Below are 72,089 nucleotides of genomic sequence, written 5' to 3' on the forward strand. Positions count from 1 at the left end.
CAGCCCAGTATGCAATACAGTACAGTACTTGTATACAACACTCAAAAAATGTTTGACGAATGAATGAATGAATCATTGAATGAATAAGCAATTGGGCACTTACCCCAAACTGGCTGGACTGAACTGAATTAAGCAGACCTGCATGTGTAGAGGAAGTGCCACATCCTCGCGACAGCAAACATGTGTTCTGCATTTGTCACTGAGGCTTTCTTGGGCTCAGCTCCCTCTATAGCCGTCACCCATCAGCCTGCTAATGGATCATAAAGGAAAGGGAATCGGGGTCCTGGGCTTTCTCAGAGTCATCAGCTCAAAGCCCTTTTAATGTGAGTTCCTGACTCGACTGGGTGTGGAGAGAAGAGAAAAGGTGATGGATGGCCCAAATACTAGGAAACTCAGATACCTGACTTTGTTCTTATCTTGGGAAGAATGCAGCAGCCTGAAAGAGTCAGCAGCAGGCACACCGAGTCGTGATGAACTCAGAAACTCAAGAATGTCCCTTGATAAATGTTTGCTGGATAAATGAATGAATGCTTCTGTTGCTTATTACCTTTTAAGTGAATAGGTCAAAGGTTGGTATTAACCCAAGGCTCATGGGGTAAGATATTCTTTGTGACCTAGCAGGAATTATTACCAAGGGCAGACTGGGCCAGCCAGTTCACATGGCTAATGAAGACAGGGTCACAGGTTTGAGGCCCCCCTGGAGACTAGTTATCTGCAGGCAGCGGAAAAATCTGCTTCACAGCCATACTCCATGTGCTAATGCTGGGCAACGATCTTGCAATTTCATGCATTCGTCCAAGAGGTAGGAGGGTATCTTATGGATGGCTTAGCTGAAACCCTCCATCAGAGGAAAGCAAACACATTCTTGTTTACATTTGCACAGGACATCTTAAGGACGATGACGATGACAGCTGGCATCTATTGAGCAGTCGCTCTGTGCCAGGCGGTGTGCTGAGCTCTTTGCATGCATTTTCTCATGTAATCCTTGTGGGCAGGTATAATCATTCCACTTTCCAAATGAGAAAACGAAAGCTTAAAGAGGTTAACAAGATGCCTTCACATCTACTCTTAATCATGTCATCTAACGGAATCCAGTGCAGCCCTGTGAGATAAATTTCCTTCTCTTTCTTTTACAGATGAGAAAACCAATGGAGGAAGAGATTTGCTGACTTGCTCAGGATCACCCAGCTGGGAAGTGCAGAGCCTGATCCCAGATGCAGATGCAGGTGTGCCCAAAGCCAATTACATTCTCTTAACCAAGATACCAGAGACATTGTTTTTTCTTGACAAGCAGTTAATAATATGGTCTTCAGGAGTCCAAAGGTGACTAGCTCAAAATCACTGTAAGCAAGGTACTTGACTGTTACAAAGAATTGCCACCTAAGGCATTACCCAGGTTAATCTCACAGGTTTCAAGGCTGAGAAAGAGGACAGTGATGTGTAGAGGAAGAAATGGGCCTTAGAGTGAGAGGGCCTTTTGGCAAGTGCCAACTGCACCATTTACTGTGTATTGCTGGGCAAGTAACTCAGCGTCTCTAGGCCTGGTTAGGTGCTGTCTAAATGCTCTCGGTGCATAACAACCACCTGAAGTAGGCGTGAGTGGTCCTGCTCCGTGGATGAGAAAATTGAGCCACAAAAAGGCGAAGCAGCTTATCCAAGGTCCCAATTAGAAAGTAGCAGAGTGGGAATTTCAATCAGGTACTCCAGCTGTAGTGCCTGCACTCTGAACACAGGAATAATAATGATCATAAAGCCTATGTCCTAGGTTTTGGGGATCTGATGCACATAAAATGCATTGCAAAGTGTCTGGCCTGTACTACTTGGTCAATATGTGGTACATTTTTATCATTAAATAAATTTCCCACCTCTAGAGTTTCATTCTCATTTTTCAGTTAGTGCTAAGGAATATCCTGATTAGCTGCAGCTGGATGATACAGATGGTCCAGGACGGTCCAGGATTTGAAAGTCAACATTTTGCACGTGGGTTGAGCTACGAGTCCATCTAGCCCAAGAGGCTGACTCGGTGTAGGGCATATTCACTGATGATGGGTGCTAGTTCAGGTTTACCACCATCCATGAGAGACAGAGCACAGCAACAAGAAACCGGGAGCAACTTATACTCTGAAGGATGCGTCTGCATCTAGGAGGTCTGCCTTCAACCAGCAAGACCTGAATCATTGGGCAGGGGGTCAGGGACAAGGCTACAAGCTCCGGGGAGATCTTACTAGGGCAAGGCAGGGCGGGGAAGTATCTACATTATGAAAACAAGGACTTGAGCACAGAGAGGAAGGAAGGGGTAGGTGGCTCGTGTCAGGATAAAGTTTCATCCTAGTTACCTGATCACTAGGGAAAAGATGGAGGTCACAGCAGCAGCCCAGGAGAGACCTGACATTTCACTTCATTCAATTCATCCAGAGTTTTGTAAAACTCTCTCACCTTGGGACAGCGGGGTTCCTGAGAGCTTGGCATGGTGGGATTCATAGACAAGGCTGAGAGGTTCCAGCTGGCAGCAAAAGATGCTTAGCAAGGCTGGGAACCAGGTGGGCCTAACATATTCAGGCTGCAGTTGGATGAGCACTTGTCAGGAATGTCAGGGTAAGGATTCTTGCATTTGGTGAAGGGTTGGACCAGCTGACCTCTAATATACCTTCCAACTCTGCAATCCCAGGATTGCAGCAGGCTCACTCCCTCATCCCCCCCCATCCCCTCCTGGATCCTTATGAGGCATCTTTGGGCTAAACCGAGGCATCTTAGGACTGCTTACGTGAGAACACTTTTGTCCCAAATATGGAGACAGCACCATTCTCCGAAATCTGACACTGACAGAGATGTCTCGAGAACCATCTCCCTATAAAGTCAATGCTCCTCCTGAGAGCTATGATTCCACAGTCGTGCATCTGTTCTCAGAGGTGCTGTGATGGCCGTGGGGAAGCAGGAACCCCAAGAGTGGCGCCGAGTCCCTCGAGGAGCAGGGATGGGATGGTCCTGCCGTCAATGGAGCTTTGTGGCCTCAGTGGAAAGGGAGGAACGCCCTGTCTCAGGAATGCAACCTCCAGAGGCTGAAGACAGCCTCTCTTTGCCATTATGAAACCCCAAACACTCTGGGTGTGGTGGGTCTTTTAAAAGCGTATTCTGCTGCCACTGAGGAGCCTTGGAAATGTGGAGAGCGTACCACCCAAGCCATTAAATGCCCAGACAGCTCAGGACAGAGACAAGAACAAGGAGCCAATGAGTTTGGGGCAGAGTGTCTCAAAGAAATAAACATGCGGTGAAGGTATTTCCATAGCCAGTAAATACTGTCTTTCAGGGGCTTCAGAAGGAGACCAAACAGCCTGCCTCCGCCATCCTCCGATAAAAGAGTGACACTGTGTATCTAAGGAGCAAGCAGCCAGGCACAGAAGCCAGATTTGCCAGCCACCCTTTAATTTATAGGCCGTAAATGATGGAGCCCATGATCTATTGCCCCTGACTCGGGGGGGATTTATTCTGGCTCAGAGCACACACAGAGACCACTGATATAAGTAATGGCCTTGGGTGGAAAAAGGTCGGGTTCTCACTAAATGCTAAGTAAAGATGTTTGGAACAGACAGTTATATTACTAAGGGATGGTTCCAAACACATCACAGGAAGCAGCTCACACTGCCCATCCCAGCTGAGGTCAAGCTGAAAGGGAGGGAGAGCTGGGATGCTGCAACTGGGAGAGACAGCCTGCAGCAGCTGGCACCCAGTCTTGATCTCTAATGACCTCTACACTGCACATCTTTTCAAGGCATCCTCCTATCCCCTGCTTTGTCCCCATCAAAACCTGCTCTCAGGTAAAGTTGGTGCTGCTCCTTCACTTAAGCTGCCCGATCAAAGTGCCAAGAGGGCCTAGACCTCGTCTGTTCCATGATCACTGAGACAGTGCTCATCGCAGAAGAGAGGCTTAATAAATCTTTATTCAACGGAGAGACAGAAACAGTCTGTTTCTGTTCATTCTTTCACTCATCCATCCAGCCATCAACCAGTATTTCCCAAAGGACATGACTTGTTACAAAGACAACATATTTCGCGATTGGTGCCTGGCCAGCAAGAAAGAATTTAATAATCTTCTATCTTCACTCTATATATACATATATTTTACTGTTGTCATCTATATATAGCCAGTGATATTGATTTTCCATTCATGGTAGTGATATAAAATTTTTTTGTTCGGATTTTTTCACATGAAAGAAGAAAGTCAGTTTAAATGAAAATATTCAATTATTATAGCCCAGGTTTTACAAGAATATGGCAAAAACCTTAAAGGAGGTTCAGGAATGTCTAAACCTTGCCAAAACACCACATTCAATAGACATTTATTGATTAGAGACAGTTCTAGACTTAGTAAACTCCATGGCAACAGCCATCTATAAGGTAAGTTACATTTTTCCAAAATTCCTCTTTGTACACTTATTGAAGTTTTCTGTCTTTTTTTTCACTCATATTGTTTGTCATGGTAAAATTCTATTATTGGTTGATTTTTTTAAATCAGTCACTATTAAGGACTGGATTGTGTCCCCCTCCACAACATCAATATTCATATGGTGAAGCCCTAACCCCCAGTACCTCAGATTATAACTTATGTGGAGATAAGCCCTTTAAAGAAGTTGAAATGAGTCTGTTAGGGTGGGCCCTAACCCAATCAGATTGTGTCCATATAAGAAGAGGATATTTGGACACTCACGGAGACACCAGGGATGTGCGTGTGCAAAGGAAAAGACCACTTGAGGACACAGCAAGATGGCGGCCAAAGACAGAGGCCTCCAGAGAAATCAAACCTGTCAGCACCCTGACTTGGACTTCCAGCCTCCAGACCTGTGAGAGAATAAACTTCTGTTGTTTAAGTCACCCAGTCTGTGCTACTTTGTTATGGCAGCCGATGCAAATTAATATGGTCACTACACTCTGCATTTTATCTATGTTGATCATGATGTACCATGGAGAACTGGCAGAAATCCAGGACCAGCATGTGAGCAGACAGATGTTGAGCTCTAATTGGTTAATGTTACTCACGATGCTCCAAAAGTCAGTTCCTGAGGCACATTCACAAGAGTGGAGGTTTTGAAAATGCGCATCTTCCTATAAAGTCATGGTATCTTATTTTATAATCTATATAGTACCAAATTATTTCTTAGTCCTGAGTAAAATATCTGACAATTCTGTTTCCATGGATTCTGTGAATAAAATTTCAAATTTTCTCCCAAAAAATAAATAAATAAAAGTAGCTTAAAATTCTTGCATTTTGGGACCACATCATCCATGCAAACAGCACTTTGCGTTCACAGGTGGTGATGGAGCGCTCTGCATCCTCTGGTTAGAAAATGAGTCCATCATAGCAGATTAAGGTCTTTGCCCACATCCTTAAACAGTTGCATAGTTCACCTCATGAAAAGGACACTGATGAATAACATACAGCCCCTGCCTCGTGGAACTTTTTATCTAGTTAACAGGAAAAGATAAGTAAAACCTTCCAGTGCCAGCCAAGATGGAGAACGCTGAGCACAGACCAGCTCTTCCAGTGATTATGACTAAAAACTCTGCAAAAAAAAGCTGCTTGAGCCAAAAGGAGAAATAGAAACGTTGGCAGTTATAGTCTGAGATTTCAAGACCCATCTTTCACTAGTTGATAGAACAGTATGGCTACAGAAGACTTGAACAATGCTATCAACCAACTAGACGCAAAGGACATTTATAGAACACACCGCCCAATATCAGCATGATACACATTCTTTCCAAGGGGATGTGGGACACTTACTGAGATAGATTATATTCTGCACCATAAAATAACTGACTACATTTAAAAGAATTCAAGTCACGCAAAATGTGTTCTCTGACCACAGTGCATTATATAACTTCTCTGAGATGTGGAGTTCACATCTGCAAATGGGAATAATAATCTCTACTCTTTAGAGAGTTCCTGTGAAGTTCAGAAACAGTAACATGTAAAAGAAAGTCAACATAAAAGGCACTCAGCAGTGTCACTAGTATAATGCACTCAGGAGAGCAAAGTTAGTGAGTTGGCAGGAGCCAGAATGGAAGCCCAAGTTTGCCAACTGTCAAAGTCTGTGCTTCTCCCAGGATACAAAACAGACACCCTCATGGGGTTGTGGTGAGAACAAATAAGAGAGTGCTCATGACCCACTCTACAGGCGAAAACCACAAATCCACATGCACAGATCAATCACTATTATCATTGTCAACATCTGAGATTATGAATATGAGTATTTACACTGTTCTGATACCAGGACATACCGCATCCATTTCTTTTTTTGCCTGAATTCTTGTTCAATAAAGTACATTTTAAAAGCCAAAAACTTCATTGTTTCCTGAGTACCGAGATAAATATTCACCCCCGTACCACTTATCATACATAGCATACATATATCACATATGACTCCACTTATAAGAAGAATTACAAACACATAAAAAATTAATGCTATTCTGTACTTTTATATACACATGCTTTATTACATGTTATTGAACATATGCACAAATATTATATACATTTGCAACAATGTCACCTCAAACACACACAAACACACAGTCCGTTACAGGTTTATAATAATAATGCCAGCTTATATTCATATACTAACCTACAGTTTACAAAGCAATTTTGGACACATTGTTTCATTTTAGGTTCTCAATTGTCTTACAACATAGTCAGGCTAGAAATCATCAGAGCAAAGCAAAGTGAGGAAAGCCCGGATTCTAGAGTCAGGGAAATTTGGTTTCAAATTCCCGCTGAGTCTTTTACAGACGCAAACTCCTAGACATGCTGATAGCAAAACGTGCTGAATGCAGCAGGAAACTGAAACAGATCCTAGGAAGCCCACCCTCAGGTGCATGTGAGGGACGGGCAGGGAAGACTGCCTGGATGAGGTGCCATCTGAACTGTCTTAAAGAATGACTGATAAGAGTAATGGATCCCAGGGGATCAGGAACACACACACACACACACACACACACACAGACACACACACACACACACACACAAACACAAAAACATTGGGACGAGAAATACCTTTATTGGTTCCTCTTCCTCCTCTCGAGTCCTAACCTGAGTCCTCTCCATGGGTCTACCCACAACCCATCTTTCTTACACACGTGCTATGGACTGAATCATGTCCCTGCAAAATCCATGTATTGAAGCCCTAACACCCAATGAGGCTATATTTGGAGATAGGGCTTTTAGGAGGCAATTTAGGTTAAATGAGGTCATAAGGGTGGAGCCCTACTCTGATAGGACTGGTGTCCTTATAAGAAGAGAAAGACCTTTCTCTCTCTCCCCTCGCTCTCTCTCCTCCCCGCCCCCAGTGTCTCCCCAGGAACATGCACCTGGGAAAAGCAAGAAAATGGCTGTCTGCTAACCAGGAGCCAGACCATGCTGGCACCCCGATCATAGACTTCTAGCCTCCGGAACTATTAGAAAATAAAATTCTGTTAAGCCACTCAGCCTATAGTATTTTTTTATGGCAGGCCAAGCAGATTACGACACCCAGCCCCATGCTCTTCTTTGGTGATTTCACTCACGACAGTCTTGTTTTTAATTATTGCCTTCCCATTTTGAATTTTAGAATTATCTCTCTCCTTTGCTTCTGTCCCAAATTCCCAACTACTGGGCTGGATGCCCAGCCAGCACTGGCAGCTCAACATGTCTGCAATGGGTCTCAAGCCTTTGCCTCACTCCAGATCATTTTCCTGACTTCCTTATTTCAGTTAAGGACACCACCATCCTCCAAATCATCAGGCTCAAGATGCGAAATCTTACTGCCTCCTCCCTCTCTCCTTCATCCACCATATTCTTTTGTAGTTCTCAAAAATTTCCCTTATTTCAATTATTTTACTCTATGAAAGCCTTGCTACTACTCATCGGTTTTAAGTATTCTGTCATAGTAGCAAGGGCTTTTTTTGTGAAAATAGCAGAAATCCCAAGTTAAACTGCTTTTAATAAAGGAGATAATTTATTGGCTACAGTAACTGAAAATAGACTTCCATCAAGGCTGGATCCAGGGTCTCATCACTAATAAATATCATGCTCAATGTCTCCCCTCTAATTGTCTAAGTTGACGTCACCGTCAGTCACACTCTCCTCAAGCAATGGCAAACATGGCTTTGGGTTTACATCCTACCAATGAGCAACCCCACTGGTAAGAAGTTATCTGCCCCATTGTTCCAGCAAGCATTCTGTAAATGATTACCGTGGCTTGAGAACAATGTGCTGCGTGTACTTTCATTGGCCTGAACTAGTCTGCTGACCCCGGCCCCAGAGTGGGGGTTAGATCAGCCCCCTCCTCCCAAATTATAATGACTTGGAGGTTGACTTTTTTCCCCAAAGCATAATTGAGTAGCTGCTGCAGCAAAATAGGGAAGGACTGCAAATCACCAAGATGGATAGATGGCAGACGATAGATAGGTTAAATAGATGATTGACAGATTGATAGCTAGGTAGATAGATACCTGATAGAGATTGACAAATGATTGATTGATTGATTGATTGACTGATAAAAACATCTTTCCAGTAAACTTCTTAACTATATTTCTTTATTCCAATATCACTCCACTTCAGTTATCTCTGTTCCCTCTCAGTGAATTCATCTTGAAAATATCTCTGGCAGTTTCTTTCTCCTGTTCACAAGCCTTCAATGACTCCCCACTGGAGGCCCCACAGTGTTTGGGGACAGTAGTTTGCAAGCACAAGGAGAAATTTCAGAGCCCTCCTTGAATGAGAAGGAGGGGCTTGGAAAAAGATGTAGCTTTAATGGCATAATCACTGTGATGGAGGGAGCTACAGTTTTATTTCTTGTAGCCCAAATGGACGCCTTGGGCTAGTGAGGCTTTTAAACAAGTCTGTTGTGTAAGAACCTATACATCATGGATGGCGTTCCCAGCAAAGCATCCAGAAATGCAGATTTTGGTGGCTCAGGGTTTCCTGTGTAGCTATTAAAATCCTCATCCACCTAGTGGGGTCCTTTTTCCCTTCTCCTTCCCCAGGATAGCTACATGAGTTTTTCTCTCTTCCCCATTATATCATGAGCCCCACTAGAATGTAATACTATGAGGACAGGGAACATATCAATTTTATTTATGTCTATATCCCAGTGCCTAGCAGAGTCCCTGGAAAATTGTACCCTTACTAAACATTGATTGATCAAATGAATGAAGGAGACAGGTCAAACATTATCATTTTTTGCCCTTCAACAGCACTTAATCCAGAACCTTGCAAATATCATGTGCTCAGTAGATGTTGACGGTATTTAATTTATTTCAGAACATATAAAAAGGGATTCTAATCAGATTTTCTTGTTTTGAGCTAGCACAAATTTTGGGAAGCCACTGGATTTGAGTTATCTATGTGTCAACATCCCAAAAATGTATAGCTTCTAATCATGAAACTAGAGTGTTCACAGATGTGAGGAACTTACAAACAAGCCGTGTTCTATTTTCTGTGTCGCTCCTGTTTCAATGCAAGTGCTACTGAAGCAAGTGTCAAGGATGTTTGAAAACAAATGTCATCCTTTCTCAGACGTGAATCATGTCATTCCTAGCCATCTATAAGGAGAAATGCTGGCCATGTATGCTCATCCCTCCCCCAAAACTAGGCAAACTCAGCTGCTCCCAGGGTTTTCCCACCTCGATGTCCACCCTCTGCACTGCCAGGTGGCCTCAGAGCTCAGCATCCAGCAGCTTCTCTGCTGCTTGGGAAACCCAGTGAATTTTAATGCTATTGAGCAACCCCACTCAAACACTCCTGGCGTGAACTGAGCAAAGCTCTGGTTGCTAGGCAACCATTACAAAAGACGAAGGATTTCCAAAATAAAAAGAGACCCAGAATACACTTGAATCAAGTACAATCGCACTCTTAATGTGCACCTGGCCAGCATGCATCCTTACCTTGGTTAGATGGTCTATCTCTTGGTTACTCTAGGAGATAGTCTTTCAAAGCTTTAAAGAAGCTGAAAGTGTGTTTTACTATTTCCAGAGTCTCCATGAAGAAACAAAGAGGAATATTTCAATGCTGGGATTCCTGGCAAGTAGTGGGTGATCAATAAATATTTGTTGGGCACAAGGGCCTGCTTTTGCATCCTGAGGGAATCATGGCCTTGGAAGACATCTAAAAACGTAGTTGTACAACTATGTGGTGGTTTTAAAATAAGTCTACAAATTCTTTGAGCTCCTCCCATCAAGAGATGTAGCATAAGTGGGAGTTGGACTTGCAAATAACTTCTAACAAATACAATACAGCAGCATTCGCGGTGTGTGACTAGGTCATATAAGGCATCAACACCTTCTCCTCCTCTTCTCTCTCTCTCTCATCATCATTCACTCGGGGGGAATCTTCCTAATATGTCATGAGGAGGAGGCCCTCGTGATGAGGAACTGAGGCCTCCTGCCAACAGCCATGAGAGAACCATCTTTAAAACAGAGTCTCTAGCCTCAGGGAAGCCTTCAGATGCCTGTGGCCTGTGCCAACGTCAACTGTCAACACAGGAAAGACCTCAAGCCAGAACCACCCAGCTAAGGCCACTCCCAAATTCCTGACCCACACCAACAGGAGACATGATTAAATGTTTGCTATTTTAAGCCACTATGTTTTGGGATGATTTGTTACACAGCAATAGGTAATATAAGCTTCTTTCACCTTTTTTGAGATGACAGCTTCCTGAAAGATAAACCCCCTAAGAGTGTGTGGTTCACTGTTGTCTCCCCAACACCTGTCATCTTGTGTGCACTCAGTAAACAATGGGGAACAACTCATGTAACAACAAGCTTGTCCCTAATTTTTTATGGAAACCTATACATACATATTCATACACAAAAACAAGAGCATAATTCACCAATAAAAAAGAGACTTTTTAACAATGAACCGTTAAATAGTATAATTATCAAAAAAGGAACTATTAGAAATTGTCAAAAAAGTAATTAGAATTTGCATAATCCTCCTCCCTTATTGGGGTGGAAGGGAGCTACATCTAGAAGGAATATAAGGCCTTGATGTATCCAGGGTAAGAATCATTAACACAGGGCACAGCATGAGAAATCCATTCTTCTCAGGAGAAGAAAAAGACATTACTAGAAGGTGGTGTGGAGGACTAAGATCTTAGATCCCACTTGGGGATTTTCTTGATGTTCTCCTGAAGCAACATGATCAAAGGAATTCAAGCATACAAAGACCAGTTGGACAAGATACCTTCCAGGACCTTTCCAATTGGGCTGCTCTGATTGGAAGACCTCCTCCTGCCTCTGCGCCCTACACACCTGGAGGCAGGTGGGGAGCACACTCTCCTGCCCTCTGCTGGCCCCAAGAAAGCTAAAGAGGAAGACATGGCACCAAGAGTTTCCCCCATCCAGGTTCACACACTCCCTGTCTCCAATACCATATGAAACGGTCAGTGTGAGGGCAGGCTACACACCTCTGTAGAAATAAGACACGTGAATAAAGGCAGCAAATCACTGGTTTGCTTCCTCTGTGACAATGAGGATGCTGCAGATTAAAAGCAAGACTTGCCTTCTCGCCAGCCTCAGATAATTGAGGGCCAGCTGCATTCAAATGCAAAGACACACTGATGTTTGCTTTTCTTTTTAACAATGATATTGTACATTCCCCCGACCTGCCAGGAGGTAGGCAAGAAAATAGTATCCAGCCTCTGAACCCAAGTTGCTTATCGCCCCACTCCAGAGAGGAGATATTTTTCAATATGTTCAATTGCCCAAGAATATCTAAAAATTTAAAATAGTAATTTAAATGTCTCAGACCAGAGAATTACATTCTCCTGGTCTTCTCACCCACTGATTTTGAGTCTGGCCACGACATCAGGTACACAGCAGGCCTCTAAAACTTAACATTACTATTGCCATCAGTTCCATTCAGTCAAGAAAAACTCACTGAATATCACCTATGTGCTAGGGGCTATGGTAGGTTCTCCATATATGTTATTTAATTTGATCCAACAACAGACCAATAAATGAGAAAATGAAGCTCAGAGAATTTGAATTATCTACCAGAGGTCACAAAGCTAGTGATCTGTCCAACGGCAATCCCCATTCTTGCAGCTGTCCCCACCGAGAAATCACAGTTGTCTTCTAAGTGTTTGAAGACAAGCTTTGCTTCCACCAAGATAGCGAATGCAAGATTTTCACCGCCTTTGTTTTCGTATGTGTTGATGAAGGTTCCAATATTTTGAAAGAGTTTTGTTGCTTGGTTGAATTTATTTAGAAATGATATTTCCCTGCTTATTGAAAGACATTTAAAACTCTCAACCTGGGCTTTTGGTGAGCATGAAACAATCAGATTTATCACAGAATCCATAATAATTCCTCCATAAGTGGTTGACATTTTACCAAGGTATAACTTTTCTGGAACATTGAACATAGCTCTAAGTTCTCCGTAATTCAGGTCTTAACTCCCATGAGATCTTTAAGGGAGTCATTTAAGACGATCAAAGTGGTGCTTAAGAGGGAGATTCTATTCTGAGGGCATCAAATAAGCCAGTATTAACCCCTTCTGCCATTGCCCCATTTCTCCCAGTCCATTGCCTGTTAACCCAGCAGGGAGGAAGCTGAAAGGGAGGGAGGGTGGGGGAGGGAAAGCAAGAGAGCAGAAAGTGGGAGAGACAACCTTTAATTCAATAGGTCCCAGAGCGGAAAAAAAAAAAAAAGAGGTTCTGACAGCAGCAACAAGATTCCTGCCGCTTGACAATGCTGCCACCTTCTGGCAAAAGTTGGAAATTCGCTAGAAGATACTGTCAGTCGCTGTCATTCGAAAGATAAACCACAAAGGTGTGATCCCTTACAGCAATGAAGTTAAAAAAACAAACAAACAAAAAAATACCTCATAGGTATTCCTGGGATCCCTCTATTCCTGAACCCTTGTAATTCAGTATATTCAATTTTTAAGCTCCTACTTCTTAAAATACACCATCTAGTGCCTGGAGAGTTAGAGAAAGTTCTTCAATGTTCTCCCTACTTCCATGCATGCCTCTCTTCCAATCTATTCCCTGACTCAGTATCCAGAGTCTCCAGTGACTTTTAAATTTACTTGCAACAAATTCATTATTCTGGCCCATGAAGGATACCGAACTGGCAGACTGTGAGCCCAATTGGCAGCAGCTTACATTCTGGGTGTGTGTCCAGAGCAGGATTTTAAGTAGCTTTAGGGGGGCACTCCCCATCTCCTCAGTCTGCTGCCCACCTCCCCCTGGACCCAATACAGACATGCGCACCCCTCCTGCCCTGAGGTCAGGAAAGCTCACTTGGAAATTACGTCCACCTGGTACCTCAGAATGTGGACTTATTTGGAAATAAAGTCTTTGCAGATGCAATTAGTTAAGTTACAAAGAGGTCATACTGGATTAGAGTGGACCCTAAAGCCACTCTGACTGCTGTGCTTAGAAGAAGAGACACAGAGACAATTACACAAGGAAGAAGGCCATGTGAAGACAGAGGCGGAGATCAGAGCGATGCATCCACAAGCCAAGTAATGTCAAAAATCACTGGCAACCCCCAGAAGCCAGAAGAAGCAAGGAAGGATTGCGCCCTAGAGCCTTCAGGGGGAGCATGCCCCTATGACACCTGGGAACGTGTTTGAGGAGAGAGTTCGCCAACAGAATAGACAAGGACCCTCAATTAGAAGGACTGCGGTGACTTGAACCCAAGGAAATTCCCAAAGCATTGTAAGAGCCAAGCAAGACTGGGAGTTTAGCTAAAAGTGACAACCATAATCACACAATATGAGAGCCTTAGAAATAAACAGAAATCGTCTAGTCAAAAAAACTTCATTTGACAAAGGAGGAAGCCCAAATCTCAAGTAAAATAACTCACCCGTATCACTTATCTCTGCTGAACCTTCAACCTCTCCCTCACTGCTGATGCTTCCTCTTGGTCCTCCGTCCTGCTCAAGCGGAAAGAAGTTCTCACCCAACCCTCCAACTGCCTCCCACCCGAGGAATCTACTGCCTTAGAACCATCTTCTTTTCCCCGCCAACGGGGAGGGAACTTTTCGAGATGTCCACCCTTGCCATCTCCACACCTTCACCTCCCACTCTTCCTCAACCCACACCTGGGAGACTTCAGGGCCCATCGCGCCCCACAAATAGACCTGCTGACCTCCCTGAATGACATCCATGTCACTAAACCTAAAACACGTGTTTAATTTTTTTTTAAATTTCTCACCAGCATTCAAATCTTTTGGCCATTTTCTCCTTCTTGAAAAACACTCTTCCTAAAATGATGATTCAACACACTCCCGGGTTTTCCTCCTTCCTCTAGCCCCCTGCATTGGTTTCTATTGCTGTTCAACAAGTTACCACAAGTTTAGCAGCTTAAAACAACATTCGTTTATTATCTCACAGACAGCAGATCAGAATTCCAGACAAGCTTGCCGGGGCTCTCTGCTTTGGTCTCACAAGGCCAAGTCAAGGTTCTGGAGGCTCTGGGAAGAACTTGCTTCCCAGCTCATTCAGGTTGTTGGCAGATTCTAATTCCTTGCAGCTTGGGAGTGAGGCGCAGGTTTCCTCGCTGGCTATCTGCTGGGGGCTCATTCTCAGCTCCTTAAAGCTGCCTGTCTTCCTTCTCACGTGGCCCCCACTCCATCCTCAAACATAGTGGCAGCACAGGGAATCCTTCTCATGCTTAGAATTTCTCTGAATGCGTCTGCCATCAGCTGAAGGAAATTCTCCCTTTTAAGGATTTATTTGATTAGGTTGGACCCATGGGATATCTCTATTTTTAAGATCAACTATGTTGTACAACATAACATAATCACTTGAGTGAAGTCACAGTCACGGGTTTCCAGGGATGAGGGCATGGAATCTTGGAGACCATTCCTAAAAGTTCTGCCTATTATACCACCCCATTGTTATTTCCTTTCCTGGCTCAACCTCCTCCAACCACCTTTCAATGTTGGAGATCCTCAGGCTCGGTCTTAGGAATACTTCTCTTCTTCCACGTACTGCCTCTGAAGTCAATCTTCCTCATCTATCCCCATGCCTTCAATTACCTTCTACACAGCAATAAGTCCCAAATTTACCTCCTGAATCCAACTTCTCTTCTCAACTCCACACCATTATTTCAAACCACCTGTTCAACGCCTTCACTTGGAGATCTCACAGACATTTTCCAATTCATTGCACCCAAAGTTAATGTAAGATCTTCCCCAGCCAAGCCTGATTTTCAGCCACATCGCCTCAAAGCACAGCACTACAAAAACCCAGCTTCACAAGCCAGAAACTTAGACCCAATTCTGTCATTCTTGACCCAAACTCACTCTACATAACTCTGAATACTCATTCCATCACCAAATTTTTAAGAAGACAAAAGATTTCAATAGACATTTATCCCAAGAATATATACAAATGACCAATAGGAACATGAAAAGATGCTCAATATCATAAACCATTGGGGAAATGCAAAACCCACCAAGGTGGATATATGCAAAAAAAAAAAAAAAAAACCCAGCTATAAGAAGTCTTAAAAAATACAAACACACACACGCAAACATGTACACACACATATAAACACAGATTTGAGGGGTAATTTTTTATTTGAAACAATTTCAGGCTTACAAAGTGTTTCAGAAATGAAAAAAGAACTCTCATATATCCTACACCCATATTCCCCAATTATTAACATTTTACCACATTTCCTTGGTCACAGATCTGTTTGTGAATCATCAATCCACCTTATTTTTTGATGCACTTTGAAGTAAATTACTGACAGCAGTACACTTCACCCAAAACAATGCATATTATTAACTAGAGTTCAATATTTGTCTACATTGTTTTGAAGTAAAATTTACAGACAGAGAAATGCTCCATTCTTCAGCACACTATTGGAGGAGTTTAGACCAATGCATAAACCTTTATCTAGACAGAGAGATTTCCATCACCCCAGGACTTTCCCTCCAGTCTCCGTCCATCCCTTTCTCTATCCCACCGGGAAAGGCAGAGAGGCGTGACCCTGGGTCCCCTGAGCCCACCGAGGACACTCACAGCATAGACTGGGGTGGGGCCAGGCCTCTCTGGACTGACCACCCACCAGGGAAGCCTCAGGCTTCCGCCAGCTGCTGCAGCATCGAGAGGATCCCATACAGGGCAGACAGGGGCTTCTTGGCTTCCAGGTCCCATGTTGACCTGGGGCTATCCAGCTGCATCTTCAGGCCACACTCCTCCAGCAGGCCATAGGTGATGGCCAAACCCTCCCCCTGGAGTGGGGCGAGGAGCTCAGGCTTGAGGGTGAAGGGAATGTTCCAGGGGTAGCTGAGGTTGGGCTCCAGGATGCTCCTCACCTAGAAGAAGCAGTGTCAGAGGTTACAGGTCACCCTCCAGGGAGAGGAAGAGAAGACTTTCTGTCCCAAGATCCAGGAGTCATGCAGGGTAACTGAAGGGAGCAAGAGCTTTGGCGTCATGTGGACCAGGAGTCATGTCCTGGTCATGTCCTGTGATCAATGTGATTATGGACACGTTATTGGAAATCGGTGAGCATTGGCTCTTCAGCTGCTAAATGGTGATACTAAGATTTACCCTGCAGAGCAGTGGTGTCGGGAATTAGATATGTATATGCATGTGTGTGCAATGTGTGTATGTATATGTGGACATCTATATGCATAGACGTACTTATATACACATATCTATGGAGAGAAAGAGAGAGAGAGAGCAATTTGCAAATGGTGACCATGTAAGTAAAGCAGATCTGTTACTCAGATCCCCTGAGCTCCCAAACATGTGTTCCTATGTGGCTAGTTTAGAACTGTGGGTGCCTCTGCAGGGGTTGCCATGGAAACTGAGTCACTCCTGAGGTATCTTCATACCCGCTGACCTGCTCTCCACAAGGAGATGCAGCCCCAGTGGCCACAGAGGGAGCCGGACTCCCCTCCCAGCAGGAACCTGTGCCATCTCTCTTTTCTCTGATTCATTCTCATCTCCGGTTCCCTCACCCTCTTCCCTGGATGCTGGCCCCTGGGGATTTCTCACCAGCTCCCGCTGATGGAACAGGATCCTCTTCTCCTTGGACTGGGCCAGCAGATCATGTTGGATGTCACTCAGTACTGGGGACAGGGAGACATATGGGGAAAAACAGTGATGAAGACTCAGATTATCTTCCCCTCTGTGAACTAGGAGACCCTGTCAGAGGGGAACTCTGAGGCAGAGGAATAAAACCCATGAGACTTGAAGATCAAGTTCCCTGCCCTGGGAAGTCCTCCTTCTGTTCTTAGGATGGTCTCCAGGATGCTACATAACATGGTCCAGAGGATGGGATTATGAGGCTGGAGCCAGGATCATTCACCCCCAATGATATGTTGGGTGAACTTGGACTCATCTTGCTAGGCCTCAGGCTGTGTCACATGGAGACTTTATCTTTATCTCACCCTTGGAGACAGGTATGATGTGAGGATGAAAAATCATAATATTTAAAGGGCTTTGGAGAGGTTCATCTAACTCAGCCCTTTCAGGATCTCTTGGGGACCAGCCTTGTGTCTCTCCCGCTCTTCTTCCAAATCACTCTTACCCAATATGGCTTCAAGCAGGTAAAGGATGGGGTACTTTGGGTTAACCGGTGAATAACTTGAGTCCTTTCGCAGTTCATTTAAGATGGTGCCACCAGGGCCACTCAAATGACCCAAGGGTTCCTGTTCGAGCTATAGGAGACAGGCATTATTGACGATGACTATGATGACGTTATTTTGACTGTAAATTCTGTGATTAACCAAGAGGTGAGGGTAATGGCTCTCTACCTCCTCCAGGGGATTCCCAACCCCTTCTGTATGCAGGGGCTACACTCCTAGACCAAGGTCTTGGGGCATAGGTCCAAGGTCCCCAATCTCAGACATCCTTATCATTCCCCTGTAATTACCCCTATTCCTCTTCCCTGATGTATCTTGGCAGCCGTATCTCCTAAACATTCCCATTTACAACTTTGATCAGCCTTAGGCAGCTATGGGACCCCCTCACCATGTCCATGAGTTCCTGAAGTGCCCCTCGGTCCCCAAGCATGGCCGGGATATTGTGGAATAGAGCATCCTGAACGCCCTTTGTGAGCTGGGCCAGTGCCTCCATTTGCTGGGAAACCTCCTCTTGTAGGTGCTTGAACTCTGCCCTCAGGCATCAACATCAACCGGAAAATGGGGACAATTCTTAGATTAGAACATTCCTCGGATGATAAACCCTTCCCCATCAACATGAGCCAGTGTCTCTGTCACTTTACAAACCTGAAGTGTCTCAATGGATGGCGTGTTTGAGCTCTGAGGATGGAGCTGTCATAACAGGCTAGAAAGATGGGCAATCCCAGTGAACTAATGAGGGGGCAAAATGCAGGGAGAGAAGGAGATTCTGGAAAGTGGTCCTGGGAAGTGGAAGAGAATGACCAGGTGCTCATTTCTGGGACATGTCTGGCATAATGTGAATTCCAGCTTTGGGCTGTAGAGATGCAAATGTTAGGTGCTCTGAGCTCAGATTCCATATCCTTTAGGTGGGGATGGTATGAGGATTAAATGAGTTTCTCTACATGAAATGCTTGGATTGATATCTGCAAACACGACCACCCTTCTTATCTCATCATTCCGCCTGTATTGTCTATCTCCTACAGAATTCACCAAGCAGTGGGTGTTGGGGGTTCTCAGCTTCTCCCAGGAAATTCCAGGCAGTCTAGGAGATCTGCAAGGGAGACGTCACCAGAATGGAGGATCGAGGGAGGTGGCCTTTCCATTTGGTTCACTGCCATGTTCCCAGTGCATAGAACAATGGCTCTGCCCAATGGGTCCTCAGTAAGTGTTTGTTGCATGAATGCAGAAATGAATGAATGAAGAATGAAGAGATGAGGCTGTAAATTTTGGAGTAGAGTGCAGTTTTCCGACTTTCATGGAAACCTCCCATTTGGGTTCTCAGCCTTGCGTTTTGCACCCAGAAGCCCCAGGTTCCCTCTTAATAAACACTCACCTTGGCCAAAACGTTTTTCTATTCTTCCTAGAAAGAGAATCACAAGTGTTCATCTCCTTTTTCATGACCCAAATTAGCTTTAGAGGCACTTTGGAGGTTTCTTCCCTCCTACGGCCTCCTGCCTCTTGCTTAACCTCTTCCTTCCCCACCCGGGTCCATCCCTCCATGTCCTCGGGCTTCTCAACACTTCCCATTCCAGGGCAACTAGCCCAGGCCCTGCAGCAGTGGTGGCAAAGGCCAGGGAAGTCTGCCCCGCTCATCACATGTGTGGAGGAAGGATCCGAGCCCCACCTCCAGCAAACACACACTCACCTATTGGGAGGACAGAAGGAATCTCTTCCATGTAGTCTAGAAGAGAAATGAAATTCCCCACCCAAGTGTTAGTCTCTGAACACACATGGTTTCTCTGACTTTCTGCCCGCATTCCCCGATCCCCTCCTCTCCATCCAGCCCTGCCTGTTGCCCAGGGGCCAGATCCCAGTGCCCTGGGGAAGGACAGCAAAGGCAGCCTTGGGGTTGCGGTTGTTCAGAGAGGCCAGGGGGAGGGACTTGTCTGGAACAACATGGATTCCAGCTTTGGGCTCTAGAGATGAGAACATTAGGTGCTCTGGGCTCAGATTCCATATCCATTAGGTGGGGATGGTATAAGGATTAAATGAGCTTGTGCACATGAAGTTCTTGGGGGAGATACCTGCACACACGACTACTTTTCTTAACATGTCATTCTGCCTGTATCTTCCATGTCCTACAGAATCCACCAAGGAGTGGGTATTGGGCATGTTCTCCTTCTCCCAGGAGATACCCGATGTGTGCAGGAAAACTCTCATGCCTACCTCCGGCAAACACACAGTCACCTCCTTGGAAAGTGGGAACTTGCACATTTAGAAGAGAAATGAAATTCCCCACTGAAGTTTTAGTCTCTGAAGACACTCAGTTTCTCCGACCTTTTGTCTCTACCTCCCCAACACGCTCCTCTCCATTCACCCCTGCCTGATGCCCAGGAGCCAGACCCCAGTGGCTTGGGGAAGGACAACAAAGGCCGCATGTGGGCTTGTGGCTGTGCAGTGAGGCCTGGGGAGGGATGTGTCCGGAATAATGTGGATTCTAGCTTTGGGCTCTAGAGATGAGAATGCTAGGCACTCTGAGCTCAGATTCCACGTCCTTTAGGTGGGGATGGTATGAAGATTAAATGAGTTTGTCTACATGACCTCCTTGGGGTGGTACCTGCACACTGACCACCCTTCTTATCTCGTCATCCTGTCTGTATCGTCTATGCCCTACAGAATTCACCAAGCAGTGCATGTTGGGGGCACGCTGCTTCTCCCAGGAGGCTCCAGGTGGCCTCAAGGAGGTCTGCTGAGAGGGAGAGGTCACCAGAATGGAGGCTCCAGGGAGGCGATTTCCATTTGGTTCACTGCTGTGTCTCCAGCACAGAGAATAACGGCTCCGCCCCTTGGGTCCTCAGTAAGTGTTTGTTGCATGAACGAATGAATGAAGGAATGAATGAATGAAGAAGTAACGCTGTAAATTTGGCAGTAGAGGACAGTTTTCCGAGTTTCATGGAAACCTCCCATTTGGGTTCTTAGCCTTGCATTTTCCCACCCAGAAGCCCAGGTTCCCTTTTAATAAACACTCACCTTTCCTCAAGCATTCCTTTAGTGGTTCTAGAAAGAGAATCACAAGTGGTCATCTCCTTTCCTCATCTCCAGATTTGCTCTAGAGGTACTTTGGAGGGTTCTGCCCTCATATCGCCTCCTGCCTCTTGCTTAACTTCTTCCTGCCCCATCGCAGTCCATTCCTCCACCTTCTCCGCCTTCCCGACCCTTCGCCTTCCACAGAAACTAAGGCCAGGCCCTGGGGCATTGGTGGCAAAGGCCGGGGCAGTCTGCCCTGCTTTTCACATGTGTGCAGGAAGGGTCCCATCCCTTTCTCCAGCAAATACACACTCACCTTTTTCCAGGCAGATGTCTATACGAGAAACGTCTAGAAGAGAAATGAAATTCCCCACCCAAGTGTTAGTCTCTGAACACACATGGTTTCTCTGACTTTCTGCCCGCATTCCCCGATCCCCTCCTCTCCATCCAGCCCTGCCTGTTGCCCAGGGGCCAGATCCCAGTGCCCTGGGGAAGGACAGCAAAGGCAGCCTTGGGGTTGCGGTTGTTCAGAGAGGCCAGGGGGAGGGACTTGTCTGGAACAACATGGATTCCAGCTTTGGGCTCTAGAGATGAGAACATTAGGTGCTCTGGGCTCAGATTCCATATCCATTAGGTGGGGATGGTATAAGGATTAAATGAGCTTGTGCACATGAAGTTCTTGGGGGAGATACCTGCACACACGACTACTTTTCTTAACATGTCATTCTGCCTGTATCTTCCATGTCCTACAGAATCCACCAAGGAGTGGGTATTGGGCATGTTCTCCTTCTCCCAGGAGATACCCGATGTGTGCAGGAAAACTCTCATGCCTACCTCCGGCAAACACACAGTCACCTCCTTGGAAAGTGGGAACTTGCACATTTAGAAGAGAAATGAAATTCCCCACTGAAGTTTTAGTCTCTGAAGACACTCAGTTTCTCCGACCTTTTGTCTCTACCTCCCCAACACGCTCCTCTCCATTCACCCCTGCCTGATGCCCAGGAGCCAGACCCCAGTGGCTTGGGGAAGGACAACAAAGGCCGCATGTGGGCTTGTGGCTGTGCAGTGAGGCCTGGGGAGGGATGTGTCCGGAATAATGTGGATTCTAGCTTTGGGCTCTAGAGATGAGAATGCTAGGCACTCTGAGCTCAGATTCCACGTCCTTTAGGTGGGGATGGTATGAAGATTAAATGAGTTTGTCTACATGACCTCCTTGGGGTGGTACCTGCACACTGACCACCCTTCTTATCTCGTCATCCTGTCTGTATCGTCTATGCCCTACAGAATTCACCAAGCAGTGCATGTTGGGGGCACGCTGCTTCTCCCAGGAGGCTCCAGGTGGCCTCAAGGAGGTCTGCTGAGAGGGAGAGGTCACCAGAATGGAGGCTCCAGGGAGGCGATTTCCATTTGGTTCACTGCTGTGTCTCCAGCACAGAGAATAACGGCTCCGCCCCTTGGGTCCTCAGTAAGTGTTTGTTGCATGAACGAATGAATGAAGGAATGAATGAATGAAGAAGTAACGCTGTAAATTTGGCAGTAGAGGACAGTTTTCCGAGTTTCATGGAAACCTCCCATTTGGGTTCTTAGCCTTGCATTTTCCCACCCAGAAGCCCAGGTTCCCTTTTAATAAACACTCACCTTTCCTCAAGCATTCCTTTAGTGGTTCTAGAAAGAGAATCACAAGTGGTCATCTCCTTTCCTCATCTCCAGATTTGCTCTAGAGGTACTTTGGAGGGTTCTGCCCTCATATCGCCTCCTGCCTCTTGCTTAACTTCTTCCTGCCCCATCGCAGTCCATTCCTCCACCTTCTCCGCCTTCCCGACCCTTCGCCTTCCACAGAAACTAAGGCCAGGCCCTGGGGCATTGGTGGCAAAGGCCGGGGCAGTCTGCCCTGCTTGTCACATGTGTGCAGGAAGGGTCCCATCCCTTTCTCCAGCAAATACACACTCACCTTTTTCCAGGCAGATGGCTATAGGAAAAACGTCTAGAAGAGAAATGAAATTCCCCACCCAAGAGTTAGTCTCTGAACACACATGGTTTCTCTGATCTTCTGCCCCCTCCTCCCTGACACCCTCTTCTCCGTTGCCCAGATCCCAGGCCCTGGGAGAAGGACAGCAAAGGCAGCACTCTGGCTGTTGTTGTGCAGAGAGGCCTGGGGGAGGGATCAGATCCCACCCCTCATGTTTTGAGATCCTGCTCAAAAACATCCACTCACCCATCCTTGACCACAGCACGATATTCTCCGGAAAGAGAAACAGAAGGGCTCACTCACCAGGAGTTAGTCTCCCCCCTACACACACATACACACACACATATACACACACACACACACACACACACTCACACATACCTGTCTGGCCCTTAAAGGAGAAAGGTGGCTTTCCTTGTGGCCAGGGGCCCTTGCCAGGATCAAAGGCAGGGCAGCCTGGCAGGAAGTGGAGGAGCCTGGCTGGGAGGGTCTCCCTGGGGTCTGTGGGGCTGAGGCCCTTGCATGGTTCTTAGCATCCAAATGGGGTCATGGCTCAGCAAGTCTAAGGTCTAGACAGAGATCCTGTCCAGCTCTGGGACTCACCTTTTGGAAAGGTCTTCTGCTTGTCATCATCTGAGATGTGATAAATGTCTGGATGGGAAGAAGCCAGGTCAAGCAAGCCAAGGTCATTCCTGCTGGAGTCGTTCACACCCCACACTGCAGCCCCCACCCCCCAACCCCAGCTCCCTCTAGGCCCGATTCAGGAGATTGTCTCAGGGTGGCCTGGGGCCCTTATGTCGGAATCAGCTGGGATGCTTCCGAAACTCAGAGTCCCTGAGCTCACTCTGTCTCCTGAATCCGACTCTCTGAAGAGCACCCCTACGTAAGGGCCTCAGTGATCATTATGCAGGGAGCCACCTTTGTAGGGTGAGCGGAAGTGCTTCCTCCCTCCTCCTTCATGAAGGATTGAGAGAGAGAGTGTGTGTGCGTAATATGTGTGTGTGTGTGTGTGTGTGGTGAGGGCATCCCCTTATCTCTAAGGACCTGGACCCCACTGTATCAGGCTGACCTCTAGCTGGGACTTAAATTTGGGCAGGGAGACGCCAGGGACTGTGAGCTGGTGGTGTTCTCAGCACTCACCATTCAGCCCACGTATGCAGTTGCTGTTGGTGTAAACGGTTCACCCATGTGGAGTCAGAACCTGCAGCATGTGTGGTGGGACACTGTTCATTCTGAGGCTAGTGACTGAGAGAGAGATGTAGGTAAAATCCTGCATTGTGCTGTTAGAGCATTACGTCTGCAGTTCTGTTTGTGACTATGGTGGTATCTTAGGGGTAACCTGGGGACAGCTCTGTGGCTCCCCCAGGTGAGCTGCCAAGAGTGGCAGGACCTTAAATGAACAGAGATGGTCAGGATTAGGGCTGCACTTCCGCGTTGGGCACCTCTTTTGTCTCCCTCCATGTAGGAGACTCTGTATCTCCTGTAGCAACATTTCCATCGGGCCATCCTAGGAAGTAGCTGCGGGTGCTGAGGTGTGTGTGTGCCCAGGGCGCCTGAGAAATGATGCTCTTCCCCTCCCTCAACAGGTGGAAAAGCCAAGGTTGCCTGCTGATGGTCTTTCTCCCTCTCGTTTGTCTTCTCAAGAGAAGCAGAACCCCTCTCCCCATCTCCTCCTTCACCCTCTGCTTACCCCAGCCATTCTTCCTGAAAACCAGCTGTTTCCTCTTATAGGCCATCACCATGCCCTTCTGCAGAGTCAGATCCTTTTCTCTCACTTTGAGACGCTCTCCCGCTCCTTCACCCTGGGGAGAGAAACCAGGTAACATGGTCATATACGCATGTGATTTTAAAACTCAGATAGATCTGGAAAGCTCATGAGGAAAGGACCCAGCTGTCCTCTGATCTCACCCCTCTACTCCTAATTTCCAGCTACTTCTCTTCTCTCTTTTTTTTGTCTAGTATTTACCCTCACATTTCTCAGTTTCAGATTTATTGCAATGATTTGACTTTTTTCTTACCAGATTTAAGTATATCCATGTACTTTCTCCTGTTGATGATGAGGATTTCATTTTCCTAATCTTCCTCTCACTCCTCATTTCTCCTTCCCCCATCTTCCTAAAATGTTCATATCCAGCGTCTGTCTAAGTTAATATTCACTGTTTACTGTTGGGGAGGCTGCTTTCCCTCACTCCAGATCTTTCCTTTATCACTTAATTAATGTGATGATCATGTGCCCTCTCTGCCTCTTACTCATTATCTCTAGGGACATGTAGGATACATTTCTTAAGACCTTGTATATCTGAAGATGTCTTTATTTTATTCTTAACTTTATGGACATTTGACTGGACATAGAATTCGAGGCTGGAATTCCTTGTAATGTGCCTATTTTTTCCTTTTTAGAAATATTCATGATTTTCTTTTTGAGGCAAGTACCCTGGAGTTTCACACCTAGGTTCCGTGGTATAGATCTTTGTTGACTCATTATACTATGCCTGCAGTTAGCGTTATCCTTTGGTCTCAGATCCTTTCTTGTATTATTCCTTCAAAGATTCCCCCACAGTACTGTGTCTCTGTTCTCTCTTTCTGGATCTCCTATTATTCAGAAGTTGGATCTCTCCATCCTCTAAATTTTTTTATTAATATTCTCTTCTCTTCTTACTTTTTTGGGGAAATTTTATGACTTTTCTATTTTTAAAGTTTTTTGACTTCTAGTTCCTAGTCCAACATGTAAGGAGTTTGGAAGTCATCATTCCATCCTAACCACAAGTAAAAAGCTGAGCAAACTGAAAAACCAACAGCTCTTCTTAGATCTGTCAGAGAAGTGAGGTCACAGAGCAAACGAGTGCCCCAAGCATTGGAGAGACAGAAGGCAGATATAGAGAATCGAAATTTACAAGAGCGGAAACCTCCATGGGACCGGTGCTTGGGTAGGAAAACCTGAATTATAGTTGACAAATTGCTGGAGGCTCAGTGTCGACAAGTCTCAGACTTAGAGTCCAGTGGACCCAGTCATCACAGGGGCTTCAACTTTTGTGAGTTTTATCTCCAGGAGCTCTATCAGGTTCTCACAATGCATATCAAAGAAAAATCCCCTCATGCTTCAGGCACTGGGAAGGGAAAAGCAACCATTCTGAAATCTCTCAGAGCATTCTGTTCTCCTCAATATGGCCTGCCTCAAGAGAAACTGTTTTGCTAGAGCCTAACCTATTGGAGTTTTACGAGAGCCAAACCAACCTGATGGAAGAGAAACACCCAACTCCAGCCTCTTCTAGCCTTCCATGTGGGAAAAGGGAAATATCCAACTCTAGCTCCCTCTAGCCATCTGTCCTACCTAAGAGGGGGGAGGGCCTGGAGAGTACTGAGAAGCTCTTGTGAAGTTCACAGACCAAGCGCACAGGCTCACTAAAAACCTGAGACCCAATCACAGGACTACAGAATACTACCCTCCCCTTAGAGCTTACCATCACCTCACCAATGGCCCATTTACCAGAAGTCATTCTACCCAGTATATCGTGTCCAACTTTCAACAAAAAAGTACAAGGCATACTCAAAGGCAAAAAACCAACAGTTTTAAGAGTCAGAGCAAGCATGAGAATCAGACTCAGATATAACGTGGATGTTGGAATTATCAGACAGGGAATTTTAAACTACTGTGATTAATACGCTAAGGGATCTAATGGAAAACATAGACAAAATGCAAGAACAGACAGGTAATATAAGCAGAGAGATGAACATTCTAAGAATCAAAAAGAAACACTAGAGAAGTCAAAAACACTATAACAGAAATAGAGAGTGCCTTTGATTGGCTTGTTAGGAGACTAACATAGCTGAGAAAAAAAATCTCTGCACTCGAAGAGATCTGAATAGAAACCTCAAAACTGAAAAGCAAAAAGAAAAAAGACTTTTAAAATGGTACAGAATATCCAAGAACTGTGGGACAACTACAAAAGCTGTAGTACATGTAATGGGAATATATGAAGGAGAATAAAGATAGAAAGGAACAGAAGAAATATTTGAAGCACAACGACTGAGAGTTTCCCCCAAATTAATGTCAGACACCAAACCATAGATCGAGGATGCTCAGAGAACTCCAAGCAAGGTAAATGCCAAAAAACTTAGACCTATGAATATCATATTCAAACTGCAGAAATTCAGTGATAAAGAAAAATGTTGAAAGAAGTCACAGGATAAAAACAGTTTACCAAGGAAATTTAAGAATTGTATCTGACTTCTCCTTAGAAATAATGGAAACAAGAAGAGAGCAGAGTGAAGTACATAGTATTGAGGGGGTAAAAACACACCAACTTAGAATTCTATACCCTCCAAAAGTGAAGGAGAAATAAAGACTCTCTTAGACAAACAGAAATTGAGGGAATTTGTTGCCAGTAGACATGCCTTGCAAGACATGTTAACTCTTAAAACTCAACAATAAGAAAACAACCCAATTATAAAATGAGCAAAAGACCTGAACAGACACATCACCAAAGAAGATATATAGATGGCAAGAAGCATTTGAAAAGATGCTGCACATTGTATCTTATCAGGAAAACGCAAATAAAAACAACAATGAGATACCACTATACGCCTGTTAGAATGGCCAAAATCCAGAACACTGACAACACCAAATGCTGATGTGGATGTGGAGCAACAGGACCTCTCATTCATTGCAGGCGGGAATGCAAAATGGTACAGTCACTTTGCAAGACAGTTTGGTGGTTTCTTACAAAACTAAACATATTCTTACCATACAGTCAGCCAACATGCTCCCTGGTATTTACTCAAAGGAGGTGAAAACTTATGTCCACATAGAAATCATCACATTGGTGTTTATGAGCAGCTCTATAGGTGCCCAAACTTGGAAGCATCCAAAATGTCCTTCAGTAGATGAAGGGATAAATAAACCATGGTACATCCAGACAATAGAACGTCACTCAGCACTAAAAAGAAAAGAGCTATTAAGGCATGAAGAAATGTGGAGGAAACTTAAATGTGTATGACTAAATGAAAGAAGTTAATCTGAAAGTCCAAATACTGTAGGGTTCCAATTATATGACATTCTGGAAAAGGCAAAATTATGGAGAAAAAAGAAAGATCAGTGGCTGCCAGCAGTTCGGAGGAGAGAGGATAAGTACTGGAAGACAGGATTTTTAGGGCAGTGAAGGTATTCTGTATGATATTATAATGGTGGATACCTATCATTATACATTTGCTAAAACCCAAAGAATGTATAACATCAAGATGAACCCTAATGATGCAGCAATGTAGTTTGATCAGATGTAGCAAATCCACAAAAGAAAATAAATTTTGTTACTTTTTTTTATACAGCATTATACCTTCATGGAAACAAAATATTATCAATTTGAGAGATGAAGTATTTCTTTCCTCCCTGAGTGGTCTTTGTTTCTTCTGGTTTCCTAATTTCAGTGTAGGGTTTTTGTGTGTGTTTCCTCAAGTGCTTAGGATTTTACTTGTGTGTTTTTTACTGACAAGTGAAGCATTATTAAAGATGATAGAAGTGAGGTGTGCAGGGGCAGGGTTTGTGGAGTGGGGGGTTTCACTTTGTGATGATCAGGAGGGATAAAGCTGTTTTTGGAGGATCCCTAACTGTACGGATATTGGGGTTTTTTCTTTTAGACTGGACAATTTTCCCAGGGATTTATCCCTCAATCTTGTGCCTGGGATATGCGTGTTGAGGCTAACAGGCGGTGGAGGCGGGATGCCCAGAGCCGAATGGGGAAAGAGGGCTCACTTTCCCCACACGGAAAAAGGATTTTCACTTACTTTCCCTTTTCCAATATGATCCCTTACCCCTGCATTTCATTGTAACCAGTCTCTCCAAATCCAGAGCCCACATTATTTAAATTCCCAGAGAGTGTTCTACTGGGGCAGGGGTGGCGTGTGAGGGTAGTTTCCAGGCTATGCAGACGTGGGAAAGGGATCTGGAACTCTAAGTGTTCCTTACATAGGTTTTCAATCAATATTTTTACATGTAACCCTGCATATACCCTCTCTTCAGAGGTAGCTAGTGCCTCCAATTCCAGAGATTTTCAGGGGTTTTGTCTAGACATCCTTCCCTGATGCATTTGGGGCTCCATTATTCCTGCTTTCCAGGGTCTGTTACCATTTGCCTACTTTTTAGTAGAATTTTCTGAATTTTGACATCTCCTGTCTGCAGTTGTTTCCACTTTTTTTTTCGTCTTTATGAATTTGTACCCTGTTCAACAGGAACATGACAATAAGTTATTTGAGGATACAAGTAAGGTTCTACGTTTTGCTATAAAAGCAAGAGGGATTTCAGTTAGACCAAAAAAAGTTAAGCTATTTGAATTTATTTTAAGATTGGCCCTGAGCTAACATCTACTGCCAGTCTTCCTCTTTTTTGTTTCTCCCCAAAGCCCTAGTACATAGTTGCATATCTTAGTTGTAGGTCATTCTAGTTCTTCTCCGTGGGATGCCGCCACAGCATGGCTTGATGAGCGGTCTGTGCCAGGGATCCGAGCCAGCGAACCCCGGGCCACTGAAGCAGAGTGTACGAACTTAACCGATCCGCCATGGGGCCAGCCCCAAGCTATTTGAATTTTGTAAACATTTTTGTTATTATGAGGCTCTTCTATTTAATTTTTATTATGGAAAAAAACACACAACACAAAATTTACCATCCTAACCATGTGTAAGGGTACAGTACAATAGTGTTACCTTAGGCACATTGTTGTGAAAAAGATCTCTAGAAATTTTTCATTTTGCAAAATTGAAACTCTGTATCTTTTAAGTGACAATGCCCTTTTCGTCCCTCTCCTCAGCCCCTGCCAACCATGATTCTACTTTCTAAGAGTTTGATTTCTTTACATGTCTCATATAATTGGAATCAGGCTGCATTTGGTCTGTTTGTGAATGGGTTATTTAACTTAGCATAATGTCCTCAAGGTTCATCCATGTTGTAGCATATGACAGGATTTCCTTCTTTTTTGAGGTCAAATAGTACTCCATTGTATGTATATGCATTTTCTTTATCCATTCATCCTTTAATGGACATTTAATTTGCATCCACCACTTGGCTATGGTAAATAATGCTACAATGAACAAGTGTGCAAATCTCTCTTCAAGATCTTGTTTTCAATTCTTTTGGATATATGCCCAAAAGTGGGATTGCCAGATCATATAGTAATTCTATTTTTAACTTTTTGAGGAAACTGTATACTGTTTTCCACAGCAGCTGCACAATTTTACATTCCCACCAACAGTACACAAGAATTCCAACATCTCTGCATCCTCAACAACACTTGTTATTTTCTGTTTTCTTGATAGCAGCCTTCCAGACAGGTGTGAGGTGATAGCATGGGTTTGATTTGCATTTCCCAGATAATTGGTAATGTTGTACACCTTTTAATGTGCTTGTAGGCCATTTGTATATCTTCTTTGGAGAAACATCTGTTCAAGTCCTTTGCTCACTTTTCAATCAGGTCATTTTGGTGGTTGTTGTTGATTTGTAGTTGTTCTTCAAATATTATGGACATTAACCTCTTTTCAGATGTATGGCTTGCAAATATTTCCTCCCATTCCATAGGTTGCTTTTTCTCTCTGCTGATTGTTTCCCTTGCTGCACAGAGTATTTAAGTTTGATGTAGTCTCATTTGTCTATTTTTGCTTTTGTTGCCTGGGCTTTTGGTGTCATATGCAAGAAATCATTGCTGAACACAATGTCATGAAGCTTTCCCCGTATGTTTTATTCTGGTGATTTTACAGTTACAGGTCTTACATTTAGCTATTTAATGCATTTTGAAATGATTTTTGAATATGGTGTAAGGTAAGGATCCAACTTCATTTTTTTTGTATATGGATACACAGTTTTCTCAAGACCATTTCTTGAGACTATTCTTTCCCCACTGTGTGGTCTCAGCATCCTGTCAAAGATCATTTGACCACATACGTGATTGTTTATTTCTGGGCTCTATCTTCCATTCCACTTATCTATATGTCTGTCTTTATACAAATACCATACTGTTTTGACTACTGCAGCTTTGCATATGTTTTGAAGTGGGAGGCTGTCAGGTTTGTTTTTTTTTCCTCAAGATTATTTTGGCTATTTGAGATTCCTTGAGCTTCTATATAAACTTTAAGATTTTTCTCCCAGGAATGGAAAAAAAAGCCATTGAGATTTCAACAGGGACTGCATTGAAAATGTAGATGGCTTTGAGTAGTATGGACATTTTAACAATATTAAATCTTTCAGTCTATGAACATTGGATGCCTTTCCATTTATTCTGTGTCTTCTTCAATTCTTTCAGCAATGTTTTCCAGTTTTCATTGTACAAGTCTTTCACCTCCTTATTAGGTTTATTCCTAAGTATATTTTTCTTAAGAACATAAATGGGATTGTTCTCAAATTCATTTTGGATTTTTCATTGTGAATGTATAGAAACAACTAATTTTGTATATTGGTTTTGTGTCCTGAAACTTTGCTAAATTTATTTACTAGTTCTAATCATTTTGTTTGTGTGTGTAATTTTTAGAGGATTCTACGTATAAGATTGCGTCATAGTGAGCAGAGATAATTTTACTTCTTCCTTTTGAATTTGGATGCCTGTTATTTATTTTTCTTGCCTAACTGCTCCGGCTAGGGCTTCCAGAAATATGTTGAATAGAAATGGCAAGAATGGGCATCCTCGTCTTTTTCTTGGTATTAGAAAGATTTCAGGTTTTCACCATTGAATGCGATGTTAGCTGTGTGCTTTTCACATGTGGCCTTTGTTATGTTGAGATAATTTCCTTCTATTCCAAGTTTTTTTGGTGTTTTTTAATCATAATAGAGTATTGAATTTTGCCAAAGCCTTTTTGGATCAATTGAGATGATCATGTGGTTTTGTCCTCCATTCTGTTAATGTGATGCATTACATTCATTGATTTTCCTATTGTTGAACCATCTTTGCATTCTGGGAATAAATCCCATTTGGTTATGATGTATAATCCTTTTAATGTGCTGTTAAATAGATCTGCTGATATTCTTTGAGGATTTTTACATCCATATTTATCAGGGATATTGGTCTGCAGGTTTCTCTTTGTGTAAAATCTTTGTAGGGCTTTGGTACTGGGGTGACGCTGGCCCCATCAAGTGAATTTGGAAGTATTTCTTCCTCTTCAATTTTTTGAAAGAGTTTGAGAAAGATTAGTGTTAATTCTTCTTTAAATGTTTGGTAGAATTCTCCAGTGGAGTCACCTAGTTGTGGGCTTTTATTTATTTGGAGGCTTTTAATTACTGACAATATCCTTACAAGTTATAGGTTGTTTCTTTTTATTATTTCGTGATTCAAGCTTGGGAGGTTGTATGTTTCTATAAATTTATCCATTCCTTCTAGGTTATCCAATTGGTTGGTGTAAAATTGATCAGAGTATTCTCTAATGATCCTTTTATTTCTAATGTCTCCTCTTTCATTTATTGTTTCTGATATTTGACTCTTCTCTGGTTTTTTTTTTTCTTAGTCTAAGGAATTGTCTATTTTGTTCATCTTTTCAAGAAAATAACTCAGTTTTATTGATTTTTTTCCTACTGTTTTTCTATTCTCTATTGTGTTTACTTCTATGCTAATCATTATTATATGCTGCTTTCTGCTAACTTTGGATTTACTTTGTTCTTTTTCTACTTCCTTGAGGTGTAAAGTTACATTGTTGATTTGAGATCTTTCTTCTTTTTTAAAGTAGATATTTACTGCTATGAACTTCCTTCTTACAACTTCTTCTGCTGCATAACCTAAGTTTTAGTACACTGTGTATTCATTTTAATTTGTCTCAAGATATTTTCTGATTTTCCTTGTGATATCTTTTTCGACCCATTGAAGGTTCAATAGTGTGCTCTTTAATTTCTACATGTTTGTGAATTGTCCAGTTTTCCTTTTGTTATTGGTGGCTACTTTCATTCTTTTGTGATCATAAAAGATATTTGGTATGACTTCAATCTTCTTAAATTTGGTAAGACTTCTATGGGGCCTACCATGTGAACTATAGTGGAGGATGTTCAGTGTGCACTTGAGTAGAATGTGTGTTCTGCTCTGCTGATGGAGTGTTCTGTATGTGTCTGTTAGGTCTAATAATCTATACAGTGTTGTTAAGTCCAGTTGGTCCAATAGAGTTGTTCAAGTCCTCCATTTCCTGACTGATCTTTTGTCTGATTGACCAAAACAAAATTGATGCACCCATGAACCAGAGGTGATATGCAAACTTTTTAACAAGATCACGGTGCAGGAGCCAACATTTGGAACCATGCTAGCTGTAGACAGCTGGGAAGGTGGCACACACAGCTGAGCCGTCACTCTACGTGAAATGACACAAGGTTTTCTCCTCTTGTTCTCACAAAACCCAGTTCACCAACACAAGCACATGGAAACCCAAAGCTGAATGTCACAATATCCTCCAACCTGTAAGAATGTTTTATTCAGTTCAAACTTGTTTGTCCCCTGAATGTGGAATCAAATAATGTGAGTGGAGCCTGGTCCTACTCAAGGACAAAAATCACCCACCTCTTTCTAAGTCTCTTAAGTGAGGTCAAATTACACAGTAAATACTTACTGTGCAAAAGTGCATTATAACACACGTAAAATATTTGATAAATGAATTTGCTTCACTTAAAGTATTATAGTTGGTTATTGTGAGAGAGTTATGTAAATCATATGTGCTCGAAGATATTTCAATAACACTCCTTAAGTCATTTCTGCTCAGCATATCACAGCATTTAGGGTACTGTAACTGCTGAGGTTATGTGTTAGCGATCCGTTGCTTCTTCCAGCCATACACAAAACTAGACATGTATACAGTACAGCAGACACACCTTTGGATTCACCAGAATCCATTACTTACCCAAAGTAAAATGTAATACCACAAAATTAAATCGATTTCATATTTTGCCAATACTGAGTAATCCCATATATTAAAGCACTACAAATGAGGATGTTAGAATATAGTCTCAGGTTAGGAGTCAGGATTCATTGGCACAGGAGAAGTGGGAAATAATGACCCCACTCTTTCTGACATCTGGAAACAGATACTGATTAAGATCCAGACTCCCCTGGGAAGTGAGGATGGGCTGATTATGCTCTTGGCATCCCCATTCCATACCTTGCAAAAAGTATTCCAAGAGAGGGAAAATAGTCCGGAACTTTTCCCACTGCTGGTTTCCTGCAGCACAGGACTGTTGAGCAGTTCCACTGTCTCTGTCACCACATACAGGTCCACACCTGTTTCCCGGCACTGCTTCAGAAATGATGGCTCTGGGTCCAACACTTTCCTGGGGAGGAAAGGGAGGAAGAGGGTCAGAGTGGGAAGGGTTGCCCCCCTGGGTTACTCTAAGTTACTCTTCTCCTCATAACCTGGAAGGGGTGCCAGCCTGTGAACTTTGACAGATGATCCCTCAATGGGTAGAAAGATAATGGCTTCTAGGTTAAGTTCCCTTGGGCAACAGAGTATCTCTGATATGCACGGTGGAGGGGTCCCCATTCTATGATGCGGGTATTGGTATGAGAGTGTGCACGCCATTTTGTGAAAGTCATCGGCATTTTCCAAAATTCTATCTGCCCTGGTAGGGGCTGATTTATAGTTTTCCAGCACTAGGCCCTCTCACCAGAAGAGGCTAGAAGTAGACAAGCCCACATGTTGTGAACAGTCCTCAGGAGATCCTACTGTTTAAGTCGGGGAACCCACATCCATCACTGTCCAGAAGCACAGTCAGGGTGGGATGTGGAGCAGACAAAGCAGGGAAGATTCTGGGTGATTCTTCATGACTTGCACAACTGGGTCTTTATGGATTCACTGTCCTTGGTAGGTGGTTGGTAAGGCTGACTTGAAGATATAAATTTGGGTGGGGGATGTGAGAGGGTTGAAGGACTGAAGACAAATTTTGTGTCCATTTCAGACTGAGACTCAACTCTGATTCTACTCAAGGCCCCATGGGGATTGGTGTCCTAGATGACAGCCGTGTGGAACACTGAGAGACCCTTAAATTGCTTTTCAGTGGAGGAGGTCACTGAGCATCAGTGCTGGGTTTTCCCATTGCCCTTGGGGGGAAATTCAAGACCTTGTGTCGTTCTAAGATGTTATGCCATCTGACATCTACTTACCTCCAAGCCTGATTTCATATCACCTTCCTCAGGATTGGCTAAGCTTCCAGCTCACTGGACTGCCCCTAGTCTTGAAAAGATCCAGCTCTGTCCTGTCCCTGGGCCTTCAAACTCCTCATCTGGACCCCTTTCCTCTTCCTCTTGCTTGCTTCCTCCATTCTTTAGGTCTGAGCTCAACTCTTTGCTACCCAGAAAGACCTACATAGGCTCCCCTCCCTCCAGCCAGTCTCTTTCACCAACTCTTGTTGTTACCTTCAGGGTTTCCATCACAACCTGTAAGTGCCTTCAGCTGAAACACATTGAATGCCCTGCATCTCATTTATTAAAAGTATCTAATTGGCTTTCTTCTCATATTTAAAGCTTCGAGCTCAGGCTTACTTATTTCTCTTGGTGCGAGACAATAAAATGTATCCCTGAAATTGCAGCCTCCTTAACCACTGAGAGAAATTTCTATGACAAATTTTTTTCTTTTCTTGCAGCTATAGAAATCCAAATACTCTTTTGCACCATAAACAGTCTTTGCAAATGTTAGTTCTAATGAGAGTCTTACAAGACACCAGGAATACAGAAATTGTGCAATGCCCTGTCCCAGTAACTTTTAGTCTCTAAACAGTCTGTGATTTTAACTACTTGCTTACTTTAATAACTCTTTGTATTGATAGAAATACTGTTTAAATGGACATCTCTGTTTGTAAAAGGCATAAAGACTTAAGAAGTTCTTTGTTAAGCCCTTAGAGGATTATTGAAGATCTTCTTTTCCCACATGCACGGAGTTAAATTAAATCCTAGGACACTGATGCATACTTTATTTAAACATAGAGTTTCAGAGTCTTTGTCTCACTTAAATTAATGCTTTGTTAATTTATTTTTTATAACTTATTTCCTCATTCATTGCACGTCCCCTACCCCAACAAATATAATCTGCTTTATGTCAGGGATTTTGGTCAGTCTTCTCATTACTCTATTCTCGGCACAAAATAGCACTGTAATGAGTAATTACCGTTTTAGTAAATATTTATTACATAACTAATGACTATAAGTTGAATGAATAAATGAATGAATAGCCAAGAAGAGCAGCATAATCTGAGATGTTGTTTTCTTCATTCTGAGCCTCCGCAACAAAACCTACTGGACACCTCTTTGCCTAAGAGGAGAGCACCTTTCGGGGCTCTGCTGACCCGTCCCCTTCCTCTCCCACAGCCTCACCTCTTTTGAAGTTCTGTCCAGGTTGGGAATGGGGTGGTAACAATCTGATACTGTAGGGTGTCATCATAGGACTCAGTAGCCTCCCCAGACACGTTCACTTCTACCCCAGAATTCACACTCACACCAGCCTTCAGCTTCAGCATTGCAGCATCACGGAGGAGGAATGGTCCTTTCTTAACAGGCTCTAGGGACAAAAAAGGTGGCCTTACATTTAGCCAAGAATTCACTTTGGAACAGCTGGAAACTTGAATGAAAACGGAATGACTGAGTTCTATTTTGCTCGAATGCTCATACTCATTTAAATCTCTCAGTGAAGAAGCTAACTAATCAATTAATATTTTAAGTGTAAATTACTGCTGAAGCCAATCCACCCAGGGGTTGCAGAGCAGGGATAACATCCTAACTCTAAGAAACGGTGACGTTGCTTGCGCACTGGTCCAGGAGATCCACGGCATCATCTCTGCAGGACAGGGTCTCCTGCAGCGGGCACAGCATCCAGCCCCAGGAAGGAGCAAACTAGGGCAGAAAATGTTGGTGATTTGGTTCCAGACAGACTGGGTTTAGATCCTTGATCTACCACTTCCCGGATATGCAGCATGGAACAAAATATTTTATAAGATTCAATTTACTGTTATGTAAACTGGGGAAAATATTTGTCCCTCAAGAAGCCATTGTAAGCATTAAACAAACTAATGTATACCTGTGTGAATAATTAGCAAATTCTCAAAATCTTAGTTCCTCGGCCCTTGCCTTTGGGCAAGGCTCATACTGAGATCTCCCTGTGTGAGTGTCTCAGAATTTCTTGTGTGCTGCTCCACCTCTCCCTGAGTGCCCTTGTTTTTCACTCCTTGTCTCCTGTGCTCACGGCTGACAATACCTGGGACTGAAGAAATTGGTTCGAGAATGTGCATGAGGGAGACTTCCGTTGGATCTTCAGGTTGTTCCCAGAACTGTGAGCGAGGCTTCCTCTTCAGTAATAAAGAAAACTGATGTATTTTGGTGGCACTCAAGAAGCTTTCGACAGGCCTCAGATCTTTGTCTCCAATCTCTTTGGTGATATTCTTGCTAGTTCTCTCAAACATAGAGGGCATGTTGCTAGGAGCAGATACAAGGGGAGTACAAAGATCAGTTGGGTCTCACAGATGAGATTAAATGGGTTTTCATGTATCCTTCAGAGAGAGTTGACAGAGTATTGAATATTTCGTAGAAAGAAGTATATGTCATATATACATGATGAGGTAGGATGCATATGCAAATGATGCCCATGTTAGAAGCTGGAAGGGCCTAAGTCTTACTTAAACAATTACCTATTGGTATGACCTTTAGTGAACAGAGATGAGATACCTAGACTGGAAGTCCCTGCCAAGTCAGGGGGACCAGTAAGCACTTGGTTAATTTGTTGGAAGTGACAAAGAAGAAATTAATTCCCCTCCAAAAATGAACTATGTGCACTTTCCTATGCCATGGTAGTTGAGATCAAACTGGCCAAATTAAGATTTTTAATCACCCACTAGAGGACTGCTTTTTATATATAGGTGAATTACCTATGTTCAGTATGTAAATTCCATGTCTTCCAAGATTTATACAATCTTGCTGTGACTGAACTAGAACAAGAGTGTAGCCTTCATGACAATGGACAGAAGATAATTAAATAAAAATCCCAGAAGCCTACATTGTTGTGCTAAGTGAGCCATGATTCATTAGAAAATTATAAAGTGAATCACCTCTCATGTGTCAGGAGCCTGCTATGGATAGTCATCCACCTGGGTGATGCTCTCATGCTGCCTTTAAACACTTTCAATTTCAGAGAATGAGGTCAGCAAGAAGGCAAAATAAGAATTTTCAGCCCTCATCTCTTCTGAGGAACACTAATTTTGACAACCACCATGGACAAGAGTAACTTTGTGGGAGTCCAGAATCAAGGAGAGCAGTCCCAGCACCCTACTGGAGCAAATAGCCAAGAATAGGTGCATTGAAGAGGGTAAGAAGAACATTTCCTCTTTACCCACATCACCTTTCCTCCAAGACAGCACAATTCACTGTCAAGGGACACTGAATTGGGCCAAAGGACTCACCCTTTGCCCATGGTTTCTCCCATGGGGGAAAGTGAGAGCATAGTGAGCACCTAGCTTCCCCAGCCATGCAAGATGCTTCTCAAGAGGCCCACTTCTTTTTCCTCCCACCCAACACACTGAGGAGGATTGGCATGGCTGAATACTCTGAGGGTAGCTAGAGCTCAACAAAGGGTCACTGATTCTACTAGTTGCCTCATGGACTCCACCAATAAACCTGCTCATGAACCCTGTAAGACACAACAACTGTGGAATCCCCAACTAGCCCCCAGCACTCCACATGCCCCTCCTCCCCCAGTGATGGTCCCCCACATGTGACCCCACATTCAGCATGCACAAATCTCTGCAGATTGTACACAAGTACACGCAGCCTACTGGCTCAACTCCAATGTATATACCCTTAACACTACAGGGCACTGCCTGAGGCTCTCAGCCACTTGTCTGGATTTGTTTGAATTGAGAAAAGACATACAATCCTGAGACTTCTCCTGAAAGAGAGAACGAGAGGAGTGGAGTAGGTGCATCTAGAAAAAAGGTCTGAGAGACCTCCAGAATATCTAGCCAGGCTGAGTGGTAACAATCTTTCTAACCTGAAACCAGTCAGTAAAGACTTATGAGGTGACTCTTCTTCTAATGTGACGAAGCAACCCAAGACTTCAAGGAGCATGAAAAATCAAGGAAAAATGACATCAACAAGGAAATACAATAATTTTCCAGTAACCAACCCCAGAGAAATGGAGATAATGAATTTCCTGACAAATAATTCTAAATCATTATGTTAAGAAGCTCAATGAGCTACAAGAGAACAAGATAGACAACTCAATGAAATTAGGAAAACAATAAATAAACAAAACTATAAGTTCAACAGAGATAGAAATCATAAAAAAGAACCAAACAGAAATTCTGGAGCTGAAAAGTACAACAAATGAAATGAAAAATGCAATAGACAGCTTCAATAGCAGACTTAGGAAAACAGAAGAAAGAATCTGTGAACTCAAAGAGACGTCATTTAAAATTATCCAGTCAGAGGAATAAAAAGAAATAAATGAAAAAGAGTGAAGACTGTCTACCACGTTTATGGGACATCGTAAGGAGAACCAAATAAGCATTATGGGAGGCCCAAAAGAAGAAGAGAGATAGGAGCAAAAAGCTTATTTAAAGAAATAGTGGCTGAAAACTTCCAAAATCTGGGAAGAGATATGGACCTCTAGATCCCTGAAGCACAAGGGTCTCCAAACCAGATCAATGCAAAGAAGATTACACCAAGACACATTATAGGCAATTTTTTTTTTTAAAGATTTCATTTTTTCCTTTTTCTCCCCAAAGCCCCCAGGTACATAGTTGTGTATTCTTCGTTGTGGGTCCTTCTAGTTGTGGCATGTGGGACGCTGCCTCAGCGTGGTCTGATGAGCAGTGCCATGTCCGTGCCCAGGATTCGAACTAACGAAACACTGGGCCGCCTGCTGCAGAGCGCGCGAACTTAACCACTCGGCCACGGGGCCAGCCCCTATAGGCAAATTTTAAAAATTCAAAGACAGAGAGTTTTGAAAGTATAAGAGAAAAGTGATTCATTACATACCAGGAACCCCAATAAGGCTATCAGTGAATTTCTCAGCAGAAACCCTGCACCTCAGGAGAGAGTAGAATGATATATTCAAAGTGCTGAAAGAAAAAACTGCCAGCCAAAAATACTGTAGCTGGTAAAGTTCTCCTTCAGAAATGAAAGATAAATAAAGACCTTCCCAGACAAACAAAAGCTGAGGGAGTTGATCAGCACCAGACCTGCCTCAATAGAAAAGCTAAAGGGAGTTCTTCAAGCTGAAATTAGTAACATGAAAATGTGAAAAAATAAACTCACTCATAAAACTAAGTATATTTTCAAATTCAGAATACTCTAATATAAAAATATGTAAATTGTAACTTCAATAGCATAAAATGTTTAGAAAATGAAAGGGGTAGACTTTTTATACATGATTTAAGTAAAATGGACAGCTGTAAGACATTTTGTGTAAGTCTCTTGGTACCACAAATAAAAAACCTCTAGTAGATACACAAAAGATAAAGAGAAATGAATCAAAACAAACCACTACAAATTATTATCAAATCATAAAGGAAGACAGCAAGAAAGGAAGAATGGAACAAAGGAACAATAAGACAGTCAGAAAACAATTAGCAAAATAGCAATAGTAAATCCTATTTTATCAGCAATTACTTTAAATGCAAATAGATTAAATTCTCCAATCAAAAGACATAGAGAAGCTAAATGAATTAATAAAACCAAGATCCAACAATATTATGCCTACAAGAGATTCACTTTACCTTTAAGGACTCACATAGACTGAAAAGAAAGGGATGGAAAAATATGTTCCATGCAAATGGTCACGAAAAGACAGCAGGGATGACTATACTTACATCAGCTATAATAGATTTTAAGTCAAAAACTATCACTAGTGACAAACGAAATCATTATCAATGACAAAAGGGTTAATTCATCAAGAGGATATAACAATCATAAATATATATTCACACATCAGAGCACCTACATATAGAAAGCAAATATTAGCAAAACTGAAGGCAAAAATAGACAACAATACAGTAATAGTAGAGGACCTCAAGATCCAACTTCCAACGATGGATAGTTAATCCAGACAGAATATCAAGAAGGAAACAGAGGAGTTGAATAACACTAGAGACCAAACGGGCCTAACAGACATATACAGAACACTCTATCCAACAGCAGCAGAATATACATTATTTTCAAGTGTGCACAGATAATTCAGGATAGATCATATGTTGGGTCACAAAAGAAGTCTTAATGAATTTAACAAGATTGAACTCAAATCAAGTAACTTTTCCAACCATAACAGTATGAATCTAAAAATCAATAACAGGATGAAAATTAGAAAATTCACAAATACATGGAAATTAAGCCACACACTGTGAAACAACCAATGGGTCAAGGAAGAAATCAGAAGGGAAATCAAAAATATCTTGAGATAAGCAAAAATGGAGATGCAACAACATACCAAAATTTATGAGATGCTGCAAAAGCCATTCTAAAGGGAATTTTATAGTGATAAATGCCTACTTTAAGAAAAAAGAAGGCCGGCCCAGTGGCGCAGTGGTTAAGTGCGCACATTCCGCTTCTCAGCGGCCCGGGGTTTGCCAGTTTGGATCCCGGGTGTGGACATGGCACCGCTTGGCAAAAGCCATGCTGTGGTAGGCATCCCACATAGAAAGTAGAGGAAGATGGGCATGGATGTTAGCTCAGGGCCAGGCTTCCTCAGCAAACAAAGGAGGACTGTCAGTAGTTAGCTCAGAGCTAATCTTCCTCAGGAAAAAAAAAAAAAGAAAAAAAAGAAAAAAGAAAGATTTCAAACAAACAACATACTTTACACCACAATAAATGAGAAAAAAAACAAACTAAACTCAAATTTAGCATATGGAAGGAAATAATAAAGATTAGAGCACAAATAAATGAAATACAGACTAGAAAAACAACAGAAAAGATGAATGAAATTAAAATAAAATAGCCTTTTTTTTTTTAAAGGTTAGGTTGGCAAAGGGGTTGAAATTAATATTCCAGAGTTTTCAGAGTGTATTTGTCTCTTCAGCTTATTATAGGGGGCTGATGAATGCTCAGAAGTAGTCTGGTAGTCAAGCAGTAGAACATAAGTGATGGATAAATTAAAGAGATATTTTCTTACATGCTTCCCTCCTAACAAACCTATGATAGCTACCTAAGGCCCAATTTTTCAATGTTCTGCTAATTTCTGTGCTAGTAAAACTTTCAGAGGCTCAGGGGGAAAAATCCTAAACAAAATATTGGCAAACTCAACCCATAAAATTCTTTTAAAAATTGTGATCAGATTGTGTTTATTCCAATAAAGGCAAGAATAAATTTACCTCAAAATATCTATTACTATAACTCGCAAATTTACCTATTAATGGGAAAACTATGTGATCATTGCATAAAACGTAAGAAAATCATTTGATAAAGTTCAGCACTCATTTATGACTTTTTTAATTTAGCAAGTTAGGAGTTTAGGGAATTTTTCCCTTACTTTGTTAATGGCATGCATCGAAAGTCTACAGCAAATGTTAGATTAATGATGCAACACTAGCGATATTCCCTTAAAGACAGAAATAATAAAATGCTGTCCATTCCCACCACTGCCATTCAACAATTTTCTTCTTTGCTTTCATCTTTTTTGGTTTTTTTAAATTTTTTTTGAGTTTTTTTTCTCCTAGTTTTATTGAGATCAACAATTTTCTGGAGGTTCCATCCATCACAGTGATGGGAGGAGAATAAATGAAAAGTATAAGATTTGGAGGGAACATCAAAACAGTTATTATTTACAGATGATATATTTACCTACAAGACAAGAGAATCAACAGATACACTTTTAGGATAGTTAGAATTCAGTAAGCTTGTTAGACTGTAACTAAGGAAGGGAATGAACTAAATAGATTTGTGACACAGAAAAACCCCCTCAGTCTGAAATGGAGCAACAGTAGATGAATGTAGAACAATTAAGAGGCTGCTCTGGCAATGTTTCAGGTGAGAGAGAACAGTAGCTCACACTAGGATGATGAGTGAGGAGATGCTATATAATCAAATGGTCTCAATGATGGCGTTTATGGGGGCATGAGGAAGAGGGAAGGAAAAGAAAGATTTCCTGGTTTCTGGCTTGGTAACTGGACGGATGGTAGCTCCATTTTCTTGAGTAAGGGAACGCTGAAAGGAGATCCATTTGAAGAGGAAGAAAATGAACTCGTATTTGGATATGTTGATTTTGAGATCCAAGAGGAGATTAAAATAGATTGGCACTTAGAATAGAGAACTACCCTGGAGATAAAAATGTTTGAGCTATCTGTGCATAGGTGGAAACTGAGACCTGAGTGTAGATGAAGTCATGAACTTGAATATGTAATAGCTGGGCAGGGAAAAGTGTTCATGGCATTTTACACACCAGATTGAATGAGATCAATCTGTTTAAACTGCTCTCTTCGGGGCCAACAGGACTAGTATTTCCTAACTATACAGAATTCAGTTTTTGAACATTCATTGAGTGGCTGAAAAGAGACAGAACTTTCAATACTTGATGTAAAAGCCCTGATGTGGCCATTTCAGTTCTGTCTAGAGTGGGCCACAGAAGACATCAGTGGACAACAAAGAATTACAAGAGCGAAAGAAGATCCTCTAAGACTGAGCTGGATAAGGATGTAACAAAGATACCTCCCTCAGCCTTACATGATTCTGTGTTGTTATCGAGAGTTCTCCTTTATTAAGGAGAAATTCAGGAAGAAGTGCCACCTTCTTTTTGGGGCAAATTATGCAAAACACAAAACCATCTATTCATTCCACAACCCCATCCTGAACATTTCTATCTCTGATCAGAGTATCTTCTCTTATTCATCCTCGATCCCCAATTAGCACTTACCAGTTTGTATATTGTTTTGTCTTGCAGAGAAAGATTCCAATTGAGTAGGGCCCTTCCAGTCTTCAGACCTCCTGATACCAAGCAAAGTTTCCCAGACAAACTCCAGAGAACAGATAAATGTGACTCTGCTCACAGAGTTTTCCTTCCACCAATAGATCCCTGACTCGATTTTCAATACAATATCCTGGAAAAACAAGCATATGATCAGCCCTCTTCTCCTCCAGGAGACCAAGGTGACAGCTGAGTTCTGGATCACAGAATCTTAGCTCTCAAGTCCTTCCCCTCCAAAGTTTATGGACCAGAATCAGGCAACATTTGATTATATATATATATGCTAGGCGTTCCCGGAGCAGAGTAAAGAGAGATCTTTGGGAGCAATACTCTTTTCCTGACTCAAAGAGAACTGGTTGAACCAGTCTTTGATTTATGGATTTCCAGTTATGTGGCTGGAACAACTTGTCTGGCTCATGTTCCATCTTAAATGCTGTGTATGTGTAATGTAACTGAGGATCAGCAAGAAAGATAGAAGTAAGATTCAGGATAAAGGACAGGTACAGTGCCAGGGGCCTGGGGAGAGCCCCTGAACCACCTAGATGTGGAGATCTGTACAACAGGAATTAACGTTTGTAACACCCCGCTGTATCAAGTGCTATGCATGTGTTATATAATCCAATCTTACAATAATCTTTATCTTAAAGATAAATAAAAAGGAGATTTTCAAAGAGGACAAAAACAACTTGCCCCAAACCCATTCTCCTTCCAGTTACTCCCTGTAGAATAACAGGATTAAATAAAATCCTTATAGCAGATGAAAACTGTATGAACAGGAAGGCCACAGCTGCAAGTATTTGTAATATCCTGGGACTGACACTCAAAAATGCAACATTCCTTTCGGTTGACAGTATTTCACAATGGATTTATTTCATTTTTTTCTTCTTTGAACATTAATAAAAGTCCCATGCCTACCCTTCTCTACCTTGGGAATCTGCTATCCACTGCTTTCAGGACATAGGTCACAGTGTGCCTTCTCCATAAGACCACCAGAGCAAAAGATTTACCAAAATTGAGTTTTACTTTCTATAATTTGCATTGTAAAAGCAATAGCCTTGAAATGTAAAATTTTAGGTACATACACCACTCTTCCACACACCAATATGCCAGGGGCCATGCCCTGCTGTTAGATAATCTAGAAGCCAGGGAAAACGTACCTGTTTTGGTAGAGTTGTGTGAGTCCAGTGAACCCTGAGGTTTGTTTTTTTTATTAGGCTTAGAGCTGATGAGATTTACAGCCAAGGTCATCATAATAAACAGCTGATAGTTTCACTTACACCTTTCCTTGCTCTCCATCCAGAAGCACCTTGCAGCATTCCAGAGGAAGGGCAAAAGGGGAGAATCCGGGACATCAAATGCCCAGCAGCAGTTAAGGATCCTTGACCCTCCTATGCTGCCTCTTGTTGGGGAAGCAGCAATCCTGGAAAGCATGAGAAAAAACTCCAAAATCCTGCTGAAAGAAATCCTGCTGGTGTGTAGGTAGCATTCATCTGTTTTGTCTCCACAGCTGCCATTGCTTCACTCCTGCCAAACCTCACAACAGGAGTCTTCAATTTTTGCACATATGGTAGGGAAGCTCGTCATCCCATGCTGTAGTGGCCAAGTTAGGAAGCAATTTCAATTTTAATCACAGGCCCTCCAGGACAGGTTCAACTGACCCCATCTCTTAACCACAGAATGATCAAGAATTGCTTTGAGAAAATTTGCAAAGTCACTTAGCCAGGTCATGCACAAAAGAAGAAATGTTGACTTGACCACAAAACCGAAGATCCCCCTTTCCATGGAACCCAAGGACCAGGCACGACCAGAACTTGGAAGTCAGACTCTTATCCAAGTGAGGGGTCCCTCCTTCAGGAAGATCTGGTGTTCAAATTCCTTCTCCACCTCATCGTAAATGTTTAGAACCTCGGCATAAATGCTTGAAGCCCGCCAATCAAAACCAGTCCCACTGTGTTCCATGTGCCAGCCTGTTCTCCTTATCGCTTAAAGTTTGCCCCAAATCCTGACTCAGGGAGACAGATCTGAGGGCACATGCCCACTGTTCTTCCTGCAGACCCATCTGATCTCTCAGAATAAAGTTGATCTCTTTTTCCAAGGTCTGATGCCGTACTTAATTGCCTTTGTGTGCATCAGGCAAGAGAACCTCAATTTTGTGCAGTCACAGATTTACTTAAGATTTCACAGGGAAACTGAGGTGCCCGTGGCCATTGCACAGCTCACATTATTTTCTTGAAAATTGTCCATCATTTAACTTTTCAGCTTAGCTTTGGCCACAGGTTTTCAGGCAGATCTCTTCTCTGGGGCGCTCCTTCCCCCTTTATGACTCACTCCTGCTTCTCTGCCTGCCCCTTCCTCTTCCTCCTCTACCTGCAAGGTCTTACAAGTTTCAGCCATTTTGCTCTTGATCTCTGCTCTCTCCCCCATTCTCTCTCCCCTTTCTTATGCAGAATAATTTAAGTTTCTGGAAGCTCTCCCCTCACTGAGCCAGTCAGTCAACAAACAGTTACTGAGTACCAGCTACAGTTTCTAGGTTCCGGGTCTATACTGTCTGCACTTTGTCGGGATTCTAGTGCTGGGAGTATAGATGTTAGTAAGACAGAATCCTGACTCCAAAGACTGACACTTAGTGTGGGGAGACAGACAATACACATTTTTTAAAATGGACAAATAAAGAAAAAAATGAAAAATAAACTTGTCCTTACAAGTACACTGAGAGCATATACAGTGACAAATGTATGTATAATTTATCCTCTGGACTTTACATGCCAGCTCCCCTTTATTTTCTATGACTCAAGGTTCCTCCATCTCACATTCTTGCTTCTTCAACAGCTACCAGTCCTTAACTTCCCTTGCTCAACTGAATCCCTAACAAACAACCTGTTTCAGAATTATTTTTTTGATGTATACATAGCAATTTCCTGATTCTTTCTGAGTGTCAGAGATTTAGGGAGCCATGGAAGCCACGTAGCCAAATCACTCTTTTTGTAGATGTTGGCTCTACCTTCAGTGTAGACCAGGATCTGATCACTCCTCATCACTTCTGATGCTGGCCCTGATATCAGTTGCCCTACATTAAACTCAGCATATATGGGGTTAAAACCAAAAGCACTCATTCCCTGCTTACTCCCTGGCTTCCTGGCTCCAGAATCCACTATCCCCCATAGAGACAAACAGCCAAGGTTGCCCACCTGCAAATTCCTTATCATCCTCCTCCCTGTAAGAAGCCTCCCAAGGCCAAACAGAGGCTGGTGGGAAAACTCTAACCATCAAGGCCACTGACTCCCTGCCTTCCACAAACATCCACATTCCTCAAAAACCTTTAAAACCCCTGGCCTCCCATCTTTCAGGGTGACAAGACAAAATGAGACAAATCTGAGGGCTCACTCTCATCTCATGGATGATATCACCCAAAATAAAAACCCCTTCCTTGCCATAAGCCTAGCATTCCAGTTTTTATTTGGCCCCTCTTGTGTGGTAGGTAAAGAACCTACGTTTGTCGGCAGTAACACTTCCAGTGCCAACACCCTGGCCCCCTCCACCATCATCTGGGTTATTGTAATCCCTCCTAACTAGACTCCATACTTCTGCCCTTACTGCCTTCCTGCATCGATGGTCAACACAGAAGACACATGACTTCTCAAAAGATGCATTCAATTTTTCACTCGGGAGCTCAAACTCCTCCAATAGATGCCCATCCCAATTCCAGGAAAAAAAAAGTCATGACTATGACCAACAGGGGCCTGCACCAGCTTGCCCTCACTTTCTGATGAATTCTCTCACTCATTCCTGCTGTTCTTATGACAGGTATTCCTTCCTCACAGTCTTGCACTTGCCAATTCCTCTCCATGGAATTCTTTCCCCCAACTAGTTACGTAGTTCAATCCCCACTCTTTGTTTCAGTTTAAGTCTTTGTTCAAATGTCACTTCTCAGTGAGGCCTTCACTTTCAAATGGGAAACACTGCCATCCCCTCCACCACTACCAATGAATTTTCAACAGAAACCTAACCTGCCATCTGGCCCTCCAGTTGATGATAGTGTTGAGCCTTTGCTGGACCTTTAGGGCATCCTTGGTTTGGGGTTGGGAGATACACAGACTTTTCTACACTGGCCATAAATAGCAATTAAGTTGACGTGGTGCTTCTTTCAGAAGCCAAAACTCTGTTTAGAATACCAAAGTTAAGAGAATTGTCTAGTCACTAATCTAAGTTAAGACCTAAGTTAATCTCATATATATGTTCTTTTCTTTAGGAGAAATATCAAGGATCCATGAGAGGTTACCCACTTTCTTCCACTTCCCAAATGAAGTTTGCAACTCCCCTTCTATCACCTCCTAGCAATATGCACTCTAGGTTTGAGAGAATTAGCGAGAATTGGGTCAAATCTTGGAGACAATGACCTGCGGCCTGTCAACACCTGTTGAATGCCAACAAATTCCATCACTTTGTAATATTACATGAAAAGAGGAAGAATCACTTACTGTTCTGGAAACAACCTGATGTTCCAGTTGAATACACCCTCATGGACATCCAGGAGCCAAGTTTTTTAGTCCAGTGTTGTCAACCAGAGGCAAAGAAGGCAAAGAGTGAAGTGGTACAGTATGCAAGAATCCCTGAGTCATCCACATAGGGAGATCTCAGGATGAGGCTTGCCTAAAGGCATGGGGCAAGGAACCAAGATTATTTGAGAATCTACTACTTACCTGAACCCAGACATTTATTAGTTCATCTAATACAGCAGCCTCCTAAGTCAGGGACGTTATCTCCAGTTTACATAACAAGCTTACAAAATAATTAGTTCCACATCACACACCTGGGAACTGGAAGAGCCAGGGTCCACACGCAGGCGTGTCTGGCTCCAAACCCAAACACTTTCTGCCCCAGTGTGCTTCCTCCTTGGGCTGTTTGCTGTGGCTGCTGCAGCAGACCATGTGCCTGTAAAGATGATGCCGTGGGTCTCCGGGACCAGTGTACAAGTGATGTCACCATTTCTTAGGGTCGGGACGTTATCCCTGCTCTCTAACCCCTTGGTAGATTCAAACATTCATCCTCAGCAGTAATGCACACTTAAAATATCAATTGATTAGTTAGCTTCTTGACTGAGAGATTTAAATGAGGAGGAGGGTTGGGGAAAAATAGGACTGTTACTCCATTCCCACACTAGCTCTTCCAGTGAATTTCTTGGCTAAACCCAAGATCATCTTCTCTGTCCCCAGAAACTGTCATTACAGGACCATTCTTCTTCAGTGACACTGTGGTCCAAGAGCGGAAGACTCATTTGGATATAATACCATTGGGCTAGAAATGAGTGTGTGGGGTAGCTCCTGAGTCTCATAGATCCTCCTTCGCGTTTCAGTCTGTTGTTATCCCACCTCATAGCTGGGCAGACCTTCATAAGAGATGAGACCATGGCAGGGGAAGGCAACAGGTTGGTAGAGCCCCAGAAGGTGCTCTCCTCATGGACAAAGAGGCATCCATTTGTTGCTGAGGCTCAGAATGAAGAAAACGACATCCCAGATTATGATGCTCTTCTTGGGTATTCATTCATTCATTTATTCATTCAACTAATAGTTATTAGTTATCTAATATATAGTTATTAACACAGTAATTACTCATTCTGTGCTATTATATGCAGGGGATGAATTAATAACAAAACACATAAAAATCTCTGACCTAAAACCACTTATATTTAGTGTGGACAGGCAAAGGGCTAAGAGTGAGGAAACAAGCAATAAAAAACAAATAACAAATAATTTAAATTAAATGAGACAATGACTCTGAAACTCTGTGTAATAAAGTACGCAACAGTGCCCTGGGATTTAATTTATCTCTGTGGACACAGGCAAAGATGAATGTCTAATGATCCTCTAAGAGCTTAACAAAGAACTTCTTAAGTCTTCATGCCTTTTAAAAGCAGAGATGTCAATTTAAATATTATTTTTACAAAGGCAACAAATTAAATAAGCAACTAGTTAAAATCATAGACTGTTTAGAGAGACCAAAAGTTACTTTGACAGGGTGCTGCACAATTTCTGTATTCCTGGGGTCCTGAAAGGCCCTTACTAGAAATAACATTTGCAAAGACTGTTTATGGTGCTAAGGAGTATCTGGGTTTCTGTAGCTGTTCACAAATAGAAAAAAATATTTTTCTTCTTAATATTTCTTTCATTAGCTAAAGCGGCTGCAATTTCTAAGATAAATTTTGTCAGCTAGCTCCAAGTAAAATAAGTAAGCCTGAGGTCAAACATTTAAATATGGAAAAGAAAAGGCAGTCAGATACTTTGAATAAATTGGATGGGGGCCATGTAATGTGTTTCAGCTACAAAGGTGGTCACAGAATGTAATGGGAGCTCTAAGGTAAGCAGGAGGTGGAAGAGACTGGCTGGAGGGAAGGGAGTCTGTTTGGGTCTCTCTGTGGAGCTAACAGTTGAGCTCAGACCTAAAGAATGAAGGAAACGAGAGCAAGAGGAAACAGGTCCAGATGAGGGGTTTGAAAGCCCTGGGACAGGACAGAGCTGGATGTTTTCAAGACTAGGGGGAGGCCAGCGAGGCTGAAGCTTAGCCAACCAGGAGGAAGGTGATATAAAATGAGCCTTGGAGGTAAGTAAATATCAGATGGCATAGCACCTTAGAGCCACATAAGGGGCTTGAATTTCCCAATAGCAATGGGAAGACCCATTACTGCATGCTCAGTTACCTCCTCCACTGAAAAGCAAGTTAGCGGTCCCTCAGTGTTCCACACGGCTGTCATCCAGGGCACCAACCCCAGTGAGGCCTTGAGTAGAATCAGAGGTGAGTCTCAGACTGAAATGGACGTGAAATTTGTCTTCAGTCCTTGAAACCTCTCACATCTTCCCTGAATCGGTATCTTCAAGTCAGCCCTTCCAACCACCTATTAAGAACAGTGAACCTGTAAAGACTCACCTGTTGTAGTCATGAAAAGTCACCCAGAATCCTCCCTGCTTTGTCTGCTCCACATCCCGCCCTGACTGTGCCTCTGGACAGTGATGGATGTGGGTTTCCCTGGTTTCGACAGTAGGATCTCCTGAAGACTCTTCTCAACCATGTGGACTTGTCTACTTCTAGCCTCTTCTGGTGAGAGGCCCTATTGCTGGAACTCTATAAACTAGCCCCTACCAGGGCCAATAGAATTTTGGAAAATGCAGATACCTTTCACGTTATGGCATGCATACTTTCATACGTGTAAGCCCATCAGAAGATGGGGGCCCTTCCACCATGCATAGCAGAGATATTCTGTTGCTTTAGGTAACTTAACCTTAGAAACTACCCATTGAGGGATCACCTGTCAAAGTCCACAGGCTCTGCACCCTTTCCAGGTCCTGAGGAGAGTAACCCAGGAAGACATCCCTTCCCACTCTACCCTTCTCCTCCCTTTCATCCCCAGGAAAGCTTTGGATCCAGAGCCATCATTTCTGAAGCAGTGTTAGAAAACATCTGTGAAACTACATGTGGTGACAGAGACCGTGGAACTGCTCAACAGTCCTGTGCTGCATGAAATCAGCAGTGGGAACATTTTAGGGAAATGCTTTATCCTTTGGAATACTTGTGTCAAGGTACAGGGTTGTCCTGAAGGGGGATAGGGACACCAAGAGCACAGCCAGCCCCGCCTCACTTCCTAGGGGCTCTGGATCCTATTAGGACCTGTCTTCAGGGCAAGATCGATGGGATTATTGCTTCCCACTTCTCATGTGCCAAAGAATCCTGACTCCTGACCCAAGAGTATGTTCTAACATCCTCATTTTAGTATTTCAATATATGGGATTATTCAATATTGATAAAACAGGAAATAGATTTAGTTATTTGAGATTATATCCTGCTTTGGGTAAGTGATGGATTCTGGAAACTCCAGAAGAGTGGCTGCTGTACTATGTACATGTGCAGTTTTATGGCTGGAGGAAACAAGGGATCACTAACACGGAAACATGGCAGTTAAAGTCCCCAAATACTGCGAGACCCTGAGCAGAAAGTTTTATGGATTCAGATCTAAATATCGTCAAGCACATATGATGTACATCACTCACTCACAAGAGCCAACTATACTTTTTCGAATTAATTAAACAAATTAATTTATCAAACATTTACTCAGCATGAACTGTGATTCAGGGACATAAAATTTCGTGTGAGTGTTATATTGGGCTTTCACACACAGTGTATTCTGTGTGTAATGTGTCCTCACTTAAGAGATTTAGGAACCAAAAACAAAACAAATGGAGATGTGAACTAACTTTCCCAAGATCCATGCATTAGTCCTCGAGGAGACCGAGGCTCCGCCCATGTCATGAGTCCAAGTCCAGCGGACAAAGAAGCTTGAAACAAATGAACGGTACTCCAATGGGAGAATATTTTGATGTTCAGCTTTGGGTTTCCATCTGCTTAGGTCGGTGGACTGGGTTGTGTGAGAACAGGAGGAGAAAACCCTGTCGTTTCATGGAGGGCAACTGCTCAGCTGTGTGGCCAGTGCTGCTGTCCCAGCTGTGCGCACATGTCCCAGAAATGAGCACTGGGACATTCTCTTCCACTTCCCAAGATCGTTTTCCAGAATATTCTCTCCTCCTTGCATTTGGCTCCCTCATTTCAGAGCACTGGGATTGCTCATCTTCCTAGCCTGTTGTGACAGCTCCATCCCCAGAACTCAAACATGCCATCCACAGAGACACTTTGGTTTGGTAGTTAAAGGGATAAAGATGCTGGCTCATATTGATGGGGAAGGGCTTATAATCCCAGGAATGTTCTAATCTAAGAATTGCTCCCATTTTTTGGTTGATGTTGATGCCTGAGGGCAGAGTTCAAGCACCTGCAAGAGGAGATTACCCAGGAAATGGAGTCACTGGTCCAGCTCTCAAAGGATGTTCAGGATGCTATATCCCATAATATCCTGGCCATGCTAAGGGACCGAGGGACTCTGCAGGACCTCCTGGACATGGTGAGAGGGTCCCACAGCTGCCCAAGTCTGATCAAAGTTGTGAATGGGAATGTTTAGGAAATATGGCTACCAAGATACAGGAGGGAGGAGGAATGGGGGTGATCACAGGGGAATGAGAAGGATGTCTGAGATACAGAACACTGGCCCCAGGTACAATGACCAGGGCCTGAGAGAGCAGCCCCACATACTAAGGATGCTTGGAATCCCCTGGAAGAGGTAAAGAGCCCTCACCTCCACCCTTGGTTAATCATCTATAGACTCAAAAGACACAGACAAAATTATATAACAATATTATTATTATTATTGTATTACCAATAATACCAGTCTCCCCTACCTGGATCGGAACCTCTTGGGTCATTTGGATGGCTTTGGTGCCACCATCCACAATGAGATGTGCGAGGACTCAAGAGACCTATGGCTCATGTCAAGGCTCCACATCATTACCGCCTTGAAGCCATAAAGGGTAAGAGCAGTTTGGGGAAAATGTGGGAGAGTCGCAGGTTTGGCTCCAGACCTCGTGAAAGTGATGGGTTAGATGCAACTTTCCAAAACCTTTCAAATATCATGACCTTCATCCTCACATCTCACCTCTCTCCAAGGTCAGGAGGGCTTAGTGAGATCAATTCACCATGTGACACAACCAGCCTGAGGTCTAGAAAGTGACCAGCCCAAGTTCATCCAACATATCATTGTGGGTGGATCATTCCAGGCTCCAGCCTCAGAATCCCATCCTCTGGACCATGTTATGTAGCATCTTGGAGACCATCCCAAGGTCAGAAGGAGGACTTCCCAGGGCAGGGAATTTGAACTTCAAGTCTTACAGGTTATTCCTCTATCTTAGAGTTTTGTGAGCTAGAGTATCAAATTGAAAACCAAAGGAATAAGTGACCATCTACATATGAAGGCCATGTCCATCCTCTTCTCCCACTGGGCTCCCAAAAGGCAGGCAACCAGGACTTTACCTTCCAGGCAGGAAACTAGAAGTTTCTTCCCTGGAGACCCAGCCTAAGAGAAAGACCTACTGATATGGACATCTGGTTTACCCCAAGGAAACAGCACAGAAAAAGTTCTCAGCCTTAGTTGCACACAGGAATCAGTTAAGGGGCTGTAAAAAATACTGATGCTGGGGTCCCACACCCACAACTCTGATTTAATTGTTTTGTGGTGAGAGTGGGCATAGAAAGCTTCAGAATCTCCCCAGGCCATTCTAATGTGCAACCAAACTGAGTGCTGTTGCCCTCTATTGAAGCTCATAGTTAATAAGCACTCCCCACCTGCTCAAGCCTCCAGGCTGATTTTTGACCCCTCTCTCCAAAACAAGAGCAGAGAAGCATCACCAGACACCTGAGAAACAAATGAAAAATCTGCTCAGAGAAATCAGACCACGCAGAAAGAGGAAAGTATATATACCATATGTTTGAATACCATCAACATCCTCAGAAAAATAGGAGAAAAAATATTGCAATAATGGGTTGCTATTTTAAAAGGAACACTGACGGAATAAAAAAGAGCTCTTAGAAATTAAAACTATTATAACAGAAATAAAAACTCAACAGAAGGATTAGAAGAGAAAGTTGAGAAAATTCCCCAAGAAGTACAGCAAAAACTCACAAGATGAAAAATAAGAGAGAAAAGATAAGAAATTTGAAAGAGAAGTTTAGAAAGCCTACCATCTGGATAAAACAAGTTTCAAAGAAAGAGAACACACATACAAAAAGAAAAAGGCATAGAGGAAATAATTAATGAAATAATTCAAGAGAATATCCCATGACGAGAATATGAGTTTCCAGATTTAAAAAGCCCATCAAATGTGACACAAATGGATGAAAATGGGCCCATACCAAACACATTTATGTGACATTTCAGAATTGTGGGACAAAGTGAAAATTCAGGGAGAAAAACAAAGGTTATTTACAAAATCAGACATGAAAGTGACTTTAAACTACAAGCACACAGCAAACTAGAGGCAGGGGAGCAACGCCTTCCTCACTTTCGACGGAAAGTTATTTCCAACCTATAAATCTACATCAAATATAAAGGAAGAATAAGGGCATTTTCAGATAAAGATTTTTAAGAATTACTGGCCATGCTGCCTTTTCCAGAAAGCTATAATAGGATGTGATACACTGAAATGAAAGAGAGATCGAAGAGAAGGACGTTGGCTACTAGGAAAAGAAGATTTTGTGTAGATGACAGACCGGGATTCCCAGGATGACACGTAGCACCAGGGCCAGAGTCGGGCATTTTGCCTTAGCCTTGTAACCAGGCATCCCTGACTGCGAATCCTAACCTGGCCCCTGGCTGGCTACATGGCCTTGGGCAAGTCACCTGACCTTCTGAGTTTGAGTTCCCCATTGGTGAAGTTGAGCTGGGGAATCAGGGTGAGGATTAAGCAGCTATGTGAGAAAATGCCTGAGATGTGATGGGGGCAACGATACTCATTTTTCCTCCCACATGCCTTCAGGCCCCAGAGCTGTTCCTCACCAGCTCTGTTCATAGGTCATCAAGCCTCTGTGAGGCTCAGGTCCCCACTGTAATGCAGGAAGGTTGGACCCCACACTAGCGTTCTAGGGCGCTGGGACTCTGGTCTCCCACCAATTAAGTCGAACTCACAGCATCCCAGCTGGCCACACCTCTCCCCACCCACCTGAGTGCCAGTAAGTACAGGGCATCTGAGGTCATTCTCCTCACCGCCATGATTTAATACTGTCTCAGAACTAGAACATTCCTCAAAATGTTCTCTATCAATTGTTCTCATCCATCCCTCCTGATGATTCCATAAGGTGTGGAAACAGCTGCTCCAAGAGGTTAAGCTCCTTGCCGGGATCACAGAGCTGGTCACTGGTGGGGCCATATCTCAATCTAGGCCTGTGTGGTTCCCGCACCCATGTGTTTAATCAAGCTGGTTAAACTGCAGTCCCACCTCTGAACACAGAAGGTAGCTGGCTTTCTAATGTCAGTGAATTTTACGGTATATGAATTATGTCTGAATTAAGCTGCTTAAGAAAGAGAGATAGCAACAGTAATTACAAAACTAAGCAACCAAAAGAGTTCAGTCATGATTTCCTGGAAAGGTAAATGGAAGCAAGTGGGTCTGGTGAGCGTGGTCTGAGGTTTAAAAAGAAATCTTGTAAAACAATTTGATTGTTTGAACCAGTGAATGTATAACTATGATTAAAGAAAGAAAAACAAAGCATAATTGTTATCACGTGTCTAAAGGCCAGGTGGAAAGCTGGAGAATCACCCCTGGATGTGTCAGGATCAGGGTTTGAGAGTTGGATAGGAGACCCTGCCATCTCAGGGGCATGACCCCTGGGCAGGGGCAGGGCTGGAAACCCTGTGGCCCTGGGCAGGGGTTCTAGAGAGTTCCTGAGTGGGCTGTAGCCTGGGGTCTGGGACAGTCACCCTGCCACGGCCCTGGGAAAGTCATCTGAGGTATCATGTACCCTGGGAGGGCTGGAGACCTGGGCCCTGGGGAATGGAGGGATGGCGGGCTGGAGAGTTGGAGGGTTGGAGGATTGGAGGGTTGGAGGGTTGGAGGTTTGGCAGAATGGTGGGTCCAGAGCATGAGGGCTCCCCCTGCAGTTCCTTGGAGGAGGGCAGCCCCACAGCACCTCCCAGCCCTCTCCCCACCCTTCCTTCTCAGGGCCCTTCCTTTGAAGAGCATCTCTCTCTCTCTCTCCGTGAGTCTGAATCTTGCATTGGGCTGGCCTCTGCTCTGGGTTGCCCCTCAGGGTCCTCTCAGCCAGCCCAACCTAAAGTCACCATCATCTCTCTTGAGGGTCCAACAGCGGCTCCTCCTCTGCTGGAGAGGATGTGCCTCTGGCTCCCCCTGCAGGCCCTGATGGCAGGACCCTCTGGAGCCCCTCTATCTGCTCTTCTCCAGGCCAGGTGATCACTTTCTTGGCCCTTTCCTCTGTAAAGATTTCAAACCAATGTCATTTAAGATTGTATCGGCCAACTCCCAACCATGTGTAAGTTTCTCTTTGGCATTAAGTGCTGGACAGAAAAGAAACGAAAAAAGTACTATACTGGTATTAAGACGAATATATTATGTATTAAGACATCCTCTTAGACCTAAAAGTTTATTACTTTCTTCAGATTTAAAATAAATTAAAACATTTTCATGGGCACTGAAAGTATTGTGGGACCTGGGTACTGTGCCTAACGGAAAAGTTGACCCCTCACTTTGTTACCAAGCAAACACAGGTTTGTTTATCAATTGCTCATGAGCACCAAAAACTGGAACGCCAGGCTTGTGGCAAGGGAAGAGGTTTATTATCGAAAGGCAGCCAGACTAGGAGATGGGCGTGAGAACTCAGATCCACCTCCTCAAATGGAAAAGATGGGGTTTTATCTGGGGTTTTAGGTAGGGGCGGGGGACCATGTGATGGGGTCTTAGGTAGGGGAGGGGAACACGTGGCCCTGCTGCTTGGTGCCTTCCCACCAGCCTGCATTTGGCCTCGAACTGAATTTCTCTTCCCTTGACTGCCTGGACTTTTTCGGTTAGTTTATTTTACTTTTTTTGTTTCCTTAAAGATTGGCACTGAGCTAAACCCTGTTGCCAATCTTTTCTTTTCTTCTTCTCACCAAAGCCCCCCAGTACATAGTTGTATATTCTAGTTGTACGTCCTTCTGGTTCTGCTATGTGGGACGCCACCTCAGCATGGCTTGATGAGTGGAGCTAGGTCTGTACCCAGGATTGGAACCAGTGAAACCCTAGGCCACTGAATCGGAGCGCAAACTTAACCACTTGGCCATGGGGCAAGCCCCTGGTTAGTTTTCATCTTCAGCCTGCTTTTGGCCTTGTGAGGCTGAATCTGGATGTCTGGATCTTGACTTCCAGGGAAAGACAGCTCACTCATATACTAAGGAGGGACAGAAAGACCTGGTTAGTTTTGAACAGTTGATTATGCTGAGTAAGCACAGCTGGAGCCAGGAACGCTGATCTTAAAGTTATTTTTCTTCTTCTAGTTTCCTCATCGATTTCAACTTCCCTCTAACCTCTAGGGCAGTGGAGCAGTCTCACGCCTCCCATCACGTTGGAGCCCTCAGTGTGCTCCCCCAGACTTTGGTCACAAGCTCCTCAAACCTCTCCTTTCACTCGGCCATGAGTGCTCCTCCTGAAACACACACAGTAGCTTGCAATGTCACTGCCCTGCTCACAAGCCTTCTGTGGGTCCCCAGCATCCACTGCAGTAAGTACTCACTGAAATGGCAAGTACTATCAAAGACTTTAGATGAAATGTTACTGGGGCCCGGAGGAGGTGAGGTTAGAGGCTATCTAGATGCTTCTATGTGGAAAGCTCAGTTATGTGTACTGGGAGGAGGGAAAAGAGAGAGGAACCCCTTCTCATTCCACCCCATCCAATCTCCCCCTCTTTAGACCTTCCTGGGCCCCTGCGACCTTGGAAAGGGAAGTAGGGCCAGCCCACAAAGAGTGACAGCTTGTCAACATATGCCACACTGTTCTAAGTACTTTGACATCAACTTGTTAGGCCTGTAACAGTCTGATGGAGGAGGCATTATTATACATAATAATAATTGTCTACAAATATTTTATATAAAGATGAAGAAACTTCCACTTTCTGGATGAGGAACCAGGGCACAGAGGGATTTAGGAACGTTCCCGGGGAACACCTGTTCTAAAACGAGGGGAAGGGAGCACTTTGCCCTGGGGCTTCTTGATCCCATGATGCCAGGTGGGAGTGATTGTAGGAATATTCCCAGGGGGTTTGACTACCTGTGATTTCCATCTGCGTGCTGATGTGAGGGACAACCCTGAGTCAGATGCATCTGGGAGCAATCTGCTCAGGGCTCCCCATTCCCCACATTTTGTTAGATGCTCAGCCCCACAGGCAGTCTTCACCAAGGCCCCCACATCCACAGCCCAGGATGACACCTGCCCTTTCTGCCCCCCAAGGAACACGTCATCCCATTCTGCAAGGGACACCAACAGCTTGATCAGAGAGCTGGGCAGCAGAGGTGAACTGGTACCCACCAACAGCCTGACTAGCGCCATGCACCTGCATCCTAGCCCTAGACAAGCAGTCTCTAAGTAGAGGCCAGCACACCAGGTCAGAACCTGGACCCCGGGAGCCCTGGCAGAGGCCCCTCCCCAGCTCTGCATCTTCTCTTGCCCCCTCCCCACATACCCTTCCAGGAAACTGAGGACTCCAAGGCCCTGGTCCCTCAGGGAGCTGCAGAGTTGGAAGGAGAGGGAGAGCCTGTACGTGGTGACGGAGGCCTTGGAGACCATGCAGGACACCACACTTCAGAGCTGCAGCAACACCAAAGGAGAAGGGCAGATGTCCCTCCTTGGGCTGGGGCATTCACACTTGCAGTATGTGCCCTGGGGGTGCAAACACAGGTGTGCTGGGGGTCCTGAAAGCCACCAAGGACCCCACCCCCAACCCTGACTCCTGCCAAAGGGCTGCCCCACTAAAAGTCACCCCATCTAAACAAGAATGGGATTCCTAGGCCTTGTGTAGCTGTTCACAACTCTGACTGCATGTTATTTTAAAATACTAATGCCCAGGCATGGATCCCACCACAACCCCAGTTCTGCTTTAATTGGTCTGGACTAGGACCCAATCACTGCTATTTCTTTATCTCTCCCAGGTGATTCTTATGTGCTGCTGGGTTTGATATCACAGTATCGGGGGTCTTCACCTGCCTTGGAACCAGGCATCCCTGACTGTGAATCTCACCTCTGCCCCTGGCTAGCTGTGTGGTCTTGGGCAAGTCGCTTGACACTCTGAGTTCAATTTCTCCCATCCTTGAAGTTAGGCTGGGGAATCAGGGTGAGGATTAAGCAGCTATGTGAGAAAAGTCCCCGGGACGTGCTGAGGGCAATGACACTCAATTTTCCTTCCACCTTCCTTCAGGCCCAGAGCTGCACCTCAACAGCTCTGTTCTCCGGTCATCGAGCCTCTGGGGCCCTCAGGTCCCCACCTAAAGCAGGAAGGTTGGACCCCACACTCCTGTTCTAGGGCTCTGGGACTCTGATCTCCCATCAATTAAGTGGTACTCACAGCATCCCAGCTGGCCCACCTCTCCCCATCCACATGAGTGCAGGTGAGTACAGGTCACCTGAGGTCACTCTCCTAGCTGCCATGATTCAAAACTGTCTCTGAGCTAGAACATTCTTGAAAATATTCTCTATCAATTGTTCTCAACCATTCCTCCTGCTGATTATATAAAGTGTGGACACTGGGACTCAAATAGTTTAAGCTATTTGCTCGGGAGCTCACAGCTGGTCAGTGGTGGGGCTGAAATCCCAACCTGGGCCTGTCTGGTCCAAAGCCCATGTGTTTAATCAAGCTAGTTAAACTGTAGCCCTGCCTCTGACACAGCAGGTGGCTGGCCTTCCAATGTGGGTGAATTGTATGGTATGTGAAATATATGTCAATTAAGCTGTTTAAGAAAGAGAGGTAACAAAGGTAATTATAAAACTAAGCAACCAAAAGAGTTCTGTTATGGTTTCTTGAGAAGGTCAAAGGAGAGGAGCAGGGCTGGGGGGCGGGGTCCGATGTTTAAAAGGAAATCTTGTAAAACAATTTGATTGTTTAAACTAGTGGATGTATAACTTTGATTAAAGAAAGAAAAACAAAGCATAATGGTTAGCACGTGTCTAAAGGCCAGGTGGCAAGCTGGAGAATCACACCCAGACGTGTCAGGATCAGGGTTGGAGAGTTGGATGGGAGACCCCACCCTCCCTGGGCCAGGACCCCTGGGCAGGGACAGGGCTGGAAACCTTGTGGCCCTGGGCAGAGGTTCTAGAGAGTTCCTGCATGGGTCATAGCAAGGGGTCTAGGACAGTCACCCTGCCACAGATCTGGGGCAGGGGGCCAAGGAGTCATGCACACTGGAAAGGCCAGAGACCTGAGTCCTGGGGGAGTGGAGGCATGGCTGGTTGGAGGGATGTGCGGTTAGAGAGTTGGAGGGTTGGAGGGATGGCAGATGCAGAGTGCGAGAGTGCCCCTGCACATTCCTCAGAAGGGGACAGCCCTGCAGCTCCTCCCAGCCCCCTCCCTGCCCCTCCTTCTCAGGGCCCTTCCTTTGAAGACCATCTCTCTCTCCCTCTCCATGTGTCTGAATCCCTGTTGGGCTGCCCCCTGCCTCAGGGTCCTCTCAGAAGTCCCAACCTGAAGTCACCATCATCTCCCTTGAGTGCGCAACAGTGGCTCCTCCCTTGCTGGTGAGGATGGGCCTCTGGCATCCCCTGCAGGCCCTGAACATAGGAACTGGGGGCCCCTCTGCCTCCCTTTCCCAAGGCCAGATGATCACTTTTGTTGATGCAATTAATCAATAACCAACCTATAAATCAAAATTGAGGTGAGTTTGTTATGAGCCAGAGTGAGGAATATAACCCAGGAAGGGCTTAGAAGATGTTCCAGAGGAGCATGGGGTTTCAGTACAGTCTTGTATCTTTTTAGAACAAGGAACATACATTAAACACACCCAGGATACATTTCCATCAAAGTTTCAAAGAGGTATTCAGTTGCAAATTAGCAGGTCAACATGACCCTGATGTCAGGAAAGGCACTTATCCAGGTGTTACCAATAGGGCATTACCAATAGGGTATATGAAGGGAAGGATGCTTTCTTATCTTAAGAAAGTGCCTTCTTTAGTGGTTAAGCAGATGGTCAAGGTATGTTTGATAGCCCATATGTCGGCTTGTTAGTTGAAGCCAAATCAGTTTTGAAGTCAAATAGTTACCCCATATACCTCAAAATGTGACAATCGCGTGTCGTTTTCCCCTTTTCATCAATTATCTCTTGATAGAAAGCATTGATGATCAAAATATTTTCCCTCGGCATCAGGGTGGTTGCTCCCTGCCCTGGATCCATCATGTCCCTCAGTGCTAGGCTTTTCTTTCATTGATTTGCCCAGTTATCCATGTTGGGGGGAAATAGATATAGTGGACAAGCATAGAGGTATATATTAACAGGGGAAATGTTCTATAGGCTATGTAACTTGTTAGTTGTTTTAGATTATCACACAAACATTGCACATGTGTTTTTACATGACTTCCTATAGTTACATTGTTTATACCAATTGTAGAACAAGTAATCCAATACTTGAAATGATTAGCTTAAAAATAAATTCTTAGGCATAGCCTTAATAAAAGGGGATTCATTCAGGGTTGTAGGATCCATCAACCGTCTCAAGTTGCTGAGTAATCATTACTCTAGCTTGTATGCAACTCATACAACACTGAAAAAACAGTAATTAGTTTGAATATTATGACTAATACAAGAAATTGAAGGAGTAAGAGAAATAGGAATTGCAATCCAGAACCCAAATGGAAGCCAATACCGGAACAGAGCCAACTAAACAAATCAAGACCAGGTATAGGATCACTTAAGGCATTCATCTGCTTTTTTCTTTTCATGTGCCTTAGCAGAGATGATACATGGGAGGAATCATCAGGTATAAAACACAGCATTCAGTTTGAATGATATATACGTACCACCTTGGGATGCTGTAAGACTATATAAGGCCATTCTATTTTGAAAGACAGCCTTTCTCGTTAAAGACATTTCAGTATCTAATAAGGCTATTCCTGCTTGACTACTGTTAAGGGCTTCTCCATGTGTTACAATATCCTCTCGCCCCAAAGGAAGCACTATAGCTAGTTGCTCTGTGGTCATACCAGTGGAACACTGAATGAGCCCATCTGGCCTTAATGAGAGGGAGATTGGCAACAGGTGTCAGCTCAGTCTGACTCCTTCCCTGCATCCAAGGGAAACTCAGAGTGCAGGGTTTTAGGAATCCAGGCAGTAGCCAAGGCCAGAGATTTGTTCCACATAAGCATTGAGTTCCATTAGCAGCCACCCAATAAATGCCTGGCCTTTGAGACAAGTCTATTCCAAATCAGTCACTTTCTTCAAATACAATAGTATTTTGAAACCTTAAATCGAACAATTATAAAATAGGTATACAGTTAAAGCATAACAAAGGTTTGAATGAGGAGATACAAGGTTGGGAAAACAGGCCTGGTCCAGACTGTTGGGACAGCTGTCTACAACAGATGCCATATTGTCCAACTGGTTTGGAGATATTTGTCTTGGTCAGTTGAAGTCAGGTGTCAGGAATAGGAAATGAAACTGACTCAAGTGGAGAGGTCTTTTTTAAACAAGAAATGTGAATCCATGAGTCTATGCCTTTTGATTTTGCAGCGCATGAATTGGTTACAAGTACCTGGTATGGTCCTTTTCAATGGGGCTGCAAAGAGTCTTTTATATGATGCCTCTTCCAATAAACAAATTCTCCAGGTTATAGTCCATGATCCTTAAGGTCTGGAAGCTCTCTGTGAAAAGAATCAGCTACCAAACTTTCATGAGACTCTGACAACAATGTAATATCTCCCTTAAGTGAAGCTGGCTCATATATTTCATCATCTAATTGCATAGGCTGTCCTGGTATTATTTCAAAAGGAGACAGCCGACGCTTACCAAAGGGCGTAGATCTAAGAGTGAAGAGCACTAGTGGACAAACAGATTTAATTTACCTAAAGATGTCACTCTTCTCAAGGAAAGTCATCAACCCACTGTGAGAGCATACAGACCACTACAAGATATATTTATATCCTTGGGATTGTGGCATTTCAACAAAGTCCAACTGACATACCTCAAAGGGTCACTTAGGAAGGGGAAAGTGGCCTTGTAATCCATGAGTTTCCCTAGATTATATTTTGGGCATATAGCACAAGTATAGGCTTTATGAGTCACTGTGGGAGAAAGTGTTCAAAAGTATTGTTTCCCCCCTTTCATTGCCACCTTTATTTCTTTTCTTCCCTGGCCATTTCTTGAGCCTATAGAAGGAGACCTTTCACTGGCTTAGTAAAAGTTAATTGAAAGTAGTGGGCATTCTTGAGGCTGGACAGCATATCCAGCTTGATAACATCCTTGCTTATAGTTTAAGTAAGACCTATCTGTAAACCAATTAAGTAATAGAGAGCAGTTGTGGTCTATTCCTCTTGTGATGTTGGAAGCAAGGTAGAAGGGTTAAAATAGTGAATAATCTTTATCTACACAATATAATCTAAGAAGGTTTAGCATCATTTACTTGACAATGCTTCCCATGCAATTTAGTATACCAAACAAGCCTAAATACTATCCCCTCCTTTACAGGAAGAGACAACAAATTTCTTGAGAAGTCTCAGGGGTCCCTAAAATCCTCAGAGAAATTCTCTCCCTTCTTCCAGGTCAAAAGAAAGCCTTTATTCAGGATTTGAATATGTCTTGGGGGGCTAGAGAGCAGCTTGTGAAAAATATCAAAAGATTTTAAAATACTTGGTCAAACAAGGTCAAGCGTCTGCTGATGTTGTCATTGTGAAACAGTCAAGGGCAAACAGAGCATATCCCTTTTAAGAGGGAAAGCCAAATTATAATTCTTATACCAGCTTACTTTTTATATTAAAATGTTTACTTAGGGGCCAGCCTGGTGGCACAGCGGTTAAGTTCACATGTTCCACTTCTCAGCGGCCCAGGGTTCGCCAGTTCGGATCCCAGCTGAGGACATAGCACCACTTGACAAAAAGCCATGCTGTGGCAGGCATCCCACATATAAAGTAGAGGAAGATGGGCATGGATGTTAGCTCAGGGCCTTCCTCAGCAAAAACAGGAAGATTGGCAGTAGTTAGCTCAGGGCTAATCTTCCTCAAAAATATAATAATAAAATGTTTATTTAATTGGATTTACTTTAATCTTAGCCAACTTGACCAAGCATAAAACTCTCTTAGACTTTTTCTTTCACAAACCTATAACTTTCTTTTAACATTCAGAATTTGTCCCATGCTTTCATTCTTCCCTTCTAATATTTTGGGACAAATTTAACTTTCTTAACCCAACAAACTAAAATACTTCCATTCTTTATACCTTCTTTACTGAAAATGTAATTTGCTTTCCTTGTATACAGAGCTATTTTTATTATTTTTAGTAGCTTTAATTACGTATATTAATTAGAACTTTTAACCCTTACAGACCTTAATTTCTTAAGTAAAAACTAAGTGAGCAATTGTAAACTTTCTTTTACATTAGCATTTTGGGACTTGACAAAGTCATAGATACCTTTTATAATTTCTAGAAAAGTGTTACCTTTGTAGTACAATCTTTCAATAAAATTTACAAGACATGTTTACTAATAGATCCAAATAGCTTTTAGTTTCTCTGTAATAAGAAGCCAAAAGTAGATAGATACGTTTAGCAATAATGTTTCAATATTTTATCTTATTTGAAAATAACCCAGATACTCAACAAGTTTTTATCATTTAACTTAATTTAGCAAAACTCTAAAGTTTTAAGTTACCAAAAAGAATATGAAAGCTGTTTTTTTCAAGTATTCGGACCATAAAACATAATTATTGCACCCACAAACTCTTACACATTTATATCTTCTAAATCATTTGTTTCTGACAATATGTTCAGATTAGCCCCGAAAAATTCATGAGACATTGGACAAAATTAGCTATCATTTAAAGCTATTATTTTGCTCATGAATTTATAACAGATAACAAGAGCTTACTTGGCTAGTAAAACCAGGCTGCATGTCTGCATCATATCCAAATACTGACAATCCTGGGACATACCTTCTCAAGCAAACCAACAAACTTAAAGAAGCTTTTGTTTACCAAAGCTTAATTTGTCTCATGTTAACTTGAAAGACATTCGGTTAATTTCATTGAGAATTTATGTAAGCACTTGCCTTAAGACAATTAAACAGAGCTCTTAAATTTGGCCATACCATCCATAGGTAAAAATATCACACACATATAACATACATATTGACACACATACAGAGTCTGCACACATGTTGCTTTAAAACTACTGCCATGAATCAGGTACAATAATACTCTAGTTATTAATCCAAATATTCTTTTAAGCCTTTTTACTGATATTTGTAGAGAAGACACTCAAGATGCTAGACTTTGGGCGAGACTGCTCTAATGACCATTTTTCTGGCCTTTTTTTCCTTCAGTTTTAGGAATTGGTGATGAGCTAGATAACAGGTCCCAGAGAGGTGAGGCCATAATCCTTTCTGAGATAAAGGAACTAGGTGGAATATGACCTTCCCTAGAACAGCTTTTCCAGTCTTACAGGGATTTGTAAGTTGAGGACATCTGTTCAACCCAATCACCCTAATTTGCTTTTTTCCTTCTGGGTGCTTAGTTTTAATTTAACTTAGGAAAGAAGGCCTGCAAAGAAAATTCCTATCAGGTTCTGAATATCAGCTTCGAGTTTGGCCAAATTTCTGATCCTAAATTGCTAAATCCTTTCAAATACCTTGTCATTTTCAGCCAGGAGAAACAGTAACTACCTGGCGGTATTGAACAGTTCCAGTAAACTTTAAGTGTAGCACTTTCCCAGAAAATCTCTCAGAGTCTCATTAACTCATAGATTATTGGAGAAGTGGGGCCAGGCCCCAAAGGGTGACAGCCTATCAACACATGCCCCACTATTCTAAGTACTTTGCCATCAACTCATTGAACCTGTAGCAATCCAATGGAGGAGGCATTATTATAAAGAATAATAATTGTATCAAAATGTTTTATATAAAGATGAATAAACTTCCACTTTCTGGATGAGGAAACCAGGGCCCGGAGGGATGTAGGAACGTTCCTGGGGAACACCTGTTCTAAGATGAGGAGAAGGGAGCACTTCGCCCTGGGGTTTCTCGGTCTCATGCCACCAGTGGGGAGTGATCATGGGAATATTCCCAGGGGGTTTGACCATCTGTGATTTCCACCTGTGTGCCGATGTGAGGAATAACCCTGACTCAGATACAACTGGGAGCAATCTGCCCAGGGCTCCCCACTCCTCACCTTCTGTTAGAAACTCAGTCACGCAGGCAGCCTTCACCAAGGCCCCTGCATCTGCAGCCAGGATGACACCTGGCTTTTTGCCCCCAAGGAATGTGTCATCCCATCTTGCAAGGGACACCCAGAGCTTGGTCAGAGAGCTGGGCAGCAGAGGTGAACTGGTGCCCGTCGACAGCCTGACCAGCGCCCTGCACCTGCGTCCCTTCTGCCTGATGAGGAAGAAGCTCAGATGCCACCCTTGGCCTTGGGACACACCCCCCCATCCCCACGGACTTCTCCCTCATGGACGTTCTGGAGCCCTACTCCCCCGTCCCAGGTACCTTCAGGTGGGGCCCATGGGCGGCTGAGTGGAAGGGACTGCAGGGCAGCTCACCAAAAAGACAGATTCCTGCAGAGCAGGCTGACATCCTCTGCTGAGGAACCCAGAGCCCCCAAGGCTGCTGGCCTGGAGCGTGCCATGGGCACCCTGTGCAGCGGGTGCCTCCCATGTGGGAAAAGGATGAACCAATTTCTTCCTTCTGTCCCCATCTGTGTGATAAGTAATGAAGATAATCGTTTTAAACACAATAATAATTAACATGGATTAAGTCCTTGCTGTGTGCCAGGGCCCATGTTGGCAGTTCCTCCATTAATCTTGGCAACCGCCCACAGAGGAAGACCCTGTCATTCTTCCATCCTCTTTCCTAGATCAAGAAGTTGAGGCTCCAAGAGTTAGGTGACACCCAACCATTGAGAGGAGGGGGCCAAATTGGAACTCAGGGCTGAGGCCATAGCCACACTCAACCCTACCTCCCTCACTATATGGCTCTAGCCTCGATCTCTCTCCCCACAGAGGTGAGCTAGAGCGAACCCATCCATGTGCAGGAGGTGGTGACAGGAGCCATGACAGGGGCCATTAGCGTGAGCACTGGGCATCAAGGGAAGGTGATGGGGAGTGGTGGAGTGACCCACAGCTCTGCCCTGGTTGTACAGACCCTCAGGGTTTCCCCCACACATGGGAGACACTGGTGGAGAAGAGGTAAGTGTTCGGGTGGGTCAACCAGGCAAGTGGGGTTCTCTCCAAGCTGAAGTCTGTCTGTGGGCACAGTTCCCCCGAGCTGGAGTGGGGTTTAGGGGCAGGAGAGAACAGCCCAAGGCTCCTGCCAGCTTGAGGCCTGGAGTGAAGCCACTCTGAAGTGTGGGTTGGGATGGGGAGTCCACTGTTAGCAGTGAAGCCTGGGGGCCCAAGGATGAGAGTGGGCAGTGAGAGGGACTAATATTAGGCCAGAGATTTCAACCCAGATGTTTTTAGAGCCAGGAAACAAAACAGAAATGTGGGAGCTGCTGGAAGTGACGCAACAGGGAGTGGTGTGAATTGTGGCAAACTGGGGACACATACATGACTGAAACTGGCAGTGGCTTCTGAGCTGCCACTGGTTGTTGCCAGGCAGGAATGTGAGCTCAAAGGCCCAATTTTTCAAGAGAAGCTAGAAATTGGGGAGTTCGGGTGAAACCCACCAATTTTTTTAATTCCTCAACATTTTTAAATACCATGTAGGTCAAGTAACTTATCCCTCTTGCCCAAAGCAACTTACAAAAGCCAGATTGTGGCCTCTGGTCTGGACATTTTGAACCTTGTAGAAGATGGATGTCTCAGACTTTCCTCAGTTTCTCCCCTTTTCCACCATCCCCACCTAGCCCCAGACAAGCAGGCCCTAATTAAGGCCTGCCACACTCAGGGAGCCTGAACCCTGGGATCCCAGGCATAGGCACCTCCCCAGCTCTGCCTCTTCTCCTGCACACTCCATACATCCTTGCAGGAAACTGAGGACTCCGATGTCCTGGTTCCTCAGGAAGCTGCAGAACTGGAAGGAGAGGGAGAGAACCTGTGCATGGTGATGCAGTCCATGGAGACCATGCAAGACAGCACACTCAGAGTGGCATCAACACTGTGGGAGCAGGGCAGCTGTCCCTCCTTGGGCTGGGCCATTCACAGGTGCAGAGTATGGATGGGCAGTGCAAACGCGGTTGTGCTGGGGGTCCTGAAATCTACCAAGGGGCCCCAGCGAATACCTAACTCCTGACAAAGAACTGCTTGAGCATTACCCCATCTAAACAAGAATGGGATTCTTAGGAGCATGATGGCAGAGTGAGTTCTCCTGGCAACCTCTCCCCTTCACCATACAATGAAAAAGACATTGATCATCCAACAGAGGACATCCACACAACACAAAAGACGTCTAAGAGACCCAGACAGTCACATATCGGAGGATGGAGAGGCTGGAGCCCCCTCTGAGGAGGTGGAACGGGGGAAGAGAAAACTTCACTCCCTCCCCAAAAGACTTCGATGCCAGACTGTGGGCAGCCTCTGAGAGGGAAGGAAGCGGAGAGGGGATGCTCCTTCGTGGCGACATCAAAGATCCCCAAGGTCCCACAGCCTGGGGGAAAACCCCTAACATGGTGAAAGCTAATATGCAGATGGCCTTATCAAGCCAACACCCCAGAGAAGCAGATAGCAAGAGCAGAGCAAAAAAGCCCATGAGGGCAAGCAGAAGAAAGAGGCCCTCCCCCCACCTGCCCAGTGCCAGCTCTAGCAGCTGGGATCCTGGTGGAAAGCAGAGAGCTCAGAATCTACAGCTCTTGACCCCACACCCAGTGGTGATAGGGAGTAACTGCAAACAAATAATACCAGGTTGTGAAAGATCAAGCCATGCCCTCTACCAGTAGCAAAAATTATATTAACTCTCCAGACCAGAGAGAAAATGACAAGTACCCAGAAATCAGTCCTGATGACACAACAATACATAATTTAAATGACAGAGAATTCAAAATAGCTATCAAAAAACTTGAGTTAAGAGAGAATGTAGAGAAACAATTCAATGACTTCTGGAGCTGTTTCACAAAAGAGATTGAAACTATCAAGAAGAATTGGTCAGAAATATTGGAGACGAAAGACACAATCGATGAGATGAAACAAAAATATGGATTCCCTGAATGTTCAAGCGGACATCATAGAGGAGTGAATCAGCGTAATTGAGGATAGACCTGTCAAATGCTCCAGATAGAGGAGAAGAGAAAATTAAGATGAAAAGAAATGAAGAAAGTCTCTGAGAAATATCCAACTCAATTAGGAAATGCAACATAAGAATTATAGGTATTCAAGAGGGAGAAGAGAATGAGAATGGAGCAGAAAGCTTGTTCAAGGAAATAATAGCAGAGGACGTCCCAAACCTAGGGAAGCAGATGGAAATCTGTGTGGAAGAGTCTACCAGAATTCCTAAATATATCAATGTAAAAAGACCTACTGCAAGGCATATAGTAGTGAAACTGGCAAAAGTGAATGACAAAGAAAGAATACTAAAAGCAGCAAGGCAGAAGAAAATAACCTACAAAGGAACCCCTATCAGGCTTTCAGTGGATTTCTCTGCAGAAAACTTACAGGCTAGGAGACACTGGAATGACATATTCAGATCTTTGGAGGACAAAAACTTTCAGCCAAGAGTACTCTATCTGGTGAAAATATCCTACAGATATGCTAGGGAAATAAAAACTTTCCCAGATATACAAAAGCTAAGGGAGTTCATAGCCACAAAACCCACCCCCCTACAAGAAATCCTCAAGAAGGCCCTCATACCTGTAAAAAAAGGGAGAAGGGGTTACAAAGCATGGAGTAAGGAGAGAAATAGGTAGACAAAATCATAAAATTGTAGCTATACATGAGAACAGGTTAGCAAATAAGAATAGCATTAAAGGTAAATGGAAGGAAAATACCAAAAACAAAGATAATCTTGCCATTTTAACCACAAACTCACAACATGATATGGAATAACATGTGAGAAAACAACTTAGGAGGGCAAGAGGAACGGGACTGAATTGGTTTAGCTGAAGGAAATGAGAGGCCAGCAGAAAATAGACTATCTTATCTATGAGATTTTGAATACAAACCTCATGGTAATTACACAAGGAAGAAGCCCACGTTAAGACAGAGGCAGAGTTCTCGTCAAGATGGCGCTGTGAGCAGACGTTGAACTCGCCTCCTCCCACAAACACAACCAGGTTACAACAATTTTGGGAAGCATCACCCTGGATTGAAAACTGAAAACTGGATAAAAAGAACCCCCACGACAAGGGACAGTCCTGACGAAAGCAGAAGAGGCAGTAACTCCAGCCGGAGAGGAAAAAATCCACCTTTGGGAGCAGCAGAGCTTCTCAGCTGGCCAGGCGGGAGCCAACCTAAGGTACGCAGCCCTCCCTGGAGGAATGAGGTCCAGAGCGGGGGCAATACGGCTATAACCATCCTTCAGACTCAGCCCAAATGAGATGGGAGTCTTACTATCTGGCTTTGCTGGCTATTAACTGCAGCGAGGACACCCCAGAAAATCTATCGGCCGAAAGCCAAAAAGATCCGGGTCTTAAAAGGCCCACGCACAAACTCACTCATTGCAGCAACCTAAAATCACCAGAGAGAAGGCTGACTGTCCTTTGGTGAAACAAGACTCACCTGGTGGGCTCTGGCGGCATCTTGGTGAGAGGAGGATCCTCTCCTGAGACTGAGACATTGGTGGGGGCCGTTGTACTGAGCTGGTCCAGGCGTGCTGATACAGACACCGGTGGGGGCCATTGAGGTGCATCCCTTGGGCTGTTAGCCCAGGGGGCTGCCACACCCACTAGAGCACAGATTTAATCCAGTTCAGCCAGGGCAGGCAACCTGCCCTAGGGACTGGCCCCACCTAACAGCAAGCCCTCAGGCTACTTTTCAGCCTGCATTGACTGAGTGCCTTGACCCTCTACAGGTAGGCAAGGGTGTCTGCCTCTGTGGGGAAGGGCTTGTGTGAGGACCAGGTGAACTGTGGGGGGGCATTGGGGCCGAGGTGGGGGCCTCTGCAGTGTGGCGGTGGGGTACCCTCCAGGGGGTTGAGAAGTGTGCACGGACCAGGACTGTGTTGACAGTGTATGTGGTCCAGAGGCGGGTGAGGCTTATCAGCAGCAGAAGACTTGTGCTTCACAAATAGCCATAAAAAGGATCAGCCCCACCTTCCAAAGGCTGAAACAACTGAGTGCCTCCATGACAAGGGCTAGCCCCACTCAGCTGCACTCCTAAGAGAACTGACATCAGCCTTGTTGGCCTCAGGCCTGTCACAACTGTACACCCCTGAGCCTAGCAACCAGCCACACTGGGTACAAACCCAATTAAGAGGACACTTGCAATAAAAGTGTGCTAATAGACTTTGTAGCCAACAGTGCTGAGGACCCTCCAAACCGGATTTATAAACAGCTGGCCAGGGAAGGATAGATCAGACTCCCTGGGTACCTGCAGTGGGAGCAACCCTGCCACAGCAGAAGAACACAAGTAGCCCACAAAGGGGTCATTCCTGGTTCTTATGGTCTGGTGACGAGAGGGAAGCACACTGTTGGGCCTCATAAGGCATTTCATACATAAGGCCACTTCTCCAAGATCAGGAGACATAGCCGACTCACCTAGCACAACAAAAATAGCACAAAGAGGCATAATGAGGAGGCAAAGGAATACTTTCCAAGCAAGGGAACACTACAAAACACCAGAAAAAGAACTAACTGAAACAGAAACTAGCGACCTCCTTGACAAGGAATTCAAGCAAAATATAATGAGGATGCTCACAGATATGCAGAGAAGAATGGATGAACACAGTGAGCACATCAGCAAAGAATTGGAAGATATAAAAAAGAACCAATCAGAAATGAAGAATACAATACTTGAAATGAGAAATTCACTAGAGGGACTCAATAGCAGAGTAGAGGAAGCAGAAGAACAGATCAGTGAGCTAGACGAAAGATTAGAGGAAATCACCCAAGCAGAACAGAAAAGAGAAAAAAGAATTAGACAGAATGAGAACAGTGTAAGGGAACTCTGGGACAATGTCAAGCGTGCTAACA

At 43.8% G+C, this 72,089-nt stretch overlaps 1 protein-coding gene across 1 annotated transcript; it reads right to left on the reverse strand.

Moving 5' to 3' along the window:
• Positions 1-15,543: 15,543 nt before the first annotated feature.
• Positions 15,544-43,529, reverse strand: LOC106824831 (gasdermin-C-like). Its single transcript, XM_070480904.1, has 12 exons — positions 43,380-43,529; positions 36,741-36,958; positions 35,864-36,047; positions 33,660-33,828; positions 24,244-24,355; positions 23,157-23,204; positions 19,263-19,469; positions 18,951-18,977; positions 17,967-18,106; positions 17,524-17,653; positions 16,989-17,062; positions 15,544-16,303 (listed from the first exon to the last, which is right to left on the reverse strand). Exons 2-12 carry the CDS (start codon positions 36,952-36,954, stop codon positions 16,064-16,066), a joined length of 1,545 nt encoding a protein of 514 aa, XP_070337005.1. The 5' UTR covers positions 36,955-36,958; positions 43,380-43,529; the 3' UTR covers positions 15,544-16,063.
• Positions 43,530-72,089: the final 28,560 nt, after the last annotated feature.

This window comes from Equus asinus, chromosome 12 (assembly GCF_041296235.1).
Source record: "Equus asinus isolate D_3611 breed Donkey chromosome 12, EquAss-T2T_v2, whole genome shotgun sequence".
NCBI lineage: Eukaryota > Metazoa > Chordata > Mammalia > Perissodactyla > Equidae > Equus > Equus asinus.

Excerpts from the sequence above, each read along its gene's own strand:
- LOC106824831 (XM_070480904.1), bottom strand. The coding sequence starts at position 36,954 with ATGCCCTCTATGTTTGAGAGAACTAGCAAGAATATCACCAAAGAGATT. Across the intron at positions 23,205-24,243 it reads TTTCAGGAAGAATGGCTGGG|ACATTTATCACATCTCAGAT; the intron begins GTAAGCAGAGGG and ends CTTCCCATCCAG. Across the intron at positions 16,304-16,988 it reads TGTTCCATCAGCGGGAGCTG|GTGAGGAGCATCCTGGAGCC; the intron begins GTGAGAAATCCC and ends TGCTTCTTCTAG.